This window comes from Manis pentadactyla, chromosome 9, assembly GCF_030020395.1.
Source record: "Manis pentadactyla isolate mManPen7 chromosome 9, mManPen7.hap1, whole genome shotgun sequence".
In the NCBI taxonomy this organism is placed as follows: Eukaryota; Metazoa; Chordata; class Mammalia; order Pholidota; family Manidae; genus Manis; species Manis pentadactyla.
In genome coordinates, this window is record NC_080027.1 from 84,802,173 (window position 1) to 84,871,637 (window position 69,465).

Genomic DNA, 69,465 nt, shown 5'->3' on the forward strand with positions numbered 1-69,465 from the left:
ATGAGATGACATGACTCTTGAGACTCAAAAAAGGCCAGGGCCATATGGGTACCTTGTGTGGGAGGGAGGACTCCACCCAGTCAGATGCCTTTGGCCAGACTGTATGATGCCCATTCTCTGCCCACCATGCACAGCAGGGGAAAACACATTCATTTCTAATACTCTACATGAGCCCAAGGTGAGTCCCTAAATATTCTTTAGGCTCAAGGGTTTGCAAACTACCACAGGTGTGCCAAATACTACCCATCTTTGCAAAAAGATAAATAAAGTTGTATTGGCCCACAGCCATGCCCGTTCATTCATGCAATCAGGCTGCTTTCGCACACAAAGCAGAGTTGAATTGTTGTGACAGAAACAATATGGCTGCAAGGCCGAAAATATTTACTCCCTGGCTCTTTACAGAAAAAGTTGCCAACCCTGTTGCAGATGAGTGTTCGGCAAATCCTCTCCTGTCTCTTTCAAGTCCATGTTGCTTCCCTTGCCCCTTCCCATCCTGCCCAGCACCAGCCCATGCGAAAAGCAAGCTGGGAATTTCAGTCCCATTCTACAGGTGGAGAAACCAAGACCTGGAGAAATTTTAATTTTCATGATTCTTCTTTACTATTACTTTGTAAAGAGGAAGTAGAAATATTCTACCATAGTTCTGTAACACTGAAAACATGCTCATCCTGAGGTTTCCAGATGGGATTGCCAGCATCCCTCTTGGCCTAAAAATAATCATGTTCGGTGGGATCTGTGACCAGGCTTCTGTGGAGGAACGAGGCATGCCCTAGTGCCCCTTTGTCCAAGCCCTGCCTTTCCCTACCTCAGCCCAGCCCTTTCCCTTCCCCCATCCTGACCCACATCTTTCTTTAGGGTTCCTAGAAGCAGTGGGGATGATTTTTGGGGGGGAGGAAAGAGCACAGGGTTCTCTGACTCCTGCCTGCCCAGCTTCTCAGGCCCCTGCCACAGATTTTCCCTTTGATTCATTTCCTTGCAGGCTTTTCTCAAGCCAGGCAGGCTCTCTGTCATGGTCTCTCTGTTTTTTTGGTTCTTTGCCCTCCATAACTTTATTTCCAAATACCTGTAGTCATTCCTCTCATGGAAAGGGGTTGTGGCCTCCTTAATTTAGGCCAGGTGACTAGAATCAACTGCAATTGCTCTGGAAGACCCAGTGTCTCTAATATTTACTGCCAAGCAAATGTGACTGGAGCAAGCAAACGCGTGGACTTGGGGCTGGTGGGGGCAGGAGGCTTCGTTTCTGCACAGAGACAGGCCTGGGCCCTGGGAGCCCGCCATGGGGGTGAGAAGCAGGGGAAGCTTAGCCAGTCTGCTAGTACAGGAGACCTGCCATCTGAGGGTGAGGAAGCTTCAGGGTAACCCAGGATAACCCAGCTCTGAGAGCCCGAGCCTTCATGCTGTACCTGGGCATTACTCAAGAGGAGGCAAGTGAGCCAGGGCCAACAAAGTCCCCTCACTGACACACACAGGCTGAAATCCAAGGAAGCTCATTGCAGGGGTGTGCAGACAAAGTGAACCTGATGAGGCATTGACAGAAACCTGGTATCATTGAAGGAGCCATGAAATCAGCAGATGTGAAGGCACAAAATCTGGGCTGAAGCCCACCTCGAACAGTAGTTGTATCATCTCATGTGCACTCCTTTACTTCTCTGGGTCCCACTCCCGTATCATCTCTGCCCTGCTTGCCTCACTGGATAGCTGTGTGGATCAAGCAAGAGTGAAAATAGAGAGGTTTGGGGAACTGTAAAGCAGAGTATTGATCAAAAGAGTTGTAATAAATGTAAAGCAGGAGGGAATTTGGTTAGATGCCAGGAAGAACTTCCCTACTTAAGGAACAGATATCAGAATGAGATTGTGGGGTTTGTCCTCCTTCATGAAGATCTTTAGGGATAAGACCATGTTGCTTCACTTGTCTAAAAGAGTCTTGATGTTTGGGCCTAGAGGCATTGGCCAAACATCTTTGGATGTCATTTTCATCTTTTTTTGTGTGCACTGTGGTAGTTCAAACAGGTGGGAATGTTACCAGTGGCCATATCTGTGTGTGTGTGTGTGTGTGTGTGTGTGTGTGTGTGCACATGCCTATGTGTATGGCTATATCTGTCTGTCTGTCTCTATGCATGTGTGTCTGTGTATATACCTGTCATTTGTCCATGCATATGTATCTTTTTGTCTGTATGTATGTGTATATCTGCCTGGCTGGGTCTACACTGTTGTGTGGGTTTGTATGCATGAGTCTTGTGTGTAGAGTGAGTCACTGGAGCCATACTTCGAGGTGATTCAACTTTATTGCTAAGTTGCTGGAAGAATTTCCCCTTGCCATTCTATCCATTTTAGGAGGACATGGACAAAGCATCAGGGTAAAAAAGGATTTTAAATTTGATTTTTTTAATTAATTAAATAGTTGTTATTGTTATATACCTTTCTAAATGTGGGCTAAGAAGAGCTGGGTGAAGAGCACCAGCTCTGGAGTGGACTGCTGAGGCCTGAATCCAGGCTCCCTTGCTTACCTGCGATCTTGGCATCTTACTTCCCCTCTCCAGACCTCAGTTTCCACATCTGTAAAACAGGGGTAACAATGACTACCTCTGGGTCATTGTGATGGGTAAGTGAATTAGAACGTGTAAAAGCCCTTATCACAGTGCATGGCCCAGAGAGAGGACTTCATGCACACTAGCCATTACCATTAGTTACTAGCGACCTGCCCTGTTTCGGGCCCTGGCTCCTGATAGCTGGAGCAGAAAGAACACTGCCTTTGGAAAGACACTGCCTTGGGTTCAGGTCTGCCACTCAGCAGCTGTATGGCCGTGGGCAAGTCACTTCATGTCTCTGATCCCAGTTTTCTTAACTGTAAATTGGAAATAATAATAGGCCTGCTCCACAGGGTTATAGTGAGGTTCAAAGGAGAGACTATAAGAACTTAGCACAGTGTCGAGGGAGAGAATGTAAGAACTCACAGCAGGCACTTAAAACAAGTAAGTTTCCTTTGTCCACGTGCAAAAGAGGAATTTCCACTGGAGTCCCCCCATTATCCCTAGCAGTGGAATTCTGCATTTCAACCACTGCCTGGTCACTAGTTACCATCTGCCTTATCCTGGGGGCTGGGGAGCTCCTCTGCTCCTTCACCCTGACTCAGACCTATGCCCTTTCCCGCACAGTTCCCAGGGTCCTTTAATACCCAGGAAGCCATTAAATATTTAAATCCAGGCTGTATGACAGCCAGGTTGCCCCAGCAACAGCCCTGCATATTTTGGGATGGATTATCAAGTCTTTCAAAGGGTCTCTTGCAGCTCCAGGCCCTGAGGGGGATGAGTCGTGGGAAGGGAATACTTTCCAGGAGGGAGGGCTGGGGGCTCCTGCTCCCCAAAGAGGCTTAGAGCCTGGGAAACAGCCAAAGGACTCGAGGGTCAGGGAGAGGGCAGCTCTGCCTGGGTTTCCAGAGTCTGGACTCAAACCCAGGACTGGTATCTGCCACTTCTCTTCACCACTTCTGGCTTGTGGGTGAGGTCCCTAACACCTAGCAGCAGCGTGCCTTCTGGAAGGGGTCTGAACTCCAGTTCTGCCCCTTACCAGCTGAGCCACTGTGGGAAGCTCACTGTCTTCCCTGAACTTCAGTGTTCTCCGGAGTAGCTCCGGGATTATTCACCTATTTAGCTGATGTTGAAGCAGTGCACAGCAAGGTTCCCAGCACATATGAAGCAGGAGCATTTCTAGTGATAATATTTCGTCCAGCACCTATAATGTACCCTGAAGGGACTTGGAGGAAGTGGGAGACACAGCTCTGGCCACCCAAGGGTTTCTGTCTGGTGGGGAAGGTCCAACAGATGGTGCATTCAGAAGACATGTCCAGCATTTCCTGCCCCTGCTCCCTCCAATCCTAACGCCAGCGTTTGGCGGCTCCTACCAAGTCCATGTTCACCTTTCCCAGGGGCCTGGCTTTGTCCAGGCTGTGTTTTGATGACACTGCCAGCATATGACAGGAAATGTCCAGGCTGGGAGTCTGGACTGTGACATCTAGCCCTGACTGTGTCCCTGGGCAAGCCCCTAACCCCCGGATGCCAGTGTCCTCAGATGGAGGTGATCTCTGAGTTGTTTTCTGAAACATCCTCCCTCTCCAGCTGGTACAGATGTGCCAGAAAGCCTTAAGGACGGCCTGTTCCCACCCCCCCACCCCTCTTCATCCTGGGGTGGCTCCTTAGGAAGTGAGCCCAGGGCATGAGGCCGGTCCTGCAAGTTCGTCCTGGTCTGCTTGTGGACTCTGTTCCATGAAGGACATGTAGGGCTGGGGCAGGCAGCTTAGAGGCCCAGAGCCCCCACTCCTGGTGGGGGGACACTCCAGCTGTTCTCCAAGCACCCTTGTCAGACCCCCAGGAGGAAGATGGCTGTTTCCTCTGCTGCTTTCCCCCAGACAATCAGGCTGGCAGTCAGGGGAATTACCTGGAAGGCTCAAGGGGCTGCAGGACAGGGCGGGGCTGGCTTGGGGAGGAGGAAGGTGTCCTCACTCTGCCATCCCTTTGCTCCCCCAGACCCTTGAGCTCAGTCCCTTATCCTGCTTTAGCCAAACCTCACTGTTGGGCACCGCACTGGGCTTGGACTTGGGGTCTTGAGGCCTGTCCTGTTCCAGATACAGAGGGGCCTCTCTCCTCCATGCTTGCTCCCAAACTCAAGTGGGTTGTTTTGATTTCAGCGCCCTGACCATGGTTGTGCGTCTCTGGAGGGTGCACAGCCCTCATCCCAGACGCCTTTGCATGCAGGCCATCTGTGCAAAGGCAGAAGGATGGACCCAATGTCCTGTATCTGGGATGAGAGCCGTCTATGGCTTGAGTCTGGCCCAGGTCTGTGGGGCATGGGAGGCGTGGATTGTGGCAGGGGTCACACTGGGGATTATCAGGCCTGGAGTCCCAGGGGCTATACCTCTGGAGGGCAGCCAGGACAGAGGACAAGGAATCCTGCTTGGTCCCAACAATTCCTCCAACCTACTGCGTGACTTTAGGCCAGTAATTTCATCTCTCTGAGCCTCATTTCCTCATTCATAAAGCAGGAGGGCCTGTCTCCTTGGGTGGTTGGGAGGATTCAATGAGGTAATGGGTGCAAAGTGTTTTCATTGTCAAAATAAACTAAGATATCAGTCTTATGAGGCTGCCTTGAGTGGTGGGAAGAGCAGTGGGCTTCAATTCAGGAGCTCCTGGTTCCAGTCCTCCTGAGTTACTGTGGGTAAGACACTGCCCTTCTCTGGGCCTCAGCATCCAAGGAGAAGAGGGAGGTGGAGGTGGCCCTCAGTAAGGCACTTCCTTCTTCGAAGAGTCTCTGTGGGAATTCTGCTTGTGGCAGGGACCCAGATCCCGAGCCTGCTTCAACTCACAGGCTGGAGATGGGGCCTTGCCAGACACTGCAGATGCACCCTGTCCCCTTGACATCCACAATTCAGGGAGTCTCCGGGGGCAGGGGAGGCTGTCATTTAGGATCTGTTGTATTCACAGGAGACTCTGCCTAATTAACCCTCACGGCGCCACCCCAGGAGCCTAATTAGATTTTATCCCCTGATCAGCTGTGTCCAAGTCCCCATGTCCATTGCCAGGCATGCCAGGATTTCGGGCCCGTTGCTTGTTTATGAGACTGTCTGTCTTGGGAAAAGGCCCAGCAGGCATAGCCAGCCAGCAAATGAGTCCCCCCAACTCAGCTTTCAACCTGATGGCCACAGTCATCATTATTCTAACAAGCCTCAGCTTGAAGTCCAATGAAGGAAAACAAACATGGGTCTTAGAGTCAGGCAAACTTGGGTATCAGTTCTGGCTGTGGGACCTTTTAGCTCCTTGGAGTATTAGTTTCCTCCTTCGTGAAAGGGAATGATGATAACATCTATTCTGCAAGCTTTGTGGAGGATCAAGTGAGATCATTATAGGTAAACACCCATGACAGGATGCCATGCTTATTACCTGGGCTCAATAAATGTCGGCCCCTGCCACATCCTCCCCACACAGGCCTCCCAGCTCCTGGGCTCCCCACCAGCCCCAGCCCAGCAGACAGACAGCACTTATCTCTGTCTCACCCACCAAGCCCAGAGCACTTGGTTGGCATGGCTATTAACAGTCCTCTCCAAGTATCGGGTCATTGGTTCTCATTAGACTTGAGGGAGTCCTTGAAGGCCAGCAGCCACTGGTCTCTGTGTCTTGGACCAAGCCCAGGGCTGGCACTAGTAGGTGCCTGGCACATCCAGGAAGGAAGGAGCTAGACATGCAGCTGCTAAAGTGCTTGCACTGGCATCATCTACTTCAACCCTGATAATGACCCTGTGAGGTAGATCTGAGAATCCCCACCTTGCAGATGAAGAGCCGCGGAGGCTGACCCAGGCTTCACAGCTCCTCAGGCCAGAGCCAAGTTCTAAGCTCCTGGAGGTGAGGCAGTTCCCTTGGGACCCTGAGACTCTGCCCTGGACCACAGCACCCTCACCTGGTGGGAGCGCTTTACAAGACATTTCTCGGCTCTACATGAGTCCAGACCTACATTTGCTTCCTCCAATGGAGGCCCCTCCGGTGCTCCTGTCCACCTGCCTCCTTTTCTCTCTCTCCAGAAAGCATGCCTGGGGCAGGGAGCAGTGAGAGTAAAATGTCTGATTTATGAACTGAGCTGTTCTTCTTAATCAGAGCACCCCTCCTGGCCCCCTCTGTGCAGATGGAATTTAGCCACCATCTGGGGCGGTGGGAGGGGCAGGATTAATAAAGCTGTCTGGCCCAGGCAGGGGCCTGCAGAGAGCCTTCTGGCTCTGCATGACCTCGCCATGCCTCTGCCCCTCTCTGGGCCTCAGGACTCCCATCTGTCAAGGGATGGCAGATCAGGTCATCCGCAGAGGCCTCCAGCTGGCATGAGGAATTTGTCTGCGTGCCTGATTCAGGACAGAGCAGCGCTGGGCTGGAGGCTTGGAGGCCAGGGCAGAGAACTTCCTCTTTCTGGTGTCTTCTCTCTGGTGCCACATCCATGGAGGGGTGTCTTGTCAGGACTTCTGCTTTGGAGTCCAGCTGACTTGGGCCTGAATCATGGCCATGTCTTACTATGTGAATAAACTCAGGTCAGTTAATCACATTTTCTGAGCTTCAGTTTCCTTATCTGTAAAATGGGATAATAATGATGGGCCCCCCTCCTAGGTGAGGATTAAATAAGAGAAAGCAGGAGAAATGGTTAGCAGGGTCTGGTATGTGGTAAACACTCAATACTGTTAGTTACGATCAAGGTCAGCTATAACAGAGCTGTAGCAACTAATTTGAATTTGGGGCCAGTTAGGGGAAAGATGTTTGCAAACCATACGCCCACGGTCCTTCCCCACAGCCACCTTCACTGGTAACTGGTGAACGTGGTTTGGGTATACACTTATTTCCAATACATGGTGATGCTGATAATAATAGCTCCCATGGAAACAGAGCTTTGCAGGTTTCAAAGTGTTTTCATTTCATATCATTTAATTTCACATGCTTTACATCACGAATTCTCACAACCATCTTTGACTTTCAAATTGAGAACCACAGTTTTCAGAGAAGATCCTAGCATCTCTGGGAGGGTAGTGACTTTCCAAAGGTCTCGAGGGAGCTGGCCCAGGCAGGTACCGGCCCAGGCTGGGCAGAGGCAGCAGTGACTGGGGGGTGAGTGGCAGGCATCTCCCAAGCGGTCCTTCTCCAGTTTCCCCTGAGTTCAGATCTTGTGTCAGAAAACATTCAGGAGCCAGACCTTGGTCTGGGGGAGTGAGGACAAAGAGATAGAAGGTTGTTCAGGGCAGGTGGGACTCAAGAGAGGAGCAAGCCTGGCTTTCCCAGGAGCCCATACAATGGGTGGGAGCACCCTGGTGAAGAGTCGGCAGGGAGACACCAGATATTCACATGGACTTTAGCACCTTCTCCTCGTCACTGGGTGGACCTTCTGTGTCACTTGGGCCTTTCATCCCAGCCTCAGTGTCCAGAGGAAGATGGGCCATGTCACACTCAGGACAACTGCCAGCCTGAAATGCTGGTCAGGGAATGGTGATGTCAGGAGACCAGGGGCCTTCTCCTCCCAGATCCCACCCTGCTGGTGGGGTCCTGCATGGGGTGGGGCGGGGGGAGCACACAGAACCTCCCACCACCATCAGGGCCAGTTTCAGGGGATTCATCACTTCACACCAGCTGGGGCTGGGCTCCTACCCTCTTCCCTTTCCTGGTTCCGAGCACAGCCTCCCTGATGTCTTTCCTAGAGTTGTCGAAAAAGCCTGGATCTCAGGAGGATGCTCAGCTTTGCAACTTAAAGCTCTAAGCCTCAGTTCCCTGCTGTAAAATGGAACAATAGTCCACCTAGCAGGGCTGTTGTGATGATTCAGTGTAATCACACAGATGAATTAACACTCTCTGTCAGAGCTAGTTTTGATTCCAGCTCCATCACACTGGCTGTGTGATGTTGGGCAAGCTAGGCTCCCTCTCCAGGTCCCTTGGCCTCATTTACCCAGAACCTGGCTGTGGAATTCCCCACAGGTGAGGCAGAACCAGAGCCTCCATCTGGGTCTACTTGGCTGCTGAGACCAAACCCTCATTTCCACTGCTGGGAGCTGGCTCTCTAAAGGAACCTTCTGGCAAATCCTTATGTGAGGCTAAGGAACCCCTTCCAGCAACAAATTTCTTTCTCCTGGAAGTCTCTCTGGGATGGGGTTTGATGAGCAGGGCCCTGCTTGCACTCTCTGTGCCAAGACAGCACTGCAGGCACCCAGGCAGCATCCAGGTGGTATCCAGGTGTCTGGGCCACCATGCCCCCTGTCTCCTCCCAGCTCAGCAGCCACACGCAGCATGTCAGCGTAGATGAAGCCATGCCAGAAACTGCAAATCTCTTGAAGATGTGGTTTCCCACTCAGCTCCAGCAAGGGCACCCAGGAGCTGCCATCTGGGCAGAAGGGGGGCATCCTGTGCAGGCCTCCCCAGCTAGAGTGGCCCCAGATGCTGAGAGCTTTTCATTAGTGCTAACGGACCAGATTAGCAAGGCCCTTGGCCTGTGTGCATCTGGAGGGCGGGCTTTCATAAACAGCTTCTTGAACAGAGCTGCTTCTTACTGACTTCCTAGAGTAATAGAATATTTTCTTTTACAGGACAAGCTGGGCCAATAAAAGAAATATACAGGAGCCCCTCTGACCAGGAGAACTCTGTTCTGCTCAAGAACAGCCCAGGTGAAATTCGGCAGCTGCCTCTCTCTCTCTGTACCTCTTTCCTATCTCCCTGTGCACGCTGACCCCTCTCCTTCTCAATTCGTTTCCTTTGTCTGTCTCTTGCTTTATCACATGTTGCTGTCTCTTTCTCTATCTTTAACATTCAGTCTTTCTCCATCTTTCCCTCTTTTTGACTTGTCTTTGTTTATCTCTCTGATTTTATGACTCCCCACTGTCTGTCTCAATTTTCTCTTTTCCTGCTAGTCATTCATTCTTTCAGACATTAATTGAGGACCCGTTATGTGCCAGGCACTGCTCTGGACACTAGGTATATGGCAGTAAACAAGGCCAGTCTACACCTTTATGAATGTGTTCAAACAAGGGAAGATCTGTGCTATGAAAATAAATAAGTAAAGTATCACATATGTAGTATATCCACAGGGCACTCACTCGGGATTCAAGAAACAGGGCTCTGGGCTGATATTCATCACCATTTTAGCCAAATCCCTTTCCCATTCTCAGCCTCAGTTTTCTCATTTCCAGAGTGAGAGTGTTGGGCCAGGTCAGGGCTGCCCTAATTTTTCATGACCAAGAACTTCATTTCTTGAAATGCTGGTGACATAAGTTATACAAGGGCTGGCTACGAATTCAGGGTTATACAAACAGTACTATCAATAAAAGTTCATTTAAAATCCCCTTAAAGCTCTTAAACATCTGGTTTTGTTATATACAAGAAACAGTCAGCTGCATCTGGGGGTCATGTTGTATGATAAAACACCACCTGCAAGCCCAGAACCCTCACCTGGCCAGGCGAGGGAACACTGTGACAGGCACAGGGGCCTTGAGACTGTGAGATCCCTGGAGGCAGGCCCACAGCTCCCTGGCATGCTCGCCCTGGGGCAGCTGCCTTCATGGAAGGGCAGCTGGAATGCAGTGCCTGAGCCACTCTCCTGCACACTTTCCTGGTGCATGTGGGGGCTGAATTCACACAATGTCAAATTTGCCTGCAAAGCTGACTCCTGCATTTCATCCCTCTGGCTCCCAGAACTTAAAAGATTTTACCTACCAAACAGTGCTGTCTTTATCAAATCATTTACTAAGTATATGTTAAAGCTGCTTCTTAGTTTTTCTACTGCAGAGTCATACACACCTGGTGGCCTGAACTTCTGAGCAGCCCGAGAAACACAGTCCTCTCCCTGGATTCGTTTAATTGCTCCAAAACCCAAGACACTTGCCCCTTGAACTGGTGGCGAGGGGATAATTTCTGAGATGTTATTTGAAACCCTGAAAATAGCTTTAAGATATTGCTAGCCTCAGGGAACCCAGTGTGAGAGCCATTCTCCCCATTTAAGAATCCTCCACATCAGAGTCATCCCCTCAGCTGAACCTGTGTCCTGGAGAGCAGGTGCGAGGAGCCACCTCATGGCTGGGCAGCAGGGAGGAGAGAAGGGACAGGGCCACCATGTGTTAGGCATGGTGCAAGGCTCTCACACATTTTTCATTTAATCCTCAGTCTGTACAGTTTCCTGAAGAGGTCAGTATTCCTGGCACCATTTTGCAGACATGAAAGCAAAGGCCCAGAGAGATTATGTGGTTTTTCCAAGGTCCTGAGGGTGGAAAGAGTGAGAGCTGGGTCCAATCTGACCCTACACCTCCCACCCACCCTGATACTGTCCCCTCTGGGTCCCTGTCCCCTTCATGGAATGGGAAACATCAGTAGACCTTTCACCTCTGGCCCCAGGGAGGATGCATCATTTCTGTTCAACAGAGAGGCCCTTGGACCTCATGGTCTCAAGTTTCTTCTCAGCTCACCTTCCAGAGATTGTCTCTGTTCCCACTCTCCTCAGAGGTCAATTAGGGAACTGGTCAGTGGTTGGCATAGTTTTCAAGAGGCTAAGTGGGTTCTTTGAGCTAACAGCCAGATCCAGGCAGGGATTGGGGGTTCCTTGTGTCTATCATTCTTGTCTGGCTAATTGGCTGTGGGGATGTGTGGAGACATTCAGAGGCCCCTTGTCAGGATGAGCGGGCAGACACTGGTCTTTAGACTTCAGCCTGGCAATGAGCGATGGCTTAGAAGGCAGTTTCCCCCAGACAGGGGGAAATAACATGGCATAGGAGGTGTGAAGACAGGCCTGAATTTTGGAGGAAGATGGATGAATGAGGCAAGGGAATTAGCACTCATTGAAAATGCCACTTAAGTGTTATGGCTCCAGAGTAAGACAGACCTGGGTTCAGATTTTGGCTCAGACACTTCCGTGCTATGTGACTGTGGACAAGTGAACACCATTCCCTGAGCCTCAATTCCCTCACTTGAGAAATGGGGATGACTACCTGTGTCCTGGATCTTTGTGAGGATTAAGTGAGATTGCACATGTTCCTTGGCACCTAGTAAGAGATCCACGGATGGCAGCTCTTACTAGCTGTTGCTGTTAGGGGATACCAGGTAGCAAGCCCTGGGCTCAGTCTTCCCATACATTATGAGGAAAGCATTATTTTTATACTCATTTTAAAGACAAACTCAGATGCATGCAGTTCAGGAACTTACCCCAGGCTCCCAGCTAAGCCTGGCAGAGCTGGGATCTGAATCTCTGTTGAGACTCAAAGCCCTCTTTCCACTCACCTGTCCTGCCTGGAAGCTGGTAGCTGGAAGATGGGCTTCTATATCTCCCTCTGGCTCACATCATGTATCTTTCTACATGCCTCACCTTTGAGGTTGTTGGAGGCTCTTCCCAGGAGACATGTCTCCTTTTATTGCATTTGTCTGGGAGCCCAGCCCTCCACAAGCTGCCCATTAGATGTAATCTGTAATGAATGTGATACATAATAAATACAGGTAGCCCATTTATGAGCTGCCATATTTATTATACCCTTTAATTGCTAAACAGCCAGAGCCAGCTGAAGCCAGATCTTGCTCTGGAGAGCAGCTTTCCCCAGATGGACAGCAGAGGTGGACACCAGAGCCAGGCCTCCTGCAGATTTTTCAGCATGTCACTGGGACAGCCCTTTCTGCTTTCTAGAGGCCTGTCCAAATCAGAGCCTAACAGAAGGAACTGGCAGGCCATCAAACTCCTGCTCCATCATTTTGTAGATAGAGACACTGAGGCCAGAGAGAGGACGTGACTTGCAGAGCAGGAAAGGGGGGCTGCGGACTCCCAGTGCAGTACTTCCCTGCCTGTTCCTGGAGCCCAGTGGAGCACAGGATCTGGAGCTGGCTGAGTGCATGCTTACAAGCTCCAGGTTGTCAGGCAGGTTGCGCCACCTCCCTGAGTCTCAGTGTCCTCATCTATAAAATGGGCACAGTGCTTCCTGCCATGTGGGGTTGTTGAAAGATTCAGGCAGTCACTTCAGGGAGCTGGCATGTGGATGGCATCTACAAAGTGATGGAGCAGGAGTTTGATGGCCTGCCAGTTCCTTCTGTTAGGCTCTGACTTGGTCTAGAAAGCAGAAAGGGCTGCCCCAGTGACATGCTGAAAAATCTGCAGGAGGGGTCAGTGCTCAATAAATGTTCTTTCCTGTCCTCTTCCCACTTTCCAAAGAGCGCAGCATCTCAGCAGATGTGTGCAGTTGAGTCAGCCAAGGGTCAAAGGGAGAGGGGGTCAGTATGTAGCACCTAGGTCATTGTCCTGGGCTCCTGATCTCTTGGGAAACAAGAGCCCAGTGGGTCACTTACAAATGCAGAGTTGGGTTTGGTTATAGTAAAAGCTGTCCACTCTGATCCAAGCCCGGTGCAGTGGGGAGCTCTTAGGCAGGACTTCTCATTTAATCCTCACGATGTATCATAAACACCCATTTGTATAGATGAAGAAACTGAGGCTCCAAGAAGTCAAGTCATTTGCCAAAGACACAGAGGTAGAAAGGTGAAGAGCCAGGGTTGGGGTCCAGATGTGTCTGACTTTAGAGCCCCTGCTTGGAACCACTGTGTTTAGATGTAGGTTAGATGCGGCTTCTAGAAGGTCAGAGATGGAGGGACATGGCTGTTGGGTTGGCTGGAGATGGCATCCTGGGGAACCATTTTGGAGGAAGAGTCTGGGCTTGGGGATGACAGAAGACACAAGATGACCCCTGACCCGCAGTCAAAGATGATGATCCAGATGTTAAATAGTTGGTGGGCATTGGCATGCACCAGTCAGAAGAGATGCTGCCTAGACAGCAGGCTGGCGGGATCCAGGGGTCCACACTGAATCTCCCCCTGCCTGCTTGGAGGCTGAGGCCAGGAACAAGGGGAGGGAGGGGATAGGCCTCCTTGTCCTACCTATCCCTGAAGCTCTGGGATCTCTGGTGACAAAGGCAAGCAGATGAGCCATCTGAAGGGTCTCATGGGGATTATCCTTCCCCTGGAGAGTGCAGAACAGAGAATAAAAAGGAATTGCAGAAGTTGTGAGCCCAGCTGCTGGTTTGAATCCTTGTGCCTCCTCTTTCCAGCTGTTGGGATAAGGAAGACACAAATAACCAATGCATGCAGAGCCCTTAGCCCAGCACCAGGCTTACTGTGTGTGCTGCTTATTAACATCTGTCCTGTTCAGGGGTTTTATGTGGTCCCAACCATGTACCAATCCCTGCTGTGTTCCAGAAGGAGAGAGGCATCCCGTGCCCCTGGGAGCTCATAGGAATGGCAGCTGATGATGTAGTGGTACATGGTATGGGGAGGGCAGTGATAGAGTCAGCAGAGGCCATGGGAGAGCTCAGGAAAGCACTGAATTCAGCTTGGCAGGGACAGAGGTGATCAGGGAAAGCTTCCTAGAGGAAGTGATGCCTGTGATGAGCTTTGACGGATGAGTAGGAATTGTGTGGGAAGGGAATAGGTGGAATGGCAATCCAAGAAGAAGGCATCAGCATGAAGAGAAGCACAAGGTGAGCATCAGAAGCTCTCCTTCGATGTTGATGGAGCAGTCAAGGCAGGCAACCAAAAGGTGGCCTGGGAATCTTGGAGGAGTTTGCAATCCACAGTTAGGAGGTGGCTCATCTCCTGCAGAGGCCAAGTTTTTAGCAGGGGTGTGATGAAGTTAGTGTCTTGTACAAAGTCCTCTCTGGAGGCAGGGAGACACTGACTTGAAGGAGAGTGGCTGCAGGTAGTGGGACCAGGCTAATTCTGTGACCCCCATCTGGGTGCGGAGGAGAAGCCCAGAGCAGGGTGAGGCTAGAGGCATTTGAGAGACCCCTGTGATGGAGAACATGGAATCACTGGGGTCTAACTTCAAAGGCAGATGACTTTTCATGAACTCAGGCCATGGCTCAGTGAAGTAAGGAGCCCCCCCAACCCCTGCCCCACACACTCCCTGCTTTGTCCTTCCGAATTGGACTGCCTGGCTTCAAATCTTGGCTTCACTGCTCACTCACTGCAACCTCAAGCAAGTCACCTAACTTCTCTCTGCCTCAGTTTTCATCTCTGGAAAATAGGGATGATGGGAGCACTTACCTCATAAGTTGTTGTGAACTAATGTCCGTGAAGTGCCTAGGCTGGAGCCTGGCTCACACTAAGTGCTCAATTAATATTGCTATTCACAGGGGCGGAGATGAGCCTGGTAACCCCAGGAACCCTATAATCTCCTTCTCCTCTCACCCAATTTAGGAGCAGCCCTTGGGGTACCCTTGGAGAGACAAAGGCTTTGAGCCTGGAGCCCTTGGTTCAGGGTGCCTCCCTGATTCTCTCTTTGGCCCAGGGTTCACTACTGGGTGCCTCAGTCCCCACCTCCCAGTAAAACAAGAAAGCATATCTGGCTTTGATGCTCTGTGTCCTACTCCTGCTTGGCCCTTCTACTGAGTACAATAATCCCAAGCAGAGGAGCCTGCCATCCAAGGAGAGAATCCCTAGGGCCCCAGGGCTGGTGCCCAGATCGAAGTCCACATGCCTATCTGACCTGGCACCGTCTCCTGGGCTCCCGGTGCCTCAGCCTGCCATAGCCACTGCCCTGCTGAGGAGGGCTGGCGGCCAGACAGCTGGCATGGGAACCACAGAAAGAAGAGTGAGAGGCACCACCCCAATGCCTGGAACCTTTCCATGCCCACCTCCCTGTGAAGTCTGGAAATACTGAATATTGCACATGAATGTGACATGGGACCTTGAGATCTGACTCCTGAGAGCAGATACTGTCTCTTTCCCTCAGGGGTGTGGAAGTGCTGCCTCCATTGTTTTCAGACCCCAGTACCTGGCATACAGTCAATGCACAACAAATGTTGGCTGAATAGAATTGTGTTCTGTGACTGCTATGGGCATATACTTCTAGATAGGGCCAGGGAGGGCTCCAGAGGGAGGTGGGATGCTATAGATCTCATGGTGGAAGTAATCAGGGCATGGGGAGGTCTGGCCCCAGGAGCAGGGCTTGGGCTCCCAGGTAGATGCTGCACCCCTCTCCCCCTATGACTCCCCTCTTCATGGAACAGCCCTGGGAGTCCTGCAGGCTGGAGGCCATGGGAGGTGGTGGGAAGTTTGTCAGGTGTGGGCTCTGATCCAGCTCCATGACCCTGGCAAGTTCCTGAAGGCCCTTATCCTTAATCTCTTATCTACCAATTGGAATGCTCACCTCCACAATCAAGTGTTGCCATGAATCGTTGTGCACTTGCCCTGTACTAGGTGTTGTGCCATTATTGCATTATTTCAGTTAATCCTCACGATACTGCTTTGAGGAAGCTTCCGTTTTTAGTCTCCATTTTCAAGTTGGAGAGAGCAAGACTCAGAGAGGTGGGGTCATTTGCCCAAGACTACACAGTGAATGAATGGTAGAATGGGGCTGGAACCTAAGCAGGCTGGCTTCCAACTCTGGATCCATGGGGCAGAGAGCTCCCCCTGAGACAGGAAATTGTTTTCAGTCTCCCTCTTTCTCCCTCCACTGCAAGGGCAGGGCTGGACACCGGGGACCCCTAGGGGCGGGGAGGGGCAGAGTGTCTTTCTAGGTGGGGTTCCCCTGGAGGAAGACTGAGGGACCTTGCTGCTTTGTAGGCGGAGCACCATGGAAGGTGACTGTCTGAGCTGCATGAAGTATCTGATGTTTGTTTTCAACTTCTTTATATTTGTAAGTATTCCTGGAACTCACCTGGGGGCTCCGTAGGTCTCTGTTGGGGTGGCAGAACTGACTGCTGCTTTGAAGTAGTCACACTGGGCTGAGTCCCAGGGGCAGGAACAGGGACCAGTGCTAGAAACAAATCTACCTGCCCAGCCAGGATTTTGTGGAGGGGAGACCCCTTGAGTAGTGCCCACCCCACTCAGAGAGCCCACTGTCAGAAGAGATGTTTTACATGGACAAAGGGCAGGGGCCTGAGTCCTGGCTACTGTTTTGGGACCTGACCCCTGGTGGGGAATGAGGGAGAAGGAAGGGAACTGGGTGAAGAGAGGGCAGCAGAAGCCCCACTCAACCCTGACCGCCAAAGCATGTATAGACAGACATCAGGGCTGAGCTGAGGTAGCCACCTGATGTAATCCAAAACCTCTCTGGGACTGGGAGTCCTGTATTCAAAGCCCAGCTCTGCATCTTACCAGCTATGTGATCTGAAACACATTTTATTTTAGGACCTTAATTACATAGCTCACAGGTTTTTTGAAAATCAAGCAAATTTAGGAAGTGCTCAGAATGTGTTGGAACTCAACAGCTTAGTTCTATCCCCATCCAAATTATGAGGTCTATAAGTGAAAAGACAAAGACCCTCAGGGCCTCAGAGCGCCCAGGTGGCCAGCCCAGTGCCCTACAGCACCACCCACCTGCTGGCAGCCCACTGAGAGCTCTACTCGGGCTCCTGGCCTCTCCCAGGAGCAGAGCCACACTCCTGGCATCTTGAACCCCCACAGGCTTTTCTGACCCTACCTCAACCTTTGACCTTAGTGCATCCAAACCTGGGTAAGTAAATGTCCACTGATGTCCTCCAGGGAAGGAGAGGAACTTTTCAGGTCAAGATTGACTCTGGCTATCTGTTTGTCTCTCTGTTCTCTGTCCATCTATTTTTTATACATATTAGCATCCCTCCTGGGTTGCCTTCCTTGCCCTGTAATCCTGAAAACCAGGGAGTCCTACACACTTGGTTCTAGTCCCAGCTTCCGAGCTCGGTGACCCTGGGCAAGCCCTACCACCCCCGTAGGAAATGAGGCTGTCACCAGGGTAGCTCAGTCTGTACCCAAGACCTCCTTGAAGCAGATCTTAGCATCCAGTTGTTGAACCCCAAAACCTTCAACAGCAATGGGGAGGAATACAGGTTTTACTAGAGGTTTATAGGGAGACAGAGGAGGAAGATGTTGCTGACTAGAAGACAAAAATGTAGACTCCGTCACTGGCTGTCCTGTTGGTCTTCCTTTTCTCCCTCCCGGGATGCTGTGACCCGCAGGCCTCTCTGCCACACCCCCTGCCCTGACAGCACCTAAAAATATCTTCCTTTGCTCCAAGCCATCCAGTCCTTCCCTCCAGCTTGCAGACCCCTCTCAGCCAAGCCAGAGCTCACCAACTGGCTCTCAGTCTCTGCCTGTTATTCCTCATGTGTGACTTTTGGGAACCTCTAGTCCTCCTATCACACAGGGATTTCAAATACATTGCAGCCTTCAAAATCCAATAATGTCCAAGTGTTTCTCCTGCAACTGATCTGCTTCCAATATTGCTTGTCCCCAAGAAAAATGGAACAGATATTTGTTGAAACTTGCTAAGCGCATTCACATCCATTCTGTCCTTTCTTCCTTGGAGCCTCCTTGGGTGTGGAAATTTGTATCTTCTTTTACATGAGGAAGCTAAGGCTCAGAGAGGTTAAACCACTTACCCCAAGTCACACAGCTAAAAGGGGCACAGCTGCCCCTCTCCAGAGATAAGCAAGGCATGGAGAGATGGCCATGGAGATGAAGACATAAATAAGCAGGCTTTCAATGAACAGACTTGAGAGTGGGGAGCCCAACCTGTCTAAGAGCTCCTGCTGAGGACAGAGAAGATGGATTTTTGTCTGTGTCTTCCAGCCTCTGGCATAGGGCAGGCACAGTAGAGGTGTCAGAGCATGTTCATAGAACTGGAGAATATCCTTGGGGCTGGAGTCAGGGAGGCCTGGGATTCAGCCCTGCCTCTGCCGTGAACTTGCTGTGTGACCTTCAACAAATCACTGGCCCTCTCTGGGACTCAGTGTAGGATCAGGGTTGGCTTAGGTGACCTCATTATCCTGCAGTTCTGACATTTAAGGAGAATATAAAAGGGGCAAATAAACTTGACATGACGTGGTTTCCAGCAGCCCTAAGTAGGGTGTGGGTCAGAGACTAGGTTTAGTGGATATATACCGCACTTCCGGTCAGGGCAACTAGGACAATTCAGAGCAGGGGAAAGTACCACTGAGACACTGGTTCATGAAGCAGGTGGAGTTCCTGCCCAGTTGATGGGGCCGCGCTCAGAGGAGCGGGATGTTACAGAGGGCGGGTGTCTGACCTCCGTGTCACCCATTTCTTCTCCCTCCTCCTGACTGGCCCTGGGAGCAGCTGGGTGGGGCCTGCCTGCTGGGCGTCGGCATCTGGGTCATGGTGGACCCCACCGGCTTCCGGGAGATCGTGGCTGCCAACCCCCTGCTCATCACGGGTGCCTACATCCTCCTGGCAATGGGAGGCCTGCTTTTTCTGCTCGGCTTCCTGGGCTGCTGTGGGGCCGTCCGTGAGAACAAGTGTCTGCTAATGTTTGTGAGTACCTCCATTTCCCATGGGTACCCTGGGGCGGGGAGGAAGGCCTGTGTCTACACTGCAGGGGACTCGCACTGAGGTCTGAGCCAAGTAGGCTGTCCTCCAGGAATGGGAAGGCCACCAGCCATGTCCATTTGCCTTGCAGCCCCAGCCTCCAGAGCCCACTCTCTGTGCTGGGCCCATGCCTACCCTGTGGGTGAGCTGCCCCCGGTGGAGAGTGGCCCAGCCTCCAGGTCAGAACAGCTGGGCTTTTCCAAGGCACAGTCAACTGAGACCATTGACCATGATACTTTTCTACTTGTTTGCTTTTCAGAACACAGATATATAACTCCTTGTTTAAAAAGCTTAGACAGCCATTGAATAACTCATCCACATTTTGCATTTCCAGTTTTAAGATAGAGATGACATGATTTAGGAAGTTATTTTATCCATTAAATACACAGTTCTTGAACTGTTCCTATAGGCCATGTAGTTCACTAAGTGCTGAGGGTGCATCGAGGGCCAGCAGCGGCTGTCCCCTCCCTTGTGGGCAGGCATGTGGGAGGCGGTCGAGCCTGTGAGGATGAGCATGGCAGCATGGCAGCAGGCAGGCCTGAGTGTGAGTCCTGCTCTGTCCCCTAACTGACGATGTGGCTCTGGTCTGGTTTCCTAACCTCTCGAGCTTTAGTGTCTTCCATGGTTAAATGAGGGGAGGCTCAGCTGGAGGCTGGAGCCAAACAGTGGATGTTCTGTTTCTTTGGTCTTCTCTAGCCCATGGCTGTGATGTTCTTGGCCTCTGCTTACTTTCCTGGCCCTAGTGGATGGGTCTTCTTTGCCAGTGAGGTCCTATGGGCCTCTAGGGCTAGGAGAACTTCTGGGATGAGCCTAGTCCTGCTTTGGAGTAAGTTAAAAACAGACCTACTTAGAGAAGTGTGCATGTGAATGGATCAACTTGCAGATGCTCCTTGTGGGTGAGTGGATGGGTGGTCAGGAGAAAAGCAATAGGGAACTGTGGGCAGGTCACCGGGAGGACTTCTTTGCAAGGTGTCTGTCCACTCCTGTGAATGAACCAGCACTCGGTAGCTTTCGGAGGTAGCAATCTGGCACAATGCCAATTCCCCAGATTAGAACAGACTGCGCAGCCCCCATTCATGACATTGTGAGATGCCTCACAACCCAGAGAGAAAGTGAAATCAGCTGTGAAACGTGCAATACGAGAGACTTGGATCCATTTGGCCTTTTGCAGCGTCAACACTGCAAACTTTTCATTTGAGAGAAACAAAGAAACCTTGTGGGCGCCCCCTGGTGGAGCACTCTCCACAGTGTCAGCTGGTGCCGAGCAGTCTAGGCTTGGGGAGCCAGAGGTAGTTTGGAAAGGTGCTGGGATATGGGTCTCGGGACACACCAAATCTCCCTTCCCCCCTCACCTCGGCCCCTGGGACTCATCTGTGAAGCCAAGACAGGAAGCCACGTTGGGGCTCTGGTCTGAGAGCAGGCTGGGTACCTCGAAAGCCCTCTCCAGTGAAGTACCTGCCTCTAAGCCTGCTAGCTGGACAAGGACATCACTCTCCCCATTGCTCTGGGGGAGAAGACCAAGAGCCAGGGAAAGACAACGTTTGCTCCAAGTCTCCTGAGTGAGAGTGAAGTCCTGGCCGCTGTGGCCAGGGTCCAGCCCACTGAACTTCAAAATGCCCCCTCCCATCCCCTATCTGCCACCTTCCTCCCTTTTGTCTGTCAGTCTCATCTCTACGTTGCTCCTTTCCTTTTCTCACTGCATCTTTCTCTGGCCTTTTGGTTTCCATTCCTGCTGCCTTTCCTCATCCTGTTCTGAACTCTCCTAGCCTCTGTCCCTTCCTCCCTGCCTCTCTCTCTCTGCTTCCTGTGTTCCCTCTCCTCCCCTCCCACCCATTGCTCTCTGAGGCCCAGCACTTACAAGCCTGAGGTCACAGTGCAGGTCAAAGGCAGGGAACTCTTGGATCCAGGTCTCCTTTCTCTCAGACCAGGGCTGACCCAGGGGCTTCTAACTTGGAATGGACTCAAGTCTGAGATTCACCTAAAATTATGAGCAAAATATGTCAAGGTCTGTGTGTGTGTATGTGTGCCTGTATATATGTGCTGTGTGTGTTGCGTGTGCATGCATGTTTTTGGGAGACACACCACAGCTTGTGGGAAGTTTTCAAGAAGACTGATGACCTGAAAAATAAGAAGAACCACTTCTTTCTTCCAACCTGGACCTGGCCCGGTAAAGGATCCAGAAGAAAAAGGGCACTGAGTCTCACCCCCTGGTAGCCACTGGGGTCCTTCGAGAAGCCTGAGACTGCCCCCTCAACCTTCAAGGAGGAAGGAAAGAGTTGTCTAGAGAGGGGCCAAGAGAAAGTGGCTTTAGCCACCCCACGAACTGTGGCTCTTCGGCCTGCAGAGAAAGAAGGCGTGGGGCTGGGGATTAACTGGGCATCCCCCTCCTTCCTGCTCACAGGCTGCAACCCCCAGGGCCCCAGTGGCCTAGGAGCAACGAGACTTAATGACTAACCACCTACTGATCAAGTTCTCTAAAGACACATTTTCCAAACACTGTTATTGATCGGTGTTACATTTTCACATACAATAGGACAACTTCAGCCCATTGTTAACATTTTGTGGCAGCCCTTTTCCTAATTGCTTACTTATGAGCAGTTCAGGAATGTTTTTGAACAATTTATTTAAAGATTCAAATTTTAGAATATTTTATGACAAAGTCCTGCTGATTTGGAAGAGAGAACAGCAAAAAGAGATGAGTATATTTAAAAGAGATAACTGAGCTGAATTGTACATGAAGTATGTAAATTTGGTGCATATTTATTAGCAATGAGAACTGAAAAGTAGACATACCCATAGGCAGATGGGTTAGAAAAGTCTGAGATACTCACAAATAGGCAAAATAGCAGTTCCAATCCCTTTGTTAATTTTCCCAACCTAATTTACATCCAAGGTGTTGTAAATTTGATTCAGCAAATATGTCTTTAGGCAAAGGGAATGAGGTTAGATTAACTCAAGGCAAACAAACTCTAAGAAAAGTGCCCATCACAGGAAGCCCCAGGCAGCCAGGACAAGCCCTGTGGCCTGGTCTGGGTAACCCCTGCAAATAATCCATGAGACCCCTGTTAAGCAGGAGGAAATTATTTCATGCTGGAGAAGGCAGGTTAGCAGAAGTGCCATTGTTACTGAGCTGGCCCCACAGCCCTGCACTTCGCTTCAGGTGACTCACACTCAGCAGCACTCAGGTCACCCCTCGGTCCGTGTGCTTGGGAAAATCCCACTGCTCCAGCTGGGAGCAATGGCAAGGAGGTCTGAAGACCCCCTTCCTCAGGGGAGGCCTGCTTTCCCCATCAATCAGGTACCAAATGCATTCTTTAATTTCATGTCATGAATCATCTCATAAATCATGAATTTGGCTCATTGTAAACTCCATGAAAATAAGACCACATCTGCCTTGTGTGTATTTGTTTGCTAGTACCTAGCACAGTGCCTGGTACAGAGCAGATACTCAATAAACAGCCTGGGATGAAGAAACAGAGTGGAGATGGTGTCAGAGGTGTGGGTAAGAGCATGCGCTTTGGAGTCAGAAAAGCCTGGTTTTATCCCTCCTTTGCCACTTCCTGGCTGTGTGACTTGGGGCCAGTTACTTCACCTCTCTGAACCTCAGATTCCTCATATGTAAAATGAAGATAATAATACCTCCTTTCCAGCCCTTGCTCGTATAGTTATCAGGTTCAGGGAGAAAATACGCATCTGGCTTAACTCTGTTCCTGGCACATTTAAGAACTGATAAATGTGGAAATAAAAGAAATGGTTTTGATACACAAGAGACCCTACAGGCCATCTGAAAGTCTTAAGATCTGGAGGTTCTTATAGGTTCCAGAAAACATGATATAAAGAGGCTGTGTTCTGGACTCAGAGGTTCCATGTTTATCCAAGGTGTACCACCTACCACCAGCTGGGCCAGCTTGGTCAAGTACTATACCTCTCAGGGTCCCAATTTCCCCACCAGTGAAAAGGAGGTGTTGATAATAGCAGCTGCTTCACCAAACTGCTGAGATGATTCAAAGAAATGATCCATGTAAGATCTGCAGTGCCTAGATGTAAGCTTTCAGTAGATGGTAGCTATTATTTTTTCCAGAAATTGCTCACACCAGTGCTTGTTTTCAGGAAAGCTGTGCTTCCGAGCCACCGTCTGAGCATTTCTTAGGTCATGCCTGCCTTATGCATGGTGCTTCACCTGCATCATCTCACTGAAGCCATGCTAAGTCATCCTGGGAGCGCACACATGCTCCTAGAGTGACAAGCGCACAGTAGGCATGAGGCCTGAGCATCCACAGTTTATAATTGTCGAGGTCATGATTGATAGTCAGATCCAGCTCAGTTGCATCACTGAGGATGGACACCACTTCTGAGGCCACTCTTTGCCAACCTGGGGCCTGCCAGCAACTCTATCAAGAGGGCAGAGGGCAGGGAGGGGCTCCCTGGAGGCCATGTGCAAGAGAACCAGATGGCCATCTATCACCAACCAAATAGAAGTGCCAGGAGCCCTGCCAGGAGCCTCCATCACTGTCACAGGGGCGAGAGGCTGCAGAGGTGGAGAATATATTGCTCAGCCCAAGAGCCAAACAGACTGTGAAAGTGAGGGCTGTGAGGTGGCAGAAGGGACTGTGGGTGTCATGGCCAGGGGCAGCCTGCGCAGGGTACTGGAGGCTCCCAACACACTCCTCTCTGGATGGGGAGCTCTGCCCCTGACATCTGCCCGAAGTCTCCCCACAGCAGGCCTGCCACTGACCTGTCAGAGCTAGGCACCCACAGTTCAGAAGAGTCCCTATCAGGCCAGTCCTGCAGCCCACTCGCCAGCAGAGGCAGGAGGCAGCCCATGCTCTGAAATGAGAGCTGGATGCAGAGGGGGTTTGCTCTGAAATATTTGAGCTTGAGCGCCTTTGGAGTATATGGCTTCTTTCCTTCACTGTGGAAATGGAGGCTAAACAGAAAAGAGACCATGGGACAGGTGTCAGTTCTAACACCAAACAAGCTTCTGTGCACCAGAGCATCAGAGGCACCAGAACCTGGTGACACCTGGGGGCCAAAGAGGACAATTAGGGATAAGGAGTGAATGGGTCACACCTGTGCTGGCTGACCTGTGTAAGCAAGGGGCTCTTGGGTTTGGACATTTAAAAAACACAGCCATTTGAAAGATCTAGGAGCTGTTTTGTGTCCATACCTTGAATGGATCATCTCAAAATCCACCCCACAGCTCTTGGTCCCCAGACTCAAGCAGTTTGGAGAAGCCTTGGGGCCTCTGCGGGCAGCCACTGTTGGAGCTGGAAAGTCAAGGAGACAACATGGCTGGGGTCTTCCAGGAACAAGGATAAAGTGACAGAAACCTCCTGACGGGAGAAGACTTGACCCAGGAGAGAGACACCTGCGGATGCTGTCCATGGCTCGTGAGACTGCGAGGGAACCAGCAGCGAGGACATCACTGGGAGGTGGCCCCTGGGAAGCTCGGAATGAGCCTCACAGGAGCTGGCTTTCACGCTTCTGGTACACTTGTAAGAGGCTCAGTGGCAAGCTTTGCTGGGCTTCTTTGAAGAATCTTGCAGCACTTCACATCCATTATTCCATCATGGTGACCCTGGAAGCGGGTGTTTTCATCCCCATTTTATTGATGAGGAAACTGAGGTTCGAAGGCATTTGGGTAATTGTCCTAAGTCACACAAATCAAGACAAGGCAGGCTGAGGGGTCCCGACACTAAGCCCAGAGCCCTGTGCCTCCCTCCAGCCCCGGCATGTCCAGTGCAGCCTGGCTGTTCTAGGGACTGTGACACAGCTGGCCAAGGTGGCTGGGAGGGTGTGTAAGAACCAGTCCCCATATGTACCTGAGATCTGGTCCCCTGCTGGTGGTCTCCAGGTGGGGTGACAACTTGGGAACTGTCAGACTTTAAATGGTAAGGGCCCTAGCGATGCTGATAACAAAGGCAAAGCCATTTCCTCTTCTCCCAACATCCCTGAACCCCAAGCGGTGCCCACAGTGACAAGCGCCTGAGATGTAGCAGATAGCAAGGTCCTTGTGGTGAGTGGGAATGCCTGGATTCACTCATTCACCTGCTAGCCATGCACACATACCTGTTCTGTCTGAGCGCTGAGCATGCAGCAGGCCAAGTTACAGCCTCTGGTCTTGAATTAGTAACCCAGTGGGGACACCACGGCTGCTCCATGAGCACCACTGTGGGGCACTGTGATGTGGGGGAACCAGGAAATGTTTCTCCCAGGTGAGGGGTTGGGGCTAAACCTGGTCTGGAAAATGAGGGCTGAGGGTCAAGAACGGAGGGGCCTTCCAGGCAGAGGTAACACGGAGGGTGATGAGGGCCCCAGGATAAGAGGCATCCTGGTTAATTTGGAGAGCATCGAGAAGTGCAGTGAGTAGAGCAGAGGGGGCTCTGTCAGATCTCAAACTCCCAGCCCCTGGGTTCTCAGATTTTGACGGACGCATCACCTTCCCTCCAGTCTCACGTCTTTAGTGTGGCTGAAGGTCATCACCACCTCATCACTTCCCATGGGAACAAGAGGCAGTGGGACAGGGAGAGGTGGCCCTGGGGCAGGTGGGGCAGGGAAGCCAGCCAGGACCCCCAGAGAACTCAGGATTTCCACAGCTTGTACAGTCTACGCAGAGGGAGCCGAATAGGTTTCAACATCAGTCTCATTCCAGGGCTGCCAGGTAAGGCTGTTCAGATTGTACACTGCACAAGGGACCTTGTCTGAAGGCCATTTGCACTGACTGTATTTATTTACTTTTTCCATATTTGTATTACAATCTTATTGACTCCAAAAGTGTACTGTTGGTATGTTTTTTATGAAAAATATCTGATTTGTGGCAGCGAATTTCCTTAGTCATACAAAATCAGTACATGGCATTAATTGTGTAAGAGATGGAAGAGTGCATTGGTGAGCTGCTCCTCCCCTTCCTGCCTGTCTTCAGGATCACAAGCCTGTCCCCTTCTGCTTACAGTTCTTCCTGTTCATCCTGATCATCTTCTTGGCAGAGCTCTCAGCAGCCATTCTGGCCTTCATCTTCAGGGAAAATGTACGTATAGAACCCCATGTGCCCTGGCCCCCTGCTACCAGTGAGGGATGGCATGGCCCTCTACTCCTCAGAGGGTGCCACAGAATCAAGAGACTCTCACCTAGCAATTCCAGCCCAAATCACAACCCACCTCCCCAGTGAGGCCCCACAGCCCAGAGAGACCCCAGGGAGCCTAGCCTCTTCCTGCAAGGGCTTTTCCGGAAGGTGAGTCAGACCTTAAGGGTCTCCACTCTTCCAAAGCATCCAGTGTAACCCCACACCTGATTCTGGAATCTTCCACTCCACACTTTGCCTAACAGTGGTCCAGAAATGGTCATCTGATTGTCTGAGAATAGTCAGAGAGGCTGTATCCTGAGCCCTAGAAAGTGTGACATGCAGGAGAGGGCAGAACCCTCTGGGGTGAGGATAGAGGCAAGCCCCCCACCCTGGGAAACCCTCCCTTTGAGAAGAGTTGCAGGGCCTGCGAAGTCCCCAGCCTACCCTGGCCTTGCGCTTGCAGGGGTGTATGTGTATGCGTGTAGACTTCCTTTTCATGTGGGTGATAACAACAGGGGAGGCCACAGGCCCTGGGGTGGTGGATAGGGAGCCTGCCTCAAGCTGGTGCTCTCGGAGAATCCCTGGCGCCCGAGCCCTGAGGCCTCCCTCGCCCTCCCGTGAAGCAGACTGACAGAGGGGCCTGGGCTGCGCCAGGCTGCTGGGTCTCAGCCTGCCCTCTCCCTCTGCCTCCAGCTCACCCGTGAATTCTTCACCAAGGAGCTCACCAAGCACTACCAGGGCAACAATGACACGGACATCTTCTCTGCCACCTGGAACTCGGTCATGATCACAGTGAGTGACCCTCAGGGATGTTGTGAACATCCTCCACTCTACCCACCAGGCTTTACCTCCCCACCCCCCACACCCTTCCCTTTGCTCTCCTCCTAGTTCGGTTGCTGTGGGGTCAACGGGCCTGAAGACTTTAAGTTTGCATCAGTTTTTCGACTCCTGACTTTGGACAGTGATGAGGTCCCGGAGGCCTGCTGCCGGAGAGAACCCCAGAGTCGGGATGGGGTCCTGCTGAGCAGGGAGGAATGCCTCCTGGGAAGGGACCTGTTCCTGAACAAGCAGGTACCAAGCCGGATCCCCCAAGCAGGAGGACTTGGGTGGCAGTGCTGGGCAGGTGGCAGTGCTGGCCGAGCGGGTCTGAAGGCACTCCAGGCATCCCGTGGAAGTGACGGCCTCAGTATGGAACTCCTGAAGGGGGACTGATGAAGCTCTGTCCTAGCCCCCGAGATCCAGCCACAGTGGGGAAAGGATGAGGGTGGCAGGTGGTCCAGTGATGGCACAGGTCAGAGGAGTGGGCATTTTGGCTGGGGCTAAAGGATGAGTAGGAGTTTTCTAGTTTTCCAGGCAGAAAACTCCCTGAGCTTCTGATAATGCAGGTCAGGAGCCAGAACCAGAATTACACAGTGGGGGCCTCTCTGCAGCCATACACTTTATTTTTGGGGAAGCTCACATTTGCCATATGGGGGAACCTCCCAAACCCAAGGGAGCAATGTTTCCCTGACCTGACCCTCCAAGGTCAGGGAAGCTCCTAAAGTTCTTTGCATCTCTGGCAACCTGAGGACATCATCTCAGTCTTGGAGGAAGCCCTTTGTCATCCTGCATGTGCCACTAATGGGTGACACAGGGTTCCCACCTTGCCATCCTCTGTGAGGCAGATGGTGCCCTTGTCCTGACCTCCCCTCCCACTGACCAGCCACACACCCCTTGGAGTATGTGTGAGAGACCAGGCTCAGGGGAGGTTGAGAACAAGGATGAACTGAGTCCATACGCCACCACCCTCACTTGGTTAGGCCGTTAATGAGGATCTCATGGGAGAGTTCCAGAGATGAGGGACACAGCAAGGGACAGGAGACAAGGCCCCTGTTCCCATGGGGCTCATGGTCTAGTAGAGGAAGCAGATGATAAACAAGTAGCAAACAAATAAAGAGTAATAATTTCACATAGAAACAATCATTGTGAAGAAAAAAATCACTAGCCAGATGAGGGGTTAGAAGGGGCTGGGTGGGGACGGAAGGCCAGCCTCTCAGTGCCCCAGAGGAGGGGCGGCTGAGCTGGGCCTGGCCCTGGCCCTCTGAGTAGGCTCTTACCAGCCTCAGCTCTGCCCCCTGAGCTTAGCTCACCACGCCATTCCTGCCCACGCCATGGCAAAGGCATCACGAGGCCCTGCCTCCGCCCCTCACAGTCCTGTCCTGCACAGGGAGAAAAAGTCCTAAGTAAAGAAATGAGGACCTGGGATCAGCCCGAGGACTGGGGACAGGGCGGGTCACCCTAGGGTTTGGGTCTCAGCCATGAGGAGAGGCTGCAGGCCATCAGGGAAGCCTCAGGCTTTGATGTCAGTCAGGCCTAGGCTGCCACCCACTGTGTCACCTTGGCCAAGACACCTTTTCTGGATCTCAGATTCCCCATACCATGGCTGAGGCTTCTGGCTGTCCTCCATGGACAGATGGGATTTATAAGACCTCATGACCACCAGGTAAAGGCTGCACATCCCAGCCTCCCTTGCAGCTAGGTCACACAACCAAGTTTTAGCCAAAGGGTGAGCAGGAGAGGTTTGTGCAAGTCATGAGTTATGCCCTTAAGAGAAAGCTCTGTGCCTGCCCCTTCTCCTTTTCCTGGTAGGTGGAATGCAGCTGCGCTGACAGCCCCCTGGGACCTTGGGGAGAAGGGTGGCCCCTAAGATGTCAGAGCATCAAGAGAAAAGGAGCCTGGGCCCCTGAAAACTCCATGGAGCAGAGTAGCCACCATAGGTCAGGATTTGATGTGAAAGGCAAACTTGGAACTTGTTGAAGGAGCTGCTGTCTGGGATGGCTGGTGCCCTTAGCCAAACATATGTCCTAAGGCCATTTGTGAATGTTCAGGGAGGCTTTTGATGGGTGCTGTTCCTTTAGGGCTTCATCCCAACATGCTTCCTGTTTGTGGACTTAACCTTTGCTCTGATGCCCCCTTCAATCTCCCGGACATGGCTTCCAAATCAGAGCTTACCAGAGAGGTCCCTGCGCAGCTACATTATTCTCTATGATGACTGTTCCTCCTGAGGATTACCCAAGACTGACTTCTGGGATTCCTTTTCTGAGGCACTCACATCCCTCCTGAGTATTCTTCCCTTTTAAAGGCCCTGCTTAGGGACTATCTTTTTTCTCTAAAGCCCACCTGCCTAAAGCCCAGGATGCATTTCTGACTTTGCCTTATATCCCCATACAGTCTTGAGCGATTGAACAATTTCTAAGAAACAGAAATCCCAAGTAAAGAAACTTCAGCAAATGCCCTTTGTGTTTCATACATGGCAAGAATTCTGGAAGGTGGTGGCTTCTCATACTGTATCAGTGGCTCTGTCATACCAGTCAAGGCTTGGTCTCTGTGCTCTTTGTGACCTTTCCTTGTACTTACCATTTCTTGGTGGCAAAATTGCTGTCATGACTCCAGACATCCCACTCATGTTCAAGATAGGGAGAAGGGAAAAGGGTGACACCACCTTCTTTTCCAGAAACCTCTAGAAGACTTTGGCTTAGGTTTTGCTGGCCAGGAACACATTTGCATGACCACTAGGAGCCAAGGCAGAGGACACTTGTCTACAGGTGCTGAGTTAGTCCACCAGCACTGTTTACCACTGAACTCCAATGAAGAGTAATGAGGAAATCCTGAGAGCAGGTGATGCATAGTTAGGCTTCCCCACTGATATGAGTAAAACCCACAAGGCAGCTTCTCCAACTCATTCCTCAGACTTCCCTGGGTTGTGACAGTCACCCACGCAGGTCAGGAATGTGCTCTCCTGATGGAAACAAATCAGGGGTATCTCCCAATAGATAATGACTTTGCTAGACCTTGACTCCAGGCCATATTCCTCATTTGTCTGTATGATCTTAAGTTTCCCCTACTCACAGTACTGCTGTTTCTCTGCTTTATTAGCAGTGCTTTATCCCTTGTTCTCCCCACCTTCATCCTCCTGACATGGGAAAAGCATTCCAGCCAGAGTATGAGAGCAGCATGTGCAAAGGCCCTGGGGTGGCAGGGAGCATGGTGTGTTCCAGAACCAAGAGAAGGACAGCAGGGGTGGGGCACAGTGAATAAAGCAAGACTAGCTCAAGGCGAGAACATCAGCAGGCCAGACCACACAGGGCCAGTGGGCCCAGGTGAGGATGCTGGCAGAGCAATGGAAACCCATGCCAAATTCCATGTGGTTGTGTTGGTGCTCTGGCTGCTCAGTGGCCCAGCAGGAGAAGAGGGCCTAAGTGGACAGGAGGAATTTTTACATTGGTCCCAGTGAGAAATGATGATAGGTTAGATGTGGGTGATGGCAGTGGAGATGCGGAGAGGTGTATGGATCTAAGAAATTATCCAGGAAGTAAAATTTACCAACTCTGGTGATAAATCTACTTCAGGAAGGGAGCTGAAGAGATATTGAGCATGACTCCGTAGGTTCTGATTTGGTAGATCTCAAATCTGGTTTGAGGCACGTTGAGACCTTGGGACATCTAAGCAGAGGTGCCCCGTGGGCAGTTCAGGATATGGAGCTGGAGCTTGGGGGAAGGTCCCCGATGGACATACACATATGGGCATGTTTGTGTGGCACCTCTGGCCTAGCTGCCCTTTTCAGATTAGGTTGTGTTGGGGGGCAACTATGGTCAGGAGCAGGGGGATGTTCACTCCCTGCAGAGGGAGGTTGTGGGCAGGTGGCAGCTGCTTGATAAGGGGACTGGCAGGCTGTGATGGCAAGCTGAGAGAGAGAGGGTCCCCTGCAGTGTCTTCCGGGGCAGGGCTGGGGTAAGGGGTGGGCAGCCATCTAAGAGAGAGGAAGAGGTGATACCCAGGGTACAGACAGGAGGTCTGGGCCTGGAGCCAGGAAATGGCTGGGATGAGTGAGAACCAAGCACTCCTGATGCCCAGCCCTTCTCTGAGCAAAGGAAAGAGAGGGAGCTTGGGTGCTCCTCACTGTGAATCCCAGCTTCCCCTCCTCCTTGGGGGTAACCTGGGCACGGTTGTCTGGCTGCTCCTCCCCCTTTTCCTCACATCTGCAGTGCAGGGGAGGCCCTCCCGGCAGGGGCTGTAATGAGGACTTTGCAAGGAAAAGCACACGGGTCCCAGCGAAGTTCTCAGCAGAGTGGGTGCTCCCTCAGTGTTGGTGGCAACGTCCCGGCCATTGTCCCCTCTCCCTCTGTTGTCTTGAAGGGTGTCTCAGTACTGGGACCACCACTGGCCAACCGGCTCAGCTTAATTCAGTCCAGGGACCCAAACAGTCCAACAGAGGAGCGATGAGCAGTTAAGGTCCGAGGTGCCCTGCCTGCAGCAGAGGGGTGCAGGGATATCCTGCCTCTTCTGGACAAGGTCAGGTCAAAAAGGCATGTCAAATCAACTTCATGCCATAGCCAAGATTTATTGCCTCCCCTGTCCCCTTGTGGGATAGGTGCGTGTGTGCACGCAGGCAAGTGCGTGCATATGCAGAGAGAGAAGGATTGTCTTACAGTGACACCCAGGGACATGGGGAATAAACCCACATACCCAGCTGTGCTCAGACACCTTCCACCAGCCAGGATGTGCTAAGAGGAGCATAGAGGGAGGGAGGACAGTCCTAACAGGTTGGAAGGATTACACTATGCCAACACTATTTGAAATTCTTTATCTATAGTCTCATGTTACTGTCACCACAATTCTATGAAGTAGTTAATCTAAATAGGCCCATTTGATAGATGAAGCAAATGAGACATATAAAAAGGAAGTAAATGGCTCAAGGTCACCCAGTGAGCAAGTGGTAGGGCTGGACTGGGAGCCCAGCCAGGCAGCAGGGGCCCATGTGTGTAACCACCCCCTCTCCCTGGGTTATTGTGGCTTCCCGTCTGGCTCCCTCCCAGGCTGCTCCATGTCTCCCTTTCCTTCCTTCCAGAACAGGTCAGCTTTGGGTGTTCTACTTGTGGGGGTTCTGATGCTTTAGAAAGAGCTAAGCAGAGTAGGGGAGGTGGCAGTTTGAGGTCTGTTCCAACAGGTGGCCCCTGAGCCTGGCTGAGGTTTCCCTGCCAGCTCCGAAGGGCCTTCCAACCACACTGGGTTTCCGACCAGCTACCTTGTTGGGGTGCCCTGGGCTCACCTTAGGGCTCCATCTCAATCCCACAGCCCTTGGCAGGGCTCCTAGCGGCACAGCTGAGCCAAGGCCCCAGGGTTCAGCTGAGACCTTTCCTTGCTGTCCTCACCAGGCCTGGGATGTCTCACAGCCTGGCTAAGGCACAGGCATTAGAAACCACCTAGGTAGGATGCTCAGTGCAAGTCCCTGGGCCCCACACAGACTACTGATCCAGAGTCTCACAGGGGAAGCCATGGTATCTGTATCGTTAACCCGCCCTGTCCCTCAGATGATTCTCACAGTCAGCCCCAAGAGCACTGGGGATCCAGGCCATCGTGCTGGTGGGGTCTCTTTATCCAGGTATATCACGTTTGCTCCAGGGGGCTCGAGGGAGGGCCCGTGGGAGCCTGTCCTGCCCAGTTTCTGGCTAGGCTGCACCAGGTGGGTGCCATGGCATCCACCTGGCCGAATGCCTGCATCAGGCCTTGCTGCCTGCGAGCTTGGGTGCAGCCTCATGAGGAGTCATTTGTACTTCCAGCTGGCAAGGAAGGGGGTGAGCACCCAAGTATCTCAGCAGAGCTTAGAAACAGCAACAGCTATTCAACACGGACAGGGGATGATCTCCTACCCCCACCCAGAGGCTTGCTCCTTTGCAGTCCTCTACCTGGACCCAAAGAATATGTAGTTTCTTATAAAAGAAAGGTAATTTTCCCCTTTTAAAAATACATTTCCTTCAAAGCACCTGCCATGCATCAATCTCTGGTCAGCATGGTACGGGGGGGCGGCGGTGGTGAATGCAGAGGGGACCAAGGCGTGAGGCACTCAGGGTAAGAGTGGGCAGCAGTCACGGCTGGCAGTGCTGGCTTTGTGCACTCCCTCCTCGCTCTCCTTCAGTCTGCGGAAAATGTCCCAGTATTTCAGTCGCCGTGGCAGCTGCACAGACAGGGTCTCAGGCTGACTCGGCACTCAAGCTGGCAGTTTTCAGCCTTGCCTTAGGGACTAGAGGGCTAGGAGGGTCTTTGGGGTAATGTCGCCAAATTTCTGGGTTTGTAGGACTCCTGCCTCCCTCCTCCTTCCCACCAAACTGTTCACATGGGTTTGGCCAGAAGCCTGCTGCTTCCTGGGCTTTGGGGCCACAAGCCAGGTCTAAGGCTTCATACCCAAGTCCCGACCCTGGACTGCCGCTCAGCTTTGGCTTCACCTCTGGTCCTTCCCTCCCAGGGCTGTTACACGGTGATCCTCAACACCTTCGAAACCTATGTCTACCTGGCTGGAGCTCTCGCCATAGGGGTTCTGGCCATTGAGGTAAGTAAAGGCCCCACTTCTGTGGCTCCCCAGAAACAAGACACACTTGGAGTCTAGGGAAGAGTCCCTGTGGCCTGAAGCCTCCAGCCCACCTCTGTCTCCACGTTCTAATTCGGGACCAAATGGGTCCCCCATGGAGGGGACTACGGGGTGATAGACCAGGTGTGTCTGCCTGCTGCCTGAGTCATTGCTGGAGTCTGGATACATGTGAGCAAGTCTCCAGGCAGTAGGGATGGGCAGGCCTGGGAGTCACTCCTCCATCTCCCTGCAGCCTCCCCGCTCCCCAACCCCAACCTCCATGCCTCTCCCACTAGCTGGGCCCCCAAGGTCCAGCATATGGCCCCTGAGCCTGGCTGGGGTTTCCCTGCCAGCTCCGAAGGGCCCTCTAACCACACTGGGTTCCTGACCAGCTATCTTGTGTGGGATGCCCTGGGCCCAACGAAAGGACCAGCACAGATGACTTGAGGGAGGGGCTGAAGCCAGTGCTTCTAGATAAGACCCTTTGTGTGGGGGAGGTTCAGGGCCAGCTTGTTGACCTCACAAGGGAGGTCTTAAGCCGTCTTCACCTCAAGGCTCCAGAGCCCCCTGGAAAAGAAGGCAGCGGCAGACTATCGAATCCACCACTAGGTGGCACTTCACCCACCCCCTCCTGAATCTGTCCCCTCCCTTCACTCACCCTCTCAGCTATCTCCAACTCGCTGCTGTGGGAGGTTGGGACATAGGGAGCTTAGACAGGCAGCATTGCCCATGCCTGCCCATCTCCAAGAAAGGGCACTCCCGGGGCTCAGCCAGCCCTTGCTCTGCAGGGAAATGAAGTTAGGCAGCTAGTCCTCAGTCTCTGCCTCCCACCTTGGGGGGGATTCCCAACGCCTGGCGTCACCTTGTTCAGCAACTTACTTGTGTCCTATTGCCCCGCTTAGAGCAGTTTTGTGGAGACTATTGATGATGTGTGAAACGGGGGGGTCATTCATCCTTTTATTCAGCAAGCCTAGATTGAGCCCCTACTGTGTGCCAGCACTATCCTAGACGAAAGAGTTCTCTCACTGGAGAAAACAATGAGCAAGAAACAGATTCATCAGTGAGGTGCCCCAGGGAAATCACAAGTGTAACTCCCATGCTGGCAAACACGGGCTTTAAAGTCCAGCTTGCAGCTCTACCTTTCCCCAAACACAGACATCTGAGCCGCAGTTTCCTCATCTGCAAAGTGGTGCTAATAATCCTGCTCTAGTGTGTTGTGGGTATTACAGCTGATGGGGACCAGCAGGGGCACATTAAACAATGTCTGCGTTCTTAATCTGCTGCCCTCACACCCAGCGCGCAAGTCCAGCTGTGGCCCCTGTGGGGAGCCAGAACCCTCCTCTAAGATGGGCATCTTTACCATAGCCCTCTTCCAGCCTCACTTCTTCCACCCCATCATCCCTCCTGGAGACTGAGGTTTGGCTATGAGCTGGTGGTCTGGGGACTGTTCCTCGTGCTACTGCAAGCAGAGCTCTGGCCAGCAGAGTGGCGGGGTGGGGGGCTCAGCCAATCTGACCAGAGGGGTGGCCCTGAGTCAGGGTCTCTCTGTCTGCCCCACCACCTCAGGACCATTAGGCAGGTGTTCAGTGATTGTGCTCCTAACTTGGGGAAGGGCTACATTTTCCCTGCCTATTAATAACAATCCGGGTAACTTTTTATTAAGCATGTAGTACACAATAGGCATCTTTAATGTCATTAGATAATTGCCTTGTACTTCAATCTCATCACCTTCCTGTGAGCTGGAAGGGGAGAGTACAGGGTTATGCATATGGGCTCTGGGGTCAAAATGCCTAAAGGCAAACCCTGGCTATGTTGCTTGTATCTGTGTGACCTTATGCAGGTTACATAATCTCTCTGGGTAATTCCTGGTCTGGGAAAAGCTTTCTGAGAAAGCACTTGGAATCCATGCCTGGCGCATGGTAAACTCTTGATACATACTCAGGCCCAGAGAAGGGAAGTGTTTAGCCCAAGGTTGCTGCTGGCAAATAGGGGAGCTGGATTTGAACCCATGTCCAAAGCCCCCTTCTTTCCATGACTACACTGAGCAAAGGGGCCTGTAGCTGGCAAGGCCTTTCCCCCAGAAATTTCAACAGCAGAAGTGTGCAGAGAGTGATGGGTGAGGCCCCTTCCTGTCCCAGGGCAGATGGCCCCTTTCCCCTTGGGAGGTGTCAGCCCCACAGTGGGCTCAGGGCCCAGCCTAACAAGCCATCTCCTACTTTCTTTGCAGCTTTTTGCCATGATCTTTGCCATGTGCCTCTTCCGGGGCATCCAGTAGAGGGTGTGGCCTGAAGACTCATCCCACCCACCACTGCCCAGAACCCAACATCCTCCCCTCTCCCACACCCCTGCCCTCTTGGCCCCAGGGGACAAGGTGAGGCCATCATGAGTGGCCAGGAGAAAGGGCAGGGGAATATATTTTTTTAACGAAACAAAATGAAGACAAAAATATGGATGGATGTACCCTGCCTGGACTCCAGGGTGGGTATCTGCAGGGGCCCAGTGCCTGAACCCAGGACACAGTCTGCAGTAGAGACCAAAGGAACACCAGTCCCAGGTCCCCTGGGTCCAGCCAGGCTCTGGCAGCCCCACGCCTGGGCCCTCTTCTCAGAGCTTCAGGACCTGGTGCCAAGAAAGTAAGGATTTAGGCAACGAGGAGGCAAATGTAAATCTCAAGAGTTTGCCAAAGCCCAGAGGCCCTAAAGAGACTCAGTCACCCTGTCCTTGAGGACTTGGAACCTGCTTGCAATCCCTGGTCTTCCAAGGAATGGGTTATCCTTGCCTCAGCTTGGGGCCGAGAGTGGGCTGCACACACTGGATCCGAAAATGACCTAGCCGGCAGAGTCCTTGCTTCTCCCATCTGTTGGCCCAAATAATCTGGAAAACCCAGAGAGGGGCAGTTTCTCATCGACAGTCACACAGCACATACATGACAGTTCTGAATAAGAATCCAGTTGTCCCCAGGCTGCCTGTCACTCCTAGGGCTGCCAGTCCCCCTGGATCTGCTGCTTACACCCCTCTCTGGCCTCAGTATTCTGGTTTCCCCAGAAGAGAGAGGGCACGCTGGTCAGGAATGGCCTGTTCCCAGCTCCATAGCTAAGAAAACTCTGAAAAGTCCCCCCTGCCCTCCCTCCCACCTCCCCATACTACTTTCTGAATCCCCAGGAACATGCATTTGTGCATACACCACAGTTCCTTTTCCACATGGCCCTCCCTCCCCACAAGCTGAACCTCTTTCCTGTTCTCTACCACTCCTTGGCTCTCAGAGCTGCAAAGAACCAAGATCATCTGGTTCTGCTTTCCCCAGCCAGAACTGAGGCTTGGATATTTTCCACAAGATCCTTGCCAAGACTTCTCCACCTTCTTCTTGCATACCTCCAAGGACAGGGAGCTCACTACCTCCCAGACAGCCTTCTGCCTTTGGACTGCTCTGATTTTAGCATCAGCTCAATCCACAGAAGAGATTATTTTTCTGTTGTTCCATCCATCATCCCACTTGCTCTCTCTCTTTCCCAGAGTGTTAAGACCATCTTTGTCTTCCCTGAGCCCCATTATCTCTAGGGCATCTCATCATACTTGTTAGGACATAGTTTCCTGTCCCTTAATCTCCCACAGCATATTTCTGAGTGTCCTCTCCAGGCTCAGACAGGGAAAGGTTTCCCACAGACTTACTCACACCCACACGTACCCACAGATCAGCCCTTCATACACAGGCCTCAAATTGTAGACCACCTTTGGCAACTGTATTGCAAGACGCCTCAACCCCAGCCAATCAGGAGTGGCTGTGCTGCAGATCTGAGGTTTGGTCTAGGCTCAGTGGGGAAAGGCACTGTAATCCCAGTTAGTGATGTCTACCAGACAACTTAACTTGATTAGTGATGTCTGCCACAGGCATGGGAATGGGAGGAGCAGCATGATGCCTCCTATCCTCTCCTCTCCACAGTCCCATTTCAGGTCTGGAAAGGGCCTAGTATGTCTCAGGCCCTGTGCCAGCTTCTAGCTGCCCCTCTGGTTTTCCAACCACTGGGAGAGATGGAGCTTCAGCCTAATGCCCAGGCTCCCCTGCCCTGTCCCCTGCCCCCTTCTGAAATGCAGCCAGAGCTCTGTGCTTGCTGTAGATTCCTTTCACCCTCCTCTCATCTCTTCCGGTCCCCCTCCTGCAATCCTGCTGTCCCACCAGTCCCCACCCTCTCTCCTGTTCTCAGAATTGGGTCTCTGCGAGAGGAAGGAAGGGCAAGTCATGGAGGAACATCTGGCCCAGGTGGGTTCAAAGGTGAGGCTCATCCCCAAGCGCTTTCCAGAAAGGTGCCAAGAAGCCCTAAATCTGCCCCCACCGACCTCCACTGCCACTGACCACACTCAGGACAGAAAGGGAAAGCAGGCAGTGCCCCACTCTCCATAGTGTTACTCCAGGCTGGTAGCTATTTGCAGGGCAGCCTGTGGACATTCTGAGGGGGCAAGAAGAATGAAGCTCAGCCAGACTTGAGCCTCTCTCAAGTCAAGATTTGGCTGGGCTGCTCCAGAAAGAGCCCATAATAGGTGCTGGTGGCAGCTGTTTGGCTGCTGGGGCAAGTGGGGGTAGGGTAGGGCCGCCTCTTTGCCAAGACTTCCTCTGACCCCTGTAACAGGGCCGGGCAGGCCAGTCACACACCCTCCCCCTACCAAAAGCCACCTTCCTGCTCCGGAGTGCAGGCCTCTGGGACAGGGGAATCTGTCTCAAGGGCTCCAGCCTCCCTTTTCCTCTCTCCTAAGCCTGAGGCACCCAGATGGGATCCTTCAGACATGCTGAGGCTCCAGCACCCCCAACTCCCTGAAGCTCCCTTTTTCTGTCCCTGTGGGTCTGATGTCAAAAGTCTATTTTGAAAACTGTAAATGTCCCTTATGGTAGGTAGCAGAGCTAATTTATCATGTTTATTTCCTGTGATCCCTTTTTATATTATATATCGAGGAGTTTTTGTAATATAAAACAGGACACCCACACTGATGGTTTTGCACTGCTTTTTGTGACTGTTTCTTACAAAAAAAAAAAAAGGAACGAAGAATAGTGACCATGAAGAAAGGTGGTCTTGATTGGGGCTGGAGGTGGGGGTGGGCTGCGGCTGAGGCAGGAGCTTGGCAAGAGGGAGCCGGGTTCCAGTGGTGAGGGAAAACTGGGGCAGGGGTGTGCTGGGTCTTCCCAAGCCTTCAGGCTGGAGACCTGGGCCCACACTGGGCCCTCCTCCCTGCATTTTGTGGGTCCCTTTGTCCCTCTCCCGATTGTTGTTGCCTCTTCCTCAGCCACCGCTCCTCCTTAACGTCTCATCCCCAGGTCATATGATTTGCAAAGCCCCCTTCTTCCAGGCCCCACTACAATATTTTACCAAGTGGCACAGAACTTCATGAGTGCTGCTCTGTGCCAGAGCCTGGGCAGTGCCATCCCAGAAGACCCCCACTGGCAAGGCCAGGCCCCCCTTCTACCACCTCCAGCTGAGTGAGGAAGCTTGGCCAGCTCAGCTCCAGCCGGTGCCTAACTCAGAGCCTGACTCCAAACCCCATGCTCGGCTTCCCTGCCTGCCACCCCCAGGGAATCTATCCACCAAGCCAGCCCAGTGGTTATTAGGATAAACCCTCTCGAGTTGGATCAGCCAGGCCTTAAAAGGCATGGGTCAGATGGAGACCATGGCCGTGGCCTGGGGGCCCTGCCCACTGGCTACAAACGCCACCTCCTCCCGAAGGCAGCATTGGGCACCTGGCCTACCCATGGCTTGTCAGCAGAGGGCTGGAGTCTGCAGAGGCACAAACTTAAGTGGCAAGAAATGGACGCCAGGAAAGAGCACGGCTCCTCGGCATTAGCTCAGCCAGCCTTGGGCGCCTGACCCTCTGGGCCGCTCTCCTCAGCTGGGCATGAGGCTGCAAGGACAGCTGGCCACGGGGGACAGTGTTGTGAGGCCCAGTGTGGGTTGCAGGTAAGGGCCACCTGGCAGCAGCCAGAGCTGGGCTATGGCTCAGGACCACCCATCTTGCCCCCCACAAACACACTCTATTCGAAAATGGGGAGTGAGTCTGGGGCCTGGCCAACTCTCTGTATACCTGCCTCCAGAACCTGGGGCTGCCATTCCTGGTGTGCACACTTGTGAGCACTGGGGGGCACTGAAAGTATGGCTGCCCCCCAGTAGCCTGAGGGGCACACAGGCTGTTGGGAAGGGGCAGGACAGGGGTCTTCAGATCCGAGAGTCAGCTGTTGGCCTTCTCCAGGGCATTTGGGCTGGGGGGACATGAGAGGAGGTGACTTGCTGAAGTATTTCTGTTTATTTCCCACAATGGGTTTGAAGGGCACTTAGTCCTACTCAGTCAGGCCTTGGGGGCCTCCCAAGCCAGAGGTCCAGAGGGCAGGGTACTTGGGCAGGGGAATGGGGTGGACGGGAGGGCTGAGCCACACGGACAGCAGGCCCTGCAGGATGCGCCAAGGAACAAGGGAACAGCACAGCCTTTTTCTTCCTCACCCCCACGCCCCACCGCTTACACAGGTGGCCTCCATGTGGGTTGCCTCTGCGACCATCTGCCAGGGCTGGCCTGTGAGCGAGGCCACAAGAAGCCTCTGGACCCAGGTCAGTTGGGGGAAAGGAGCTCCTAGGGGTCTCCAGGATCTCGTGGAGGCAGAGCAGCTCAGAACAAAACCACAGATGAGACTGTAGTAGCCAGGCTTGGGGCTGGGGACAGAGCCCTGGCTGCATGTAGTCTGCCTCACAGAAAGGCTGAAAGGGAGTGCCAGCCTAAAGACAGCCACCCCACCCGGCAGCCCACAGCTGGGCTGTGGGAAGGGTAGATGTGTGCGCTTAAGGGCTGGAGGGGGCTCCCAAGTGTGGGGAGGGCCCAGTCAGGGGTAGTGGTGCAGGGTCAAGTTCTCAGGTTTTCCAGGCATACAGAGAAACCAAATTCAGCTGCTTGGACACCAGATTGGCTGGGCTGTAGGGAAGACAGGGAGGCATCTGCAGCCTCCCTCGAAAGAAAGGCCTCCTGGCAGAAGGGGCAGCAGGAGCGTCGACTTTGCCCAACACCCCCGTGACTCAAGCTCTCCAGCCAGCATCTGACCAGGGGATCTGGAGGCCAAGTGACCCAAGAAAAGGAGGCGTTGCCGTGTGTGGCCAAGGACAGGGGTGCGGAGGCCCCCTCCCACCCCAAACCTGAAAACCGGGAGATCACAGCATGTGGGGAGTGCCTGGAGGAAAGGCAGGCAGCCCTCCACACCCCCGGCCTGCTGGGGGAAGGGCTGAGGCAGGGCAGGGTCCTTCCTGCCTCCCAGGAACCAAAGGGAAACTGAGGCCCCAGGGCCTCCCTGCCCCAGAGGGGCCACTAGCCCAGGGAGTGGCTAGACTTTCTTGGGTTTTCGGCCAACTTGGTAATAGTAGTAAACACTGATGAAAACAAAAAGGAGGCGGCTGGCCAGAAGCAGCAGGGTCCCCAGGGACACGAGGCCCGTCTCAGCTAGCGTGGCAGCGACCACTGTGGGAGAAAGGCCGGGGCGCACAGAGGTCAGAGGGGGTGCCTCACCCCTACCACAGACGCCACGCTGAGCCCCTCCTGGCACCCGGGTGTCCTGCCTGCTGCCAGGTCCCGCATACTGGGGGAACTGCATATGCAAACTGTTCTGATGTCCCCACCAGATCCTGGGGTGAACATGTGGGCAGAACTGGGCACATGCTGCCACATCTGTGCTGGGCACACAGGGAATCGATAGGTCACAGGAGGCTGCAGGTGCACGTGTGTGGAGGCTGTGACCTCAGGACCATAGAGGCATGTGTCAGGTGTGTGAGCACAGGCACAGGCACAAGGCCAGCAGCCACATTCATCCCTCCCCCTTGGACAGGTTTTCATCACTTCCTGGAAACTAAATGACAAGGGCTATGAGGCCAGGGCCCCCACTGCATCAGCCTCCCTCCCTCAGGCCCACCTCACTCACCCAAGAACTGAACCCCGAAGTAACAAGCTTCAGTGAGCAGAGTCCATCGAATGATAACCTTCTCAGCCGTGTACAGGGCGTTCCACATGATCAGGGAGATGCCTGGGGTTGAGGACAAAGAGCAGACCGGGGGCGGGGCAGCCTGAGAACCCCCTTGGGGAAGGTGAAAGGGGCCTTTTCCTCCTCCCTTTAGCAAAGTAGCCAGGATACCAGACTGGCACATCCCCGGCCCCCACACCCACTCAGCCATCATTCAACCTAACCCTGTAGGACTGGCACTTCCACTGCACGGGTGAAGTGCTTCGAGTCAGCCCAGTGCCCACCAGCCCCTGCTCCAGAGGAACTGGAGCTGGCCTTTGAAGGTTGAGTAGAAGGGCAATCCGCACAAGATTGGGGAAACTGCATATGCAAAGCCACAGAGACCTTGAGCTGGTAACTGGGTGTCGTGAGGTGTGGCTGGCGTCTGGGGCCCACTGTGGGATGTGGGGGAGATAGTTTGGGAAGACAGGCTGGATCCACCCCACAGAAGACCCTGAATACCAGGTGGAGGGGCTGGGACATTATTCTGCAGGCAACAGGGAGCCAATAGAATGTTTTGGAGGAGGGACACCACCTTTCCTAGGTTTTAAAAGCTGAAATTGAGCCTCCTAACAGGCACTGTGTAATTCAAATTAGAAAGGAAACAGAAGTGGTTCAAATGAGAGGCCCAAGGGCGTGAGGGGTTTTGCAGACCCCTGCTGATTTGACCTCCTCTTCCAGGCCTTGAGGCCCTGGAAGGCAGGGCCTGAACCTCATTCACCTCTGGACCCCATGCCCAGGTGGTGCACCACACACAGAAAGCACGCAGTAAGCACCAGATGACAGCAAAGACGGAGCCTCAATCCAGTGGGTGTGTTCCACCAGTAGCCACAAGATGGCAGCACACACCCGGCAGAGATGGACTCATCAGCTGAAGCTGGGGACGCTGGGCAGGGGAGCCCCTGCACAAAGAAAGTCTCCCCCATACTCTCCTCAGCCCCAGTTGGTCCCCCAGCTGCCCATCATCTTCCCGAGAATCAGCCCCAGCAACACTCACTGAGGAGGGCACCACCATAGAGACGGATGGGGGTCTTGCTGGTCACCTGGGCTCCATCAAAGACTGCATCATAGAGCTGGTCAGGGAAGGCGAGGGCCTGTGGACACCAGGCAGGAAGCCCAGGGTGAGGGGGGCGTCACTGCTGGAACATCCCCTGGACATCAGCTTCCTCCCCAGGAGCAAGGCCAGGGTCCCTGGAGCAGTCCAGGGTTGGGAACTTGACTGCCCCCCCCCAGCCGCCATGCCAGGAGAGAAGGTTCTGGGATTCCCAGGTGTAAGGGGTTGGTACCATGGACAATGGGATCTAGAATGTTCCAGAGCAGGCAGAACACAGGTGGGGATGAGTATCAGGAACCAGAACCGTGAAGGCAGCCAGAGAGCCTTGACAGATGGGGCTTCAGCATGACGGCCATGTGGGGAGAGACAGCAGGAGCGCCAGGACAGGGGAGGAGCCCCCAGAAAGACCCAGGGGTGGGGTGGGGGCTCACCATGACGGCAATGCCGGAGAAGAGCACAGCAGAAACAAACTGCCAGACCCTGGGGAGGCGTGGAGAGGAAGGTCACAGCCAGGCCCTGCCTGTTACCTCCTGGTCCCAGGAGACTCCCCTCTCCAGCCAGGATGCCCAGGAATGGCTGGTTTGAGGGGAGGGAACAGGATAGGGGATCCAGGGCCTGATGATACTTCACAGCCCTGCCCGCAGCCCTGCCCTCACCAATTCACACATCAACACTCACCTCAGCCCCAAAGGCTCCCGAACAGCAAACTTGATTTCATTGCCCAAGACCTGGCTGATCTGTGGACACAGAATTCAGGGGCAACAAGGCTGAAGGCAGCTCTCAGCATGCCAGGCCCCTCACCCTCTCTTAGAGCCCCCAGTATGCCCAGGGACCCACTGGGTGCTTCTGCTTAACCAAGGGTCACGCAGGCTGGGAGGGTCACTCTGAGGCCACCCCCCTCTGCCTTTTCTTGACACCAGAGCTTAAGAGAAACTGAGAATAAAAGCTTAGGGGTCTGCCAGACCCCTGACTTACTCTGCCACTTACTGGTATGGGCTTAGATAAGTCCTTGACCTCTCTGAACCTCAGTTTCCTCATCTATGAAATGGGTAATTGCATCTACACCTTCCAGGACTAGCAAGAAGATTAAATAATGTTTATAAAGCAATTGGTGTAATAACAGGCACATAATACACAGTCATTTCACTCTAACAATGTGTTTTCAGTTTTGTTATTGTTCCCGACGTCTCAAAAATGAGGCCTGCAGCTCCTGCAGCTGAATGGGCCTCAGCTGTTCTTCTCCCCCAGTGGCAGACCAGACCTTCCTTCCCAAATTGCTGCTCAGAGGCAAACTCCTGCTCAAGGCCCCTTGGCCCACCTTGGAGCGGTGCACCTCCCCATCATCGTCCTCCCCGCCCACACCGAGGATCTTGCGGGTCTTCAGGCGGCTCACGAGGTCTGTCTGGCTGTGCTTCTTCATGAGAGGTGGTGGCTGCTTGGCTGCCATCATGTCCTGGAGCTCAGGCTCTGCAGAAAGACTGAGGGGAAATGCCCGCTTTGGCCACAGCTCCCACCCAGTGTCCTGACCTCAGGTGGCCAGACCTCATCCCAGGGCCTCCCCGCCACCCGGGGCAGCAGGTAGAACACAGGACAAGGAATCTGAAGGCCCAGGCTTAGTACTCAGCTCTCAAACCACCTGGCTGTGTGATGAAAAGGGGCAAGTCATTCCCCTTTCCTGGCCTCAGCTTCCTCATCTGTAAAATGGGTTGAAGTAGATGTTTCTAAGGCCATTCTAGCTCTGCGAGCCTGTGTGGCCCAAGTGGACATGGCACACCCCAGGTGACCAGGCTGGATGGATGGAGCCTTACAGATGGCCCTGGATAGAGACCATGCCCAAAGGTTCCTAGGGGTATAGGGATAAACGGGTCTGGATCAGTCTCATCAGAAGAGGGAAGATCTACCCATGCCTGGAGGAGGGGTTCCTGAGTTCTTGGGTCCAGGCCCCCCACTGAACTTTTGCCCACACAATCCCTGTTGCCCAGCAGGCTGTCCTGCCCACCCTCCTATCTCCCAGACCACTTCCTTCAAAACTGAGGACTGAGAGAAGAGCAGTGGTGGCCACAGGACCCAGCTGAGCCAGAGGAAGGGTGGCTAGGAGAGGGGGCAGGGGCTCTGTGTTCCCTTCTTGCCATGAGCACCCACCGCTAATCTCTCCCCCTCCTCCCCATGTTTGCCCACTAGCCTCCACAGCCCCCAGTCCCCCACTACCCTCCAGCTCTACCTACGGCCAAGTCATGAGCACATACTTTGTGCCAGGCACTGGGCTGAGTGACAGAGATGCAGAGATGAGCTGAGTGCCTTTCTCACTTTCAGTCACACAAAACCTAGGTAGAAAAGAGTGTAAACCACAGTGACATAAACGCTTCTGGAAGCTGGATGCAGGGGGTGGCACTGGCTTCCTCTAATCATCACTTCCCTGCAAGACGGGTACCATTTACAGCCATTCTACAGATGAGGAAACTAAGCTCAGAAGTTCCATGGAGACGGGGCTGAATAACAGCAGTGCCCCTGCCCCCACCCCCGTGCATGCCCCACCAGCGCTGGGTCCTCCTGGATTCCAGCATCCATGGCCACCCTCTCGCAAGTCAGGAAAACTACTCTCATTTACACGCAAGGCTCAGATGTTGCCTGTCCTCCACCAGGGACCTCAGCTGGGCTTGCCAGACTTTGCTGACCCAGCCTCAGACCCAGGCCCCAGTCCTGGCTGCCCTCTTAGTGTGGCCCCAGGCAGTCTCACCCCTGAGCTCTGGTCAGGGCTGCCAGAGTCAGAAATGTTCCCAGGTCACCTCTGGTTTTCTAGCCTCCCAGTGTCTTAAAACAAAGCACCCCAACAAATAAACATCAGAACAGAGAGTCAAACTGTGGGATGTTTGGACAACATGGCTGTAGACTTGGATAAACCAGGGAGGTAACATACCAGCTCAAGTTTGGAATAGCCAAAGTCAGTATCTGAGGTCTATTGTGATGTCCAGGCCCAGTGGCCCTCCCAGGTTCCCTGGCCTCAGTTCCTCATCTGTAAAATGGGGGCCGCTATGTTTTTCTTCTCCCCATACACATGTCCAGAACATGGAGCTGCTGGTGACCAGGAAGGCAGTTCTGATGCCCGATGCCAGGCGGTGGAGAGGCGGCCAGCCCCACCAGGGAAGGCAGAATTTAACCACACTGCTGCTCAGGGGCCAGGTGCTGTCACACCTCAGCCACTTGCCATCACATTCTTGTAAATCCAGATAGAAGCTACAATCATCCTCGGTGTCCCTCCTATGCTGACAGGCTGCTTGAGACTGCCCACGAGAGCTGGTGAGCCACTGCTGCTGAAGGCACAGAGCTCGCCTCCTACCCTTCCCTCAGCCAAGGAAGCACCGGGTAGCCTGACCCTCCCCTTTCCTCTTCCTGCCTCCTCTCCCCTTTTTTAAACCTACATACAGAAGAATTGAACTTTTTTGTTGTTTGTAGTTACTCGGATTTTAGCACATGTACAGATCCATGTAACCTCCACCTCCACACCAGGACACAGGACAGCTGTGTCTCCTCCAGAGCTCCCCCATGCTGTCCCAGGCAGGCCCTCTCCTCCCCTCTGACCCCTGGCAGCCCCCGATCTGTTGTCTGTCGCTGTTGTTCTGTTTCTGTTTTCCAAATATGTTATATAAATGGAGTCATACAGATTACAGCTGTTGGAGGCCAGCTCCTTTTGTTCAGCACAATGCCTCTGAGATTCGTCCACATGGCCATGTGCATCAGGAGTCCATCCCTGTTTATGGCTGAGTAGTATTCCATGGGATGTTTGGACTGATTTGTTCATCAGTCCCTCACGAAAGGAATTCTAGGTGGTTTCCAGAGTTTGACAATTACAAATAGAGCTTCCATAAACGTTTGTGTGCAGATTTGGGTGAGACTATTAAGTTTTTATGTCTCAGGTCAATACCCAGGACTCAGATTATATTGACTTACACAGTAAATCTATATTTATCTCTGGAAGAAAGTGCCCAGTACATGAGTGTCCCAGTGCCTCCGTGTCCTTGCCAGCATTGGGGACCATCAGCCTTCATTCAGCCTTCCCACCCAAGCCAACCGGCTACCTGAACATGACCTTGCTTAGCCTCTTCCTGTCTGCGTGACTTAGGCAAGGTCCCTGACTCCTCTGAGCCCCAATTTCCCCATCTGTGAAATGGAGCTATAATTCCCACCTCTGACAGACCTAGGGGCAAAAAGAAAAGCTTGGCCAGAGCACAGAGCTTTGCACCTGCCTATCAAAATGCAGATTCAGCATCTGGTGAGTATGTGCTGTGTGCCGTGTGTGTGTGATGGCACAGGGCTGCTGCCCTCAGTAGCTCACAGCGTGGGTGGGGACGGGGGTACTGATCTGTCATCCATCAATCAGAGCAAGTTACTTCTCTGAGCCCCAGCATTCTCATCTATGAAATGTAAACTGCAACCCTTACTTATCCCATAGGGCTGGTCCAAGGAGAAAAGAAATAATGGACACAAAGTACTTAATAGAGTGCCAGCGAATCACTGAAGCCAGAAGGCCTAATGCATAGGAGTTTAACGGCTGAAGTCACTTCCTCAGTGTGTGACTGTGGGCAAGTCACTTATCTCTTTGTGCCTCAGTCTCTCCATCTGAGGTTAGGAAAATAAAGCGTCCCACCTCATAGGAATGTTGTAAGAATACAAGGTGGTGTAATCTCCATGAAGTGCCTGGGGTGGTGCTCAGCCCATAGAAAGTGCTCAGTTCAGATGGGGACTTAGAAACAGACACCCTTGCCATCCCCAAGTTCCCCCGTGTGGCAGTGGCTCTGGGCTGGAGGCCAGGGAGGATTAGGAGGACTAGTGCCATGCTAGCATTTCTTAACATCTCCACCCATTGGATGAAGCCCCCAAACCTCAGTCCCACGGCATAAAGCTGACACTCAGGCCATAGCCTACCAGGCCTGGCTGCGTCAGTGACCCCAGCTCAGAGGGCCAGCTGCCTTCCTCTGCCCTTCCAACACACATACTGTGCTCCCCTCTGTACCCAAGGCCTGCATCAGCAAAGCAGAAGTTGTGGGGTGCAGCAGTGCCCGCCTGCTGGGCTTGGGCACCAATAGTGGACTACAGTGCCCTGGGCTCCTCTTGACATGGGCATCACTCAGGTGGGACAGCTTTACCCACAGCTACTGCCAGCAGGCACCTGGGCTGGTGGGCTCACTCTGCAAACACCACCCACAAAGGGCCCTAGGGCCTCCCAGGGAGAGTGAGACCTCGAACATTATCTCCAGGGAGTAAGATCTGCCCCCTCTGCCTCTGCACAGTTAAATGCTCTGAACACTGAGTTCTGTCCCTTCTTTACCTGCAGGACTGGGCCCTGCCTGGGGTGGGTAGGTGAGCAGCTGCAATATTCCTACACACCCACCTGCCCCTCACAGGCCCCACCTGAGACAAACCACACACACCTGTCCTCAGATCTGCCCTTGAACTTTCCTCCCTTTCAAGGCGTTTCTTGTAGACGCGGCTGCAGCTTAAAACAAAGTGAGGACAGAAGGCACCTCCCTCCACTCCACACCCTGTACCCCGGCTGAACATGGGCTTTGGCACAGCCAGAGCTGGGTGTGAATCCTGATTCCACCCTCCTACCAGCACAGGACTTTGGGCAAGGCACCACAGCCCTCCTAGCCTCAGTTTCTGCCCCTCCCAAATGGGGGTGATGAGAAGGCCCACTTTTCAGAAGTCTGGAGGGTAAAGAGGGAGAGCAGATGGGTGCCTGGGGCAAAGGACAGGCCTGGCTGCACCCCTACTTCCCTTTCTCCATTCAGCCATGTACAATGGAAAAAGCCTGCCTGCCAGGGCTCTCACACTTCCTGTTCAGACCCAGCTGCCTTCTGAAGGGCCCCCAGGCCCACCCTAGGTGCCAGGCTGCCTGAGCTAGGGCAAAGGGTGGGGAAGAGGGCTGCCCTCCACTTACACACTCACTTGGAGGACCGGCCAAGCAAGGAAAATGGAACCAGTGACTTGCAGGCCCCCAGACCTTGAGTTCATAACTCTGCATTCTGCCCCCTGCTTGGTCTCTCTGACCTCAATTCCCAACAAAGCTAGCAAGTCACTGGCCTTTTACAGTAGTTCCCCCTTCTGAACCACTGCCGACCATGGAAGTCCGCCTTGCCCTCCACTCCCCTCACCTCCACGCTCCCTGGTCTTTGCTCAGCCCATCCTCCAGGGAGCCTTCCCAGGGCACAGTGCCCTTCCCTCCTCCAGACTCTCACGGGTCTCAGGATAGACAGACACGGGTCACTTCCAGCCTGTACTCCTAGTCACTTCATGGGCATTTGGGCTCTCTGAGACTCAGTGATCTGAAGGCAGGACTGGTACTGTGCCCATCCAAGAATCTGCCCACTGGGCCTCAAGTAGGCACTTGGTCAGCACAGGTGAATGTATGACTGCAGCGCTACGGGAAGCAGGCCTCCCTAACCCCACCCAGAAGACTCAGGGTCACACTATAAGATGTGGCAGGGCCCTAGAGAGGCTCTATTTTAAACCCACAGTGGACAGGGCAGAAAGCTGATGCCCAGAGAGGGCAGGTTCTGCCACAGGCCACACATGAGCTGGTGGCAGAGTACAGGAAAGGGGCTTTGCCCTCAGGCAAAGTTGGATTTGGATCTGCAACCCCCTACTGGCTGGTGGTCTTTGGTAAGCGGGTCATGGGGTGTTAAAGACTCTTGAAGAGAGGGTGCAAATGCCCTTGGCAAAGGGCCTGGTATATGGAGTGCCCAGGAGAAGGTGGGGGTTAGGACAGGGTGAGAACATGTGGTGAGATGCCACGATGGCCCATGTCCTCCGAAAGCTGCAGCCATCTCCAGGGGAGCACCACAGAGCAGGGGTTTCTGTCAGTTTTGCTCACTGGGCCAGGGACATTTGCTGGCACATGAGGGTCTCAACAAGTATTTGTGATTAAGTGGTGAGTTAGGGGACAGGTTGATAGGACAAGGTCTGAGCCCTGCAGCCCTTCCCCCTGTCGTGTGCTGTGGCACTGAGGCCAGGAAAGAACATTCCCAAAGAGCTCTGGGTGACAGCAAGACAGAGGGGCCATGGTTGGAGACAGGCCAGGAAGGGAGGAGGCTAAAACACACCAGGAAGGAGGGGCTCATCAGGGGTTGAGTCAGGGGGGAGAATGGGGAGCATATACTTAATGACTGAGCAACCTGGAGCTCAAACCTCAACTCTTTCAATTGTTCTGTGACCCCAGGAAACATACTTAACCTCTCTGAGCTTTCATTTCCTTTATGAAAACACACTACTATTTCTTAGCTCACAGGGTTGAGGGGGCATACTGAGACAAGGTAGTCGAGGGACTGGCACCTGGCATATGCTCCATAAAGGACAGAAATTAACAACATTATGGAGTGGCTGCCAAGGCCTTGCCTTGGGATGGGGCATTGTTCCTATGCCAGTCCTACAGGACCTCTCCCAACCCCCCGCCAGCCCCCCACCCCTGTAGCCTCTCATGAAGCCTGGTTTCCATAGAAACAGATGAACTGCAGAGCTGTCCCTGTCATGGAGACTGTCCCCATGAGGGCTGGCTTAGAACGGACCAGCAAAGGGAAGGGGAGGAGAGGAAGGGGCCCAGGGCCCAGAACACCCACTAGCTGCCCAGCATCCCGGTGATTGAGGGGGGAGTCACTGCTGCCGAGCCTCACAGTCAAGAACCAGTTCCTTCTCAAACAAGATCCTCTGCTGGAGCAGCACCCACACCTGTCCCTCCCCACCTGTTAAGAACTGCCCCCAAGAGCAACCACCACAGGGCTGGAGGTAGGAGACAAGTACTTCCAGACCAGGAATTCCCTCCAATCCCCATCAACACCCTTTGAGAACAGCCATATTATCAACCCTATTTTACAGATGATGAAACTAAGGCTCAAGTGATTTATTTGAGTGTCTTTTGGGGTAAGTGGCAGAGCTGAAATTCTAACCCTACTGCTTTAAATGAAAATCCCGAGGGTTACAGGGATGGGGAGGATGTCATTTGGTAAGGCTATCCCTCCAAAAAGAACTAAGCTTTTAAACCATCTTTCTCATCACACCTCTCCCCTTGAAAGCCTCATGGGTCACCAGCACGACCTTCTTCCCTGAGGTCCAGCCTCCCTTGGTTAAGGCCCTGTAACTCCAGGACCTGGGAAGGGCTGTAGGGAAACCATTGTTCTGTTATCACATTGGTGCAAAATAGCTGGAAATGGGGTCTGGGGCAGAGCAGCACCAGGAGAGCGGGCAGTGAGAGACAGGGCCTCCGGGCTCTGGTCAGACAGAAGGGGAGGCAGGGAGAGTGTCCCAGCAAGGAAGCTGTGGGGGATAGAGAGGGTCAGAGCCCACCAAATCCACCCCGTGGTCCCTTCCTGGGGCAGCCCATCAGCCCTTTGGGCAACACGGGACCTAAAGAATCCCCAGCCCAGAAGCCACAGCCTGAGACCTCAGGCAGAGGGAATCTCGCATCTCCAGGGCTGTGATGGAGAGGCTTAGGGGGAAGATACAAGTCTTGGCTGTGCATTACTAGCCCTGGGCCTTTGGGCAGACTAACCTGTCAGACCCTCCATTCCTTCACTGTAAATGGGGGTCATCATGCTCAACTTACTAGGTTGCTGGGGCAGTTTGAGCTAAACTAGGAAGTCACAGGACACAAAGGAGGCTTGATGGGTGCAGCCCATTACTGACATCATCACAGAGGCCCCAGGTGCAGGTTCTGTCTGGGGCGGGGCCACAGGCTAACGGATGGAGCCTAGGCGAGGTTGCTGTGCAGCAGGGCTTCCTTTCAGTGTGTCCCTCGAGAGCATAATTATTCTAAAAGCCAGGCCTGCCCTAGTCAGCCTTGTCTTTAGACAAGTACACAGTGAGATAGCTGGGGCGAGCTGCACCATCCATCTCTCTTATGTCCCTGTCTTATACCACCAGCTCGGTTTGGATGCTGCTGCAAAGGGAGGGATGACAAAGAGGAGAACTGGCAGGGGAGAGGAGGGAGCATAATGCGAATCCTGCTGGGGTGACAAACCCAGTCTCCATGACAAAGCTCTGCAGTCAAGAAAGGGATTCCAAGTCTCATTTCCAAGAACCTCCAAGAACTTGGAAGCTGGCCGCGGAGGGTTTACACTGAAGCTGGAAGGCTGGTGGATGAGCCCTGAGTCACTGAGCTGGGATACGGGGCAGCTGAGGTCACCAGCAGATTCTGCTATCATGGCTAAGCCAGGGCCTGACTTTGGAATTCAGTTTCCTCATCTAAAAAAATGGGAACTTGGTCTCTAAGACCCCTCACAATTCTGATATTAGTGATTTGGCTTCCAAACCTTGCTGCTGACTAACCACACTCTGGCTGCATGCAAGGCCCTAGCTCCAGCTCACTGGCCCCTCAGTCCCATCACCTCTTACTGTCCCTGGGGACACATACATTCTTTCTATCTCTACTAGTTCTCTTTCTTTTGAAGGTGTTTGGTTTCCAGAATGGTAGAGGAAAGCCCAAATTTTCATTAAAAACATCTCCAAAGCTTCAGGGACAAAAAAATAAACATTCCTCACTGTGTTGGACAGGTTGAAAGGACAGGGCAGGGCAGAGGGCAAGAAGGAGGGGACATCTCTGGGGAGCCTCTCCCAGGGGTCCAAAGCTGCTGCTGTGGGCAAGGTAGCAGGAGTCCAGCCCTCTGATGGCCATCCACCCCCACTCAGAAGTCTCTGAAAGGGTCTCCCTTGTGCCTACTGTCACTCACAAAGGACAGAGAACGTGGGGATTTCCTGTCCTTTTAACCCATGAGCAGATCGGCCTCCCCCTGGCCCAGTGCCCATGTCAGGGCCCTCAAAGGCAGCTGGTGCTTCCGGATCCCATGGAGACACGGTCATCAGGACAGTCTGGCTTCCAGTCCTATGGGACCAGAGCTCCTGTGAGGAAGCAGCAGATACACCCATCCCCCACCTTCCACCCACCCCACGCCCATGGCTGCTCAGGAACTTGCTGGGGGGAGGAAGAGGGTGGGAGGAAAGTTTCCTTGAAGGGAGCTTCACCATTTTGAGCCAACTTTTTCAAAAGCAGTAGTGATTTGCCTTCTGGGTGGGTTGGAGGAGGCAAGCAGAAGGGTCCTTGTACTTTTCCCAGATGGGCCAGAACCGCAGTCCAGGACTGACCGTCTCCTCCAGGATTTGGGGATCTGGCTTAGTAGTTAAAGAAATAGGTCAGGACTCAATGGTCATGTGCTTAAATCCTGGCTCTACCACTTACTAGCTGCATGACCTTTAGCCAGTGACACCACCTCTTGGGCCTCAGTTTTCACATCTGTTAAATGGGTGCAAAATGGCACCTACTACTGCCCACCAATGAGAAGATGCACAAAAAACACCTAGAATAGTACCTGTTTTGCAGTGAATGCTCATTAGTCATTTACATTGCTATTGTTATTTTCAAACTAGGAGACTCAACTTCTTTGCCTCAGTTTCCAGCTACAGAATAGGTCCCCTTCAAAGGGTTACATGTAGGTACAGAGTGGGGTGTTTACAAGGGGTTGGTCATAGGAAGGAAATGGAAAGAGAGAACTAGGGCCACTCTGGGTCAGAAGGAAGAGGATGCCCAAAGAGGTTGCCCTGAGTGAATTACAACAGGTGGGAAGGAGAACCTGTGTGCGGGGGGTGGGGGAGGCAGGGGGAGTGCTGGCCACTGGTTGCAGAGATATGTAACCCCTTGGGATACTAAACCTAGGTGGTTCCTTTCCATGCCCTGGCACTTGGTCAGGCCTGGCACTTGGCCAGGCCTGGCACTGGGAGGGACACAATCAGCATTGCCAATGAGTAGTTGAGATGCAGGGTGAAAGGAAAATATTATGGACCAGGAGTCAGAACATATCAGTAACCCTGCTCTGCAGCTGCCATGCCTGGACTACATGTCCTGGGGTGACTTCCATGCTGTCTTGGGGTATCACTTCCCTCATCTGTGAAATGGGGTAGCTTCATCCCTTTTCAGCCAGCCTTGCCTCCTCTCTTCCCCACCTCCTCACTCCACCCCAGCTGCACTGGTTTCTTACTGTTCCTCAAATACAGCAACCACGTTCCAGCCTCAGGGCCTTTGCACAGGCTGTTCCTGGTAGGATCTTTCCTTCCCAAAGCTATCCCCACAGGCCATTCCCTCAAAGCCATAGCTCAAAAGTCACCTCTCAAGGCCTCCCTGACCACCCAGTTTACAATGGCAACCCCACCTTGGGTCTCAACATCCCCAACATTCAATTTTTTACTCTCACCAAATAAATATGATTTATTTATTTAATAAGTTATGTGACTCCACCACCACCACCACCTTTAAGTGTCAGCTCCATGAGAGCAAGAATCTTTATTTTGTTAACAGCTGTCTCCCAGTGCCTGGAACTGTGCCTGGCACTTGGTTAACAACATCATTGTTGGCATAGGGCTTACAAACATTTTGTTCAGTAAGTTAAAGAACAGTCTAGAACTGTGTGACTAATTCCACCCTTAATTCCACTGCCCCTCCTACCCCCACACCCCAGAAGGGGCAGGCCCCTTCTCCAGGAGGGTGGGGGGCTATCATAAGATCTTGGGGGAAGGGAGGAGCTGAATGTTCAGTTGGAGAAGCTTCAGGGAGGCCTGAAGACAGGGCCCTGCAAAGAACAGGCCTGAGCAGTGAATCCAGCAGGTGCTGACAGCCAGATGTGGGTGAAAGGCTTTGGGTCTCAGTTCTCCACTCCAAATTTAGAAGGATTGATGAAGAAGTTGTCAGCATGTGGGTGAAAAAAGGAGAAGCTAGGGCAGCTGGCTCCCAGGATTTGGGGCTGGAGGGGAACTAAAATACCATTTGGCCCATTTAATAGATGGGATAACAGAGACCTGCAGAAAACGCAGTGTGTTATTTCCTAATAGCCCAACAAGGAAAGTCTTTCTTTCCCCTGGGCTAAGCGTGGAGTTTCTGCTTAAGAACGGACAGTGTCCCCTTCTGGCGCTCCAACAGCGCCTCCCACCCATCCCTGCGCCTCTGCGTTCTGTGGACGACAGGAAGAAAGGTCTCCCCTCCACAGGCCATCAGGGGCGGAGGTCCAAGAGGCCTCACAGTTGGGGTGGGCATCCCTGCAGCCCCGGGGCGTTCGATCTCCCCGCGGGACGGCCCCATCAGGAAAAGTTTGTGTGGAGGAAATCCACCAGGAAGTGCGGGGCTGTGGTGGGGTGGCGAGGCGGCCTTGGCCGTCCACGGTGGCCTTGAGGATAGCCTCAGAGTTATTGGCCTCTGCCGCGCTTCTGTTCCGCCCACCATTGCTCCAGCAGAGAAACTCGCGCCCCTGGGAACGTGAGGAGGCGGTGGGAGCCCGGAACTCAGGGGGGTGGGGGGGAGGGGGAAGGCGCCTTGAGCCCTGGGACTCAAAGCCAGCGCCCCACCCAGCCCGGCGCACCAGAGATGGGCGCCGCATTCTGGCGGTTCCTCTACAGACCCCGGAGTGGGTGCGAGTATTTTACCCACGGCAGGGAGCCCCTGAACCAAGCCAGTGGTCCCACACTGCCCCCTTCCTGCTAAGCGCGCGACTTCAGGGAGAGTGGGGGGGCGTCTGTCTCCACCTGTGCTTCCCCTACGCGTCAACTGGGGTTTAGGCGCTGCTTCGGTTTCTGCCTCCCTCCGCCCCCCAGCCTGGAGACCGGGGGTCTCTCCTAGTCTTGCTCCTCCCCCCTGCAATGTGTTCTTTACCTCCCGGCTCCAAACACTCACCACTTTCTGGACCCGGGCCTGAGGGCAGAGGACCCTTGGCGCGGAGCTCCGGGATGCTGGGCACCCCCGGTCCTTCGCCCAGGACCCCCGCCCCCACGGCACCCCCGAACCAGAAGGTCGGGCCAGACTTGTGAGCAGCGGGAACTCCGCCACCTCCGTCCGCGGCCCTGCGGGGGCGAAGAAAGGAAAAGAAGGACCTGGCAAGTTTGTGCCGCGCACTCCTTGGACCAGGGAACAATGGCGGGGCGGGGGGGGGGTGACTCGGAGAGAGATGGAAGGGGGAGGGGACCGAAAACCAAGCGCGGGGACAGTCAGACCCCGGGGAGGAAGAAACTGCATGTCGCTCTGTTTCCCTCTTGCTCCGAAGCGGAGTGCGAGCCCGAGAGGGAGGAAACGAGGGCGAAACGAACAGCCCAAGAGGGAGAAGACGGCGGAGGGAGAAAGCCGGGAAAGAGAGGGAAACCGAGTCAGAGGGAAGGGCAGCAAGCAGGCTGCGCGGCGAAAAGGAACAGAAGGGGCTGAGGGATAGCGCCCTGGAGAGCCGGGGAGGACACTCCTGGAGTCCCGGCAGAATCCGCCGGCCCAGCGAGGTTCTGGGGTGCCCGAGGTCCCACTGTCCCCATCGGTCCCCGCGGCCTCAGAAGCCCGCTGGGCTGCGCTGCGTAGGCACCGGCCGGCAGCTAGAGGGGAACGTGCGAGGCTCAGAAGCGGCGGCAGGGAACAGAACTTACGTTCCTAGCGCATGCTGGCGCCGGCGCTGCGCGGAGCTGGCGTGCCGGGGGACGCTGGGGCCCTCGGGCGCCTCACATCGCGCGGGGCAGGGCAGGGCCGGGCGGGACTGCGTTCAGCGCCCAGCGCGCCCGGGGTTTACCCGAGTCTGGCGGCCCGCGCTGGTCCCTCCTCTCAGTTCCGCGCACAAGCCAATGGCGCGCCGTCCCCTCCCACGCGCCGGGCTGCCTCGCCCCCGAGGGTGGCCGCCGGGGCTGAAGTGGGAGCAGGGTTGGGGCGACTGGGCTCTTGGGCTCCCCAGCCGAGGCTTTCCTGGAGACTGCCTGCGGGGGGCGCGCTCACAAGCCGGGAGAAGGCGCTTGGAAATCAAAACAGAGCCTGCGACGCCCAGGAAGACTTTCTTGGCAAGTTCTGAAGATTGCGCCCCTTTTGTGAGACTATCAACACCCCATAGGTTGGCAAAGCACACCGTCTTAAATATCCTTGGGATATCCTCTGGGGCCTAGGCTAGTGTCTAAAATGGAAGGGGCTACTTTGGCTGGTAGATACTCAAGTGTGTCGTTAACACAGTGACAACAGTCACGGTCTGCTGAGCTCCCACTACATGCCAGACACCTTGTGCTCAAAAAGTTAGGAGTATTAATTCATTTGATTCTCACAGCCAATGAGGTCGGGATGATTAATCCCATTTTGAAGATGGTGGATATTAATGTTGGAGTCTGGCTTCCAGTCTAAGCCTACCCTTCTTTCCAGGTTTGGTGTGACTTTGCCAGATAATATGATAATAACCTCACCCCCACAACACACACACACACACACACACTTTGTCTTTCACCCTAAAATTTAGCCTTGTGATGTTGCTGCAATTGCTCCACACTGTCAGGGGACCAAGACCTTTCTGCTCCTTGTCCCATTGATTGTGGAAGGGGGCAGGCACAGTTGTCAGACCTTTTATCTCTGTACATCCAGTGGTAGTAAGAGGCATGAGAGTGGGGCTTGGGGGTTTTGGAGGCTCTCTAGGAGCCTGTCAGCTTAAAAGAACTAGGCCCCTACAGACAACCTCCCCCCTACCATTCTGGGCTCATTTCCACTTCCTGGTATCAGTAATGCTCCTTCCCACCCCAACTCTCACCACCCTGTACCCTCCTTAGAAAACCACCTGGATCTCTTCATCTTGTGTGATGGTCGCAGGATGGGGGCAGTATGGAGGCAAGAGGAAGGCAAAGTTGATAACATGCTCCATTTCACAAGTAAATAGGGTACAAAGAGGTGAGTGGTTGTCCCAGGCATTTAGCTAGGTGGGCATTTTGACTCCAAGTCTGAGTTCTTTCTGCCCTGGTTCCTTAAGGGTTATCCAAGCAGGCTCTGGAACCAGACTGCCCAGGTTCAAATCCTGGCTCAGACATTTAGTGACTAGCCTTGGGCCAGTTATTTAACCTCTAGGTATCCTGTTTCCAAAACTGTCTGCAGAATGGTGGCAACCAACAGTAGGAACTGCCATTGGGTGTTGTGGAAATCTGGTGTTCAATAGCAGCAGTGTGTGTTGGGTGCTCAGAGCCATCATGCCAAGCAGACTCCCTCTGCCCTCACCAGAGATGGGACTGGGCAGAAGAGTCTGTGCGCTTTACATGGAAGTCACCAGAACTGTGTCTGGCTCATAGTGCATGCTCAGGAGTCATGGTCCCAATTACCAAGTAACAACTCTGATCCTAAGGTACCACTGTGTCCCACAGTGCCACCATCCCTGTTCCTAGCCAAGCACCCAGCCAGTGATAGTCAATAATCAATGAATGAATGAACAAATATGGCTACAGGTTATATTTGATGTGCCATATTGGGTGAAGCACAGACTCAAGATCCACCTGACCCAGGGCTCAACAGTAGTTTTTACAACAGCTTAGTCTCAACTCGCCATCTTAACAGAGCTGGTTCAAGCCAGCATGATGAATACATTTGTTGCTCCTCTGGTCTTCTCAGCATGCAGAGCTCTGGGTTGCAGAAGGGAGGGCACCAACCTTGCTAGAGTGCTGTGTCACCCTGAGTACGGAGACATTACCAGCACTTCCCTTGCTGTGACCTAACATCAGTAGAAGGAAGGATTTTGCACCAAGATGTCCAACCTGGAAGGGGCTGCCTTAGTAGTGAGCACCCTGTCATTAGCAGCATGCAAGCAGAAGCCAGAGAAAAGTTGATGAGCGTTGCTAGAGGATGGATTCCTCCCCCCTTAGCATTTGATGTGGATAACCTTTGAGCCCTGGGTGTCTTGATTCTGTTTTCTGTCCGCTTCATAAGCCTATCAGCTGGGAGGCTACGAGAGCCCAGGCTGTCCCACCATTCTCATGAGGGAGGTGATCTTGATTGGACACCAGGCAAGGTGCTGGCGTCCTGGGGGTAAAGAAGATCCAGTCCCCGTCCTTAGTTGCTCACAGCTTCCGGGAGACATTTGCACACACAGATAGGAGTGGAAACAGCTCACAATAACAGGCCAAGTGCCTGGGGGGCTGGAGGAGAAGGAAGATACAATCCATTTCCCAGCATCCACTCTCCCTAAAGCACATTAGAAGCTCTTGCTCTCTTTCTTCCTATACACATTTCTAAAGTGACATGCATCTAGTGTAGGAACATTCCTTAGGCTGCTATTCTGCCCTTTCTGTTACCTCTACATTGGACATATAAAAAGTTTACCTCACTGGTCTGTTGTGAGGTTAACACTGAAAGGAGTAAAGTGCTCCCCAAATCTAGGCAAGAATAGGTGCTTGACTCCTGGTAACAATGAGGTGTCATCATTATCTGCAGTGCAGAGGGAGCATTAACTGTGAGGGCCAGAGAAGGGGGTTAGGACCCTGGCCCTGCTCTGAACTACACAGCCCTCAGCTGCACCTGAAAATGGAAACATAAAAATACCTGCCTCTCAGAGCTTGTTGAGAGTCAAATGAAGCGATTAGAGGAGAAAGATTTGCAAACTGGAAATGCTGATTCCTATTATTATCATTATTATTGTGAAATGTTTCCCTCAGAGGCCCAGGGGGTGGGGGTGGAGCTTGGAGACAGCCATCTGCAGGAGGGCAATGGGGAGCAGCTGGGCCTCCATCTGCCCTGGTCCCCTTCAGCAGGGGCAGCCGCACCTCCTTGTGCCCTGTGTGAGACTGCGTGTGTGCTTGCCTGTGTACCTGTGTGTGCCCTTGTGCAGGTAGGGACTGGGAGGTGGCACAGGCATGGAAAATGCCAGTGTCTGTGGCCAGAAATCACTTGCAGATTGTGAAATCCCTGGGGAAGAATGCAGATGTAATTGGATTTCAGAGATGCTGGTGGTGGGACTACTGCTGGCACCCAGGAGGTGGAGGAGAGACACTAGGGAAAGTGCGGGTTGGGTTTAGTGTTTGGAGCTGGGGCCTGGGGAGAGGTCTCAGCCATGACTCCCTGGGAGCAGGGGCCATAAGGAGGAAGAGGATGTTGTCAGAGGCCCTTGTTGAGCCCAGGGGTTTTGGAGCTGACAGACTTGTGTTCATATCCTAGCTGTGGGACTGCAACAGGGACCATGGGTTTAGGCAGAGTAGGGTGAGGGCCTCTGGAGAAAAAAAGGCAATGCAAGATAATTACAGTCAGAACAATGTAACAATGTGCAAAGAATGTGTCCCTATCGAAACTCTGTGTTAAGCATTAGCAAAGTCAGAGTCACACTAATTCTCTAGGGTAAAGATATCAGACTAGAAATATAGACATCTTCAGTGAGATCAGTTAAAGCTCAAAAGGCCAGGAGCAACTTGGCCTTGAATGTACAAGTGTTCTGCAGATAAAGAGAAATGTCTTAGCATAACCTGTGATTTCACTGTTCAATTAGATCGTGACACTGTAAAATTTACCTTAGCTTGCTACAAGGCCCAGCTTATTTTTAACTGTATCTATGTGCTGTGTTTCCTTCTCTAATCCTATTCAAGTAATCTGCAACCTGAGCAAAAGATTAATTTAGTAAACAAGCCCAGCTATAAACATCCCAAAAAGTTAAGTTAAGTAAGAGTCTTACCACATTTTAGCAAACAGGCAACAACCCAGCCCACCTTGGGGGCAGCGCAGGCAGTCTTTTAATTGACATGCTCCCAGAAGGAAACTGCTATCCTGAGAAAGAATCAGAGCAGCAAATTTCTTCTGTTACTCATCAAAAATGAACATTCTGGGACCACTCAACAAGTCTGCACCACTAGCCCTTTACTCCCATTCCTGAAAATCCTCAACTGCACATAAAACCCCTAGACAATGAGCCAACCATAGACTCTCTTGTCCCCTCCTGGCATGAGCCAGGAGTTCTGTCCTCTCACTTTATCTCTAAATAAAAGCCTCTACCTTGCTCTCCTACCTTGAGTGTTTGCAAAGTTCATTCTTCAGCTCCGTGAACAAGAACCCTGGCATCAGGACCATGGGCCAGTGCTTTCATTTCTCTAAGCTTCAGTTTCCTGGTCTGTAAAATAGGGGTAGTAATGGTGGAGCTTACCTTCTAGGAGTTACTGGGAGTTTAACAGAGAGGATGCATGGTAAGCCCTCAGCAAGGAGTGGGCACGTAGTAAACTGTTTAGGCAGCCCAGAGGAAGGAGAAGGGAGAGGGCTCGGAGGTGCTTGTGCTTTGTAAATGATAAGGTAGCTCTGCTGTGAGAGACGGGGTCAGCTGAAGCTGCCATCAGGAACAGCATTTTGGCCAAGGACCAAAGGGCCACTGTCCCAGGGAGTGAGGCAGAGATGCTGGGCTATCATAAATACTGCTGGTTTCCCTGCCTGGTTCCCCTTACTTCCTCTAGAGCCTCCTTCCCTGTGAGCCTGCCTGGTAAAACGGCTTCTGAGGCTTTCCTCTCTAGCCGTGGTGGTCCTGGGCTGTGCACAGTTTTGGGTACTGTGAGGAGCAGCTGGGAGCTCAGGAACTCTGCAGAAGGCCTCCCCCTCACTACCTGGCCCCTGCCTCCAGCTGGGAGAGACTGTCCAGGCCTCCTTCCCTCCACCTCACTCCCCTGAGGCCATCCTCCCTCCTATGACTCATCCCCACCTCCACTGTCCTGCTCCAGGACCCTGGATTGTCAAGCAGCTCTTCACCTGTGCGAGAGACACCCCTTTAGGATGGGGTGGAAGCAAGGAGGCTCAGCCTTTCCAAAAGGAAGACATGATAGCTGGGGGGCCAGAGGACCATCACCAGCCCTTTCCTATTCCAGTGGGGCGAGCTCAAGGGCAGGAGAGAGCACGACTCAGGAGTTAGACCAGCCTGGATTTAGGGTGAAGGCCCTAGTCCTCTGCTAACCAGCTCTGTGACCTTAGGCAAGTTTCTCCACCTCTCTGAACCTTAGTTTCTTCATCTGTCAAATGCAAAGAGGAAAATCATGATGACTCAAAGGTATTTGGAGGAGACTCTATATGTAAGTCCTGAGCCCAGGGCCTGGCTCACAGTAAGTGCTTAATAAATGTTCTTTGACTGGAAGAATGACCATGCAGAAATGGCAGTATGTGGGGGTGGAGCGGGGTAGGTGCATGTGTTGTCTGTGTCAAACCATCCTCCACCAGCTGGGAGAGTCGGGGGATCTCTGGGGGCCCAGCACACCAGTTGCTCTGTGTTGGTGTGAAGCGGGTAGCTTCCAAAACTCAGAAAAGATGGAGTATGGACTATCCCTGTGGGCACAGCTCACACTTCGGCAAGCCTAAGAGAAGCATCAGGCTCGGTCTGGATTCTCAAAGTGTTGAGCCTTGACCAAGAAAAGAATTGCTATGGGGGAGGGGGCGGCAGATGGTGGAGCCCCCCCAGGACTGTCTTGCAGTGAGAGCCTATAGCAACCACTCTGGGTGTGAGATCCTTGGACCCTGGGTGGCCATCTGGGGCTGTGGCCGGCCCCTCACCTGCCTCTTGCCCAAGGGGATGCTAGGCTACTTGGGTACCATACCCCAGAGGGCTTTATCATTACTCTAGGAGATAGCAATCTGACCCTTTCTATGTGCCAGGTACTAGTCTAGGTGCTTTACATGTATTTAATCTACATAAATTTCACGAGGTTGGTACCATTATTAGCCCCATTTTATAAGGGAGGAAACGGAGGTCCACTGAGTTACATACTTGCCCAAGGTCACACCCTAGGAAGTACTAAAGCCAGGATTGGAACCCAGGGTAGCCCGGCCCAGTGCCCCAGAAGGCTCTGGCTGGGCCACTGACCAGGACAACGATGGCTGATTCTTTTGCAAGGCAGTGCCACTCCTGGTCCCACCCTGTCCCCAGTGTAGTCATCCAGGTTTGGGAGAAGGGCATCCCAAGCCAACAGATCTAATTCATAAAATCGCTTTGGAGCAGTGATTCTCAAAGCCTCCTTTGAAAGCAAATTCTCAGCCCCACCTAAGACAGCAGAATCAGAAACTCTGAAGGGAGGGAGTCAGTCGCTAGGGCAGCAATTTGCATTTTAACAAGCCATCTGGGTGATTCTCATGGAAGTGAAAATTGGTGAACCATTGCTTCAGAGTTTGCACAGCAGACTCCTAGATACTCTCATTTGAACTAGCACTTTTTATTCGGTCCATTTTACAGGTAAGGCTAACAAGCCTCCCTTTGCCAAATACCAACTATCACGTCAATAGAAGAGATGGGTCTGGGACCCACAATTCTGATGCTGGAGTATTTTTATTCTCAGGCCAGGCTGCCGCCCTAGGTGGGGAGAGGGCGGGGCTCTGGGCTGAGGAGGTGCCCGTGGATGGTGGGGGAGCCCGCCTCTCCGCCGTCCCAGGAGAAGGGGCGGGCCGTATTTATTATTCCCCGGATATGCCCTAACCCAAATCTATGTAAATGAAGCCCAGCCCGCCATTTTGAATGATGGGCTTGTTAATACTCGCGGGGCGGCTGCCGAGGCGGATCGCCGTGACAAAGGCAGTGCCGCCGCGGCGCGCCGGAGGCAGCGTTATGTAATTGCTCCGAGGAAGAGCGAGGGCCTTTGGCGGGGAGCTAACGCTCTGGGGGCCCGGGCTGCCGGCGGGGCGGCGGGTGGAGGGAGCACCTGCCGAGGGGTCTTCGCCCCCGCGCTCTCCTCCGCCCACGTCCAGAAGTGGGTTGACCCCTAGTTGGTTGGATGTAGTCTTCCGCTCCGGGCAAAGGAGCCCTCAGAGGCAGGTCCCCTGTTCCTTGGGACCCCCGAGGCTGAGCCCTGGCTTCCCTCGCACACTTACCACTATTCCTCCTCAACGTACCCTCACCCTGAATTTGGAGAGAGAAAACACCGTTGGGCAACTTTTGGGTGCAAGACCTGTGGCTTACATGTCAAACTCATGGCAACCTCTGAAGTGGCCCATTTTACAGATTGGGACCGGAGTCCCAGAAAGGGCTGCTTTGTGCTCCAAGAATTCTATTCTCTGAATCTGTCAGCTCCAAAACCCACATTTTTATCCTTGCACCCCAGAAGGGGTCTTTATAAACACCATGGATCAGTTGTTGCCTCAGTTTCCCCACTTGGGGTCAGAGGGCCAGCATGCTTGTGGTGGGCAGAAAGTTCTGTGTGCACCCCAACATTAAGGGCCTGGAGAAGGGGTTTGGCACAGGCAGCACCCTGCTGGGACACTGGTGCCAAGAGCTCACCATGGCTGCTGGGGTAGTTGGGGTCAGCACACCAGCCCTGCCCCCATACTCACCACCATGCTCACACCCTGAAAACAAACTCTTGCTGTGCCCCTAACACTGCTCTGCTTAGCCCTCCTGGCCTTTGCCCAGGCTGGGCCCTCTGCCAGGAATGCCTTCCTCCCATCCAACACTCAGTGTCCTCTGGGAAGTCTGTCCCAGCATCCGCAGTGCCCCCACTACACCAAGAAGCCTCCAAGGCTGTCTCTATCTGCCTTCAGAGCACCTGGTGACAGCACCTGCCACACGGCATTACAAAGAGATGTTGTTATCCACCATTAGGCCGTGTGCTTGGGTGGTGGCTCTGTGTCTGACTCATCTTCACAAAGCTTCCCTGCCTGGACTGGCACACAGTAAGCCTCTCCTAGCTCTGGGTAAATTTGAGGTTAAGGGTACAACCCTCAGATAGATTTAATGCTTGGTGACAGTCTTTGGATCCTGGTTTCAGAACTCCACAGACGGTCAGTGGCTCTGCCACCTCCTAGCTGCGTGGCCTTGGGCAACTTTTGTAGCCTCCCTGGGCCTGTTTCCTCATTAGTGAACAGGGATAATAGCAATCCCAGTCTCATGAGGCTAGTTAGTGTTGACTGAGCATTTACTATACACCTGGTGAGTTCACGGACTCTGCACACCAGCCCTGAGGAGGTAGTAATCCTCCCCAGTCATCAGCTGATAAAGGACAGAGCCTGGATTCAAACCCTGGTCTGTTTTCTAGGTTTTTAATCTCCCTCTTACAGAATTACTCTGATAATTAGATGAGAAACAGTTAAGGACCAGCATACAATAGGTGCTTAATGATGTTTGGGTCCCTCTACTCTAAAGCTCCCTGGGCAGCTCTTTTCCCTTTCAGAGTCCTCACCTCCACCCCTCCCCACTGACCCCAGGGCATTCTGGGAGCCCCTCTGTGGGGGTGGGGCTGAAGGAGGGGTTGCAGGAAGACTTGGCAGTAGGAAGTGTTCTAGTTTCTCAGTATAAATAAATGATTGTCATATATCCTTATATTAAGAAAATGCACAGTGTGCATTTGCCAATCTAAGCATGTTGAGCTGCAGCTTCCCTGTATTTTGCCAATTGCTAAAATGTGTTTTCAGCCCAAGGCAGTATGCAGGCTGGCTACTTCTGCTGCCCTGAGGTGGGGAAGGACCTCTGACCCCAGGCCGACAGAGAGCATAGATGACAGTGAGGATACTAATGCAGGGAGAGAGTTTCTGTGGGCCTGCAGACCATGAGACCTCAGCAGGACTCCTCACCTTTCTGAGCTTCGGTTTATACAGCTGAAAATGGGCCTGTTAGTAATGCCCTGTCCATTTCACAAGATGAGAAAAGTAACAGTAAAAGTGCTTTGTAGTAGGTACTTCAATATAAAAAAATGGTAACTTTAAAGTAAATAAAATATATTTTAAAAGTGCTTTGCGCTTATGAAAGAGTGCCGACCTCTATTTTGCCCCTTCCGTACCTCTTCAACTCAGCTGCCACCAGCTACCCTAACATGCTACCTAAGCCATCGTAATCTCTCACTGGAACTGCTGTCTTTCCTCCTTACTGGTCCCTTAGCTCTTAGCTTTGCCTCGTCCAACTCACTCTCCAAGAGAGCTTTGAAAAAGTTGATTAGAGATTATGAAACATGACTTTCCCTCTTGTTCAGTCTTGTCATCACAGCCAGCATGGTCCTACATGCTTTGGCAGCTCTTCTCACTCCCTTTACTCCAGCTGCGCCAAGTCCAGCTTCCTAGTTCTCATGTCCACTGAACTTGTTCCCACCCTGCACCCTTTGCACATGCTGTTCCTTTTGGAATGTTCTTCCCCTCAGGACTTCACATGGCTGCCGCTCTCTCTCTCACCACTGGTGTCAGTTAAGGGTCACCTCAGCAGAGAGGCTTTCCCAAACCACTGAACCACAGCTGACCCTCTCACCCCACCTGCTTCATCATGTCCACTGCCCCTTAGCATGTGTCACCACCTAAGACTGCCTTTGCATTTTAAAATTTACCTGTATCTTTTATCTGCCTCCTCTAGAATATATCCTCCTTGAGGATAGAGACTTTGTCTTGCTCACCATTATATTCCCAATACCTTACTCTATGCATATTACATAAGGTGAGGGAAGGAAGGAGAAAGGGAGGGAGGGAGAGAAGATAATCTCTACTAATAAATGATAGTGTAGAGAAGGGCCAGAGGACCTTATTCCTGGTGCAGAGGAATGTTGCAGTGCACGGCCTGTGCAGCAGCACATGGCAACCCCAGAATAAAGGCTATCATAGACTTGCCACTTCATTCTGCAAGATTTGTAATTAGTTTTAAATTGTTCCAGCTAAAAAAATGAAGGAATGCATGCATGCATCTATATGTATGTACATAAAATGAGTAGTAAGTAGAACCCCATTTTTGCATTAGAGAAGCTTGGTAAGTGGTAAGTAGAACGCCATTTTCACATTAGAGACAGACATCTGAGCAGATCCTACTCCCAATTGCCCTCTTGTGCATTACTCAGTCCCATGTCTGGGCCTGTCCTCCCCCAACATGCCTTGGTCTTCACCTGCTAACTCTTGCCCATGCTTCTCTTATCACAGCCCATTTCCTCTGGACACATTTCCTGACCCTCCACCTGCACCCCATACTCTCGCCCAAGGTTGGGCCCCCATGGACCCCTGAGCTGACCCCAGCACCTCTCACAGGGCCCTGTGGTGGATTTGACAGCCAGGTTCTGAGTTCCCAAGTCTGGCTGAGAGCTATTTTCAGGCAAGACTGTGTGTATTCACTGCTATATCTTTGTGCCAGTGCATGGTGGGTGTCTGAGAAGTATGGGGGGCTGAGGAGAAGATTGGGACAGGAGAGGTGGGCACAGCTCCCCTGACCCAGGCATTAATCCCTGGATCCAAAAAGCCTGATAGAACCTCTGGTGGGTACAACTAACCTCTGAACTACCCCCAACACCCCACCTGCTGGTGACTCCTGTCTCCACTCCCACTTTCTCAGCCCCACCAAGTGTCCTGGAAGATGGTGAGAAATCCCAAGCCATCCTGGCCTCTGCTCTGTACAGCCCTCCTCATCCTTCTTTTGTTTCTTGTCCTTCTGCTTTGCTTCACACTCACTCACCTCCCCCAACCTGGTGAATGCAAACTGAAAAGAAAAAGAAAAAGGTCCACACAGCAGTGTCAACAGTGAAAAATAACCAACTTAAGGAGGTAATCACTGCTGTAATGATTGTCGAAGCCATGAGTCACTGCAGAACATCAGGTTGAAGGTCTGGGACTCCCAGGCTCCCTGAGTTGTGATCCACAGGTTGTTTAATACCCAGGACCTCAGTGTCTCCATCTGTAAAATGGAGGGAATAATATCAGCCAAAGGAACTGACAAAGTGTTGCCTTAATCTCATGATTCTCTTGGGTCTGCAAATCAGAGGTTAAGGTGGCACACACAGCCAGTGTGGGAATCATCCGGGGTCATACCCTTCCTGCACAGGGCCAATGGGAGGAATGCTTCTTGGGTTGGGCTCCAGGGGTTGTTGTCTAGGAAGGATCACAGCTTAGGGAGTCCCTGGAAAGGCTTCTTAGTGACAATTAACTGAGCAGGGTAGGATGATGGGAGCTATGGAAAGTGATGGAGTGATGGAAAGCCCAGGAAGAGGCTAGAGATGTCATCTGGTCCTCACTCTCATTTTACAGATAGGAAAACCAAGGCCCAAGAGAGCTGTGGAAATTGCTCAAAGCCATTTACCCTTTAGTGGCAGGGCAGCAAATTAGAATTCCAGTGCTCTTTCTTACGACGTCAAACCAGTTCATAGTGACAATAAGGAAAGTTGAATGCTTACTGTGAGCTAGGCCTTGTGCTAAGTAAGCGCTGCCTGTATGAGCAATTTCCGTTCATCTTTGGGTAATCCCGTATGATAGGATTAGAATTAGGCTTGGTTTTTACCTTAGTAAGGCCCAGAGAGTTACAGTGACTTAGACACAGCATAGCTGGCTTTCTTAGCCTCTGCAGTCCTGAGGCTTCTCCCTTCCTCCAGCACCATCAGACACCGATGGTCCCAAGAGGAGAGAGACACTTCTGGGCTGTGTTCCTGGGTGATGTGCCCTTCTCTCTCTTCTCTAAAGAGAGGAGTGAGGGCACCGAAGGAGTGAGGGCAGAGCCTGGACTTTCTCTCAAAGCCCCACAAGAAGGAAAAGGAGAGCCAGATGGTCAAGGAGATGAGAGGTATACATTTAAAGGCCCCATCAATATGATTGTGATACCCCCTACTCCACCTGCAGTGAGTACATTCCAGTTTCTGGTGGAAGAAACCAATCAGGTGGAACTGGGGGAGCTGGGGAGGAACCAGCCCCAGGGATGAGAGGGCAGTTCTTGGGGCCAACTGGCCCCTCACCCAGACCCTACACAGGCAGTCACACCCAGGACAGTGAGCTATCTCAAGAAGCCAGATACTACTCTGGGAACCATAGAAGCCAGGTCACCAATAAAATGAATTTAAAGAATTTAATATTTCAAGAAAAAATTGTATCAAAGTGCTATTGTCTTCACTGTATTTCCTTACCAGTTATTTTAGAATTCAGTGTTGTTTTTATTTAGGACTGCACTGAGCATGAGGGGAGCCACCATCATCTCTTCAGGATACGGGACCTGTACGTGCTGTGATGGGGAGCAGAGAGGACTAGAGGACTGTTGGGGAGTGCTAAGGGCCATTCCTGCTCTCCCCTGGAGTGATGGCAAGGGACTGTTGTCCAAACGCCGTTAACTAAGAAGCCAGAGGCAGTCAGTACCAGGCCTGACTCTGGCAAGACTTTAATGTATGAAACTGACTTTGTGAAATTGTGTGTTCTGGGGGCCTCAATTTCTCCACCTCTGAAATGGGGATAATTACTCCTTGTCCTGCCACATCACATACCTTTAACTGCTATTTAGTCTAGAAATAGACAGAAAAGAGCAGAAGGGAAGCCAGGATGGCAGTGCCTGTGAGGCTTTCTGGGAATTTCCTGCAGAGTCACAGGGCCCTCCTAAGACCTCAGGGTCAGAAACTACCACTCCCTCCCCAACCCCCCAAGTGATCCTGATGCTCCTGTGGTGTGAGCACCACAGCTATGAGGTGGCCAGCGCTTACCAGGAGCCAAAGATTTGGGTTTTAGTCTGGCCTGTCCTCTGAGGAGCTGTGTAGCCTCAGGCAGGTGGCTGGTGCTTCCTGGGTGGACTCAGGGGCCTTTGCTAGAGGCATCTGAGGGTGGCCCTCACTGTGGCTCCCTGAGTGGACAGCGTGAGGTGGGGAGGGTGCCAGGCCTGGCAATAGAGGTCCAGTGAAATAGGGGCCCACGACTTGGACTTGGGTCTGTAAGAGAAGGGCAGACCCCACCACCACCAGCTTCCAGCTGGGCCTCAGGACTACTCAGCCTCCATGAAGGAGTGGCAGGCGGGCCATCTGCTCAAGCTTGCCAGGGGAAGGGAGACAGACACAGGCAGGGAGCTCTGAATGGCTTCTCTGTTGGGATGCAGCCTAAAGAACAGATGGCCTGGGGGCCACTGGAGGACGAGGGGACAGACGGACAGAAACCAGGCCTGTCCTCTTCCCCCTTGCCAAGTCACAAAGTCCTCTCTTTGTGTGAGAGGAACCCCCAACAAGCCACTCATGGCAATAGCAGCCAGGAAGAAGGGGATTTAAGAGGGATTAGCAGGGCCCAACAGCAAGTGGCTTCAAGAGGCCCAGGAAGTGGAAAGACACCTACAGCCTCAGCTAGAGCCAGAATGGAGGCGCACCGTGTTGGAGGAAGGGTCTCTCACAGCCACATCAGGCCCGGGAGAGCTCAGAGTCCACTCAGTCTAAACCTCTCCTGCCAGTTTTGCTGACAGTGAAGCTGAGGCCTGGGAAGGGGCAGAGACCTCACTTCACATCACCCAGCAAGTCAGCAGCAGAGCTGAGACTGGAACACAGATATCTTGAGTCCTGATTTTAGTTTCTTCCTCCCACCCCTCCTGGGCCCTCTGACAACCTTATCTCTCCTTCTGCCATGTGATCAGGACCCCGGCTGCCTCTTTGGCCCTGACCCTGGCCTAGCCATGTAGTTCTCTGCTGCCAGTC

General features: G+C 52.9%; 2 protein-coding genes across 9 annotated transcripts; one reads left to right on the forward strand and one right to left on the reverse strand.

Moving 5' to 3' along the window:
- Positions 1–7,465: 7,465 nt before the first annotated feature.
- TP53I11 (tumor protein p53 inducible protein 11) lies at positions 7,466–56,086 on the reverse strand. 8 transcript variants are annotated; one of them, XM_057507586.1, is made up of 8 exons: positions 55,780–56,086; positions 55,049–55,215; positions 43,664–43,823; positions 43,024–43,082; positions 42,777–42,825; positions 42,289–42,385; positions 41,214–41,315; positions 7,466–7,722 (listed from the first exon to the last, which is right to left on the reverse strand). In XM_057507586.1, exons 3-8 carry the CDS (start codon positions 43,793–43,795, stop codon positions 7,481–7,483), a joined length of 681 nt encoding a protein of 226 aa, XP_057363569.1. In that variant the 5' UTR covers positions 43,796–43,823; positions 55,049–55,215; positions 55,780–56,086; the 3' UTR covers positions 7,466–7,480. The 8 variants fall into 8 exon arrangements, with proteins under 8 accessions (XP_057363569.1, XP_036747487.2, XP_036747488.2 ...); XM_036891592.2 differs by lacking the exon at positions 55,049–55,215 and adding an exon at positions 44,592–44,669 and having other exon boundaries at positions 55,780–56,085; XM_036891593.2 differs by lacking the exon at positions 55,780–56,086 and adding an exon at positions 44,592–44,669.
- TSPAN18 (tetraspanin 18) lies at positions 16,089–35,633 on the forward strand. Its single transcript, XM_036891591.2, has 7 exons — positions 16,089–16,161; positions 18,582–18,776; positions 25,783–25,857; positions 26,587–26,685; positions 26,782–26,964; positions 33,176–33,259; positions 35,505–35,633. Exons 1-7 carry the CDS (start codon positions 16,099–16,101, stop codon positions 35,550–35,552), a joined length of 747 nt encoding a protein of 248 aa, XP_036747486.1. The 5' UTR covers positions 16,089–16,098; the 3' UTR covers positions 35,553–35,633.
- Positions 56,087–69,465: the final 13,379 nt, after the last annotated feature.

What these genes read in the sequence shown, in the direction of transcription:
- TSPAN18 (XM_036891591.2), top strand. Translation starts at nt 16,099, where the DNA reads ATGGAAGGTGACTGTCTGAGCTGCATGAAGTATCTGATGTTTGTTTTC. An exon ending in TTTTCAACTTCTTTATATTT is followed by an intron (nt 16,162 to 18,581) that starts GTAAGTATTCCT and finishes CCCTGGGAGCAG; the next exon opens with CTGGGTGGGGCCTGCCTGCT. An exon ending in CCTTCATCTTCAGGGAAAAT is followed by an intron (nt 25,858 to 26,586) that starts GTACGTATAGAA and finishes CTCTGCCTCCAG; the next exon opens with CTCACCCGTGAATTCTTCAC.
- TP53I11 (XM_057507586.1), bottom strand. Translation starts at nt 43,795, where the DNA reads ATGATGGCAGCCAAGCAGCCACCACCTCTCATGAAGAAGCACAGCCAG. An exon ending in TCTCCGGCATTGCCGTCATG is followed by an intron (nt 42,386 to 42,776) that starts GTGAGCCCCCAC and finishes TGGTGTCCACAG; the next exon opens with GCCCTCGCCTTCCCTGACCA. An exon ending in CTATGGTGGTGCCCTCCTCA is followed by an intron (nt 41,316 to 42,288) that starts GTGAGTGTTGCT and finishes CCTCAACCCCAG; the next exon opens with GCATCTCCCTGATCATGTGG.